Source organism: Juglans microcarpa x Juglans regia, chromosome 4S (assembly GCF_004785595.1).
Source record: "Juglans microcarpa x Juglans regia isolate MS1-56 chromosome 4S, Jm3101_v1.0, whole genome shotgun sequence".
NCBI classification, from domain to species: Eukaryota; Viridiplantae; Streptophyta; class Magnoliopsida; order Fagales; family Juglandaceae; genus Juglans; species Juglans microcarpa x Juglans regia.
Window position 1 is genome coordinate 14366593 of NC_054601.1, and position 72089 is coordinate 14438681.

At 37.5% G+C, this 72089-nt stretch overlaps 4 protein-coding genes, 1 non-coding gene and 1 pseudogene across 5 annotated transcripts; 3 read left to right on the forward strand and 3 right to left on the reverse strand.

Moving 5' to 3' along the window:
• Positions 1-1035: 1035 nt before the first annotated feature.
• Positions 1036-18704, reverse strand: LOC121262774 (tRNA (guanine-N(7)-)-methyltransferase non-catalytic subunit wdr4-like). The gene is made up of 11 exons (XM_041165374.1): positions 18516-18704; positions 17177-17341; positions 16658-16838; positions 16248-16304; positions 16092-16162; positions 15704-15782; positions 15556-15615; positions 14734-14837; positions 14577-14637; positions 13700-14163; positions 1036-1189 (listed from the first exon to the last, which is right to left on the reverse strand). Exons 1-10 carry the CDS (start codon positions 18647-18649, stop codon positions 13774-13776), a joined length of 1302 nt encoding a protein of 433 aa, XP_041021308.1. The 5' UTR covers positions 18650-18704; the 3' UTR covers positions 1036-1189; positions 13700-13773.
• A 571-nt stretch (positions 18705-19275) lies between these two features.
• On the forward strand, positions 19276-20386 carry LOC121261857 (major pollen allergen Ole e 6-like). The gene is made up of 2 exons (XM_041164260.1): positions 19276-19774; positions 20194-20386. The coding sequence occupies exons 1-2, from the start codon at positions 19573-19575 to the stop codon at positions 20217-20219; spliced, it is 228 nt and encodes a 75-aa protein (XP_041020194.1). The 5' UTR covers positions 19276-19572; the 3' UTR covers positions 20220-20386.
• A 14364-nt stretch (positions 20387-34750) lies between these two features.
• LOC121262675 (50S ribosomal protein L24-like) lies at positions 34751-39212 on the forward strand. The gene is given in 7 exon segments (XM_041165258.1): positions 34751-34990; positions 35095-35161; positions 35318-35413; positions 37144-37247; positions 37349-37485; positions 39131-39138; positions 39141-39212. Coding segments are annotated over 6 exon segments (477 nt in total). The 5' UTR covers positions 34751-34990; positions 35095-35101.
• A 503-nt stretch (positions 39213-39715) lies between these two features.
• On the reverse strand, positions 39716-39788 carry TRNAK-UUU. Its single transcript has one exon. It is a non-coding gene; the product is annotated as a tRNA-Lys (tRNA).
• A 299-nt stretch (positions 39789-40087) lies between these two features.
• Positions 40088-42577, forward strand: LOC121262673 (vicilin Jug r 6.0101). Its single transcript, XM_041165257.1, has 6 exons — positions 40088-40667; positions 40814-40989; positions 41207-41287; positions 41400-41672; positions 41796-42114; positions 42222-42577. The coding sequence occupies exons 1-6, from the start codon at positions 40169-40171 to the stop codon at positions 42380-42382; spliced, it is 1509 nt and encodes a 502-aa protein (XP_041021191.1). The 5' UTR covers positions 40088-40168; the 3' UTR covers positions 42383-42577.
• A 2467-nt stretch (positions 42578-45044) lies between these two features.
• On the reverse strand, positions 45045-45962 carry LOC121262674 (annotated as a pseudogene).
• Positions 45963-72089: the final 26127 nt, after the last annotated feature.

The window sequence follows — 72089 nt, forward strand, 5'->3', positions numbered from 1 at the left end:
TTAGCATAATTATCTTTTTTACCACCTTTGCATTAATGTCCATCAATCAAGCTTTCTTAAATTGTTTTGTACAAATTCTAGAACTTTAAACGCGGGAGAGATAGACGTATGAAATAGATCCCATGTTATATACTAAATACTTAATATTGTTCAGTAATCTCGCACGAGTACTAGTAATTGATAATGTAAAATTTGCTTATTATGTATGTCTTTCTCGTCTTAAGACCGGATAAAAACCATAAGAAACCATAATCCAATGTTCGAAGTTGGAAGAAAAAGGCAACTACGTTGCATAGTTAAAATTTTGTTGCATATTTGCTCCTACACGCACGGTTATCAAGAAATATGACACAAGAACATGAAATCTTGCAAGTTCTGTGGCTGAGACACATTAACCTCGTTTCTTTTCACAATCATTCTCATCATTACAATTTTTTAAAATTTTTACACAAAATAAAATAAAATAAATAATTCAATTTTTTCAAATATCAAAACAAAAATAATATTAAAAAAATATATTCTAACAATATTTTATTTTACTTTCATCTTGACTCATCTCATCTAATCTGCGAAAATAAACGAGGCTCTTTGTTACTGAAAGACCAAAACTTGAACATAGGAAAGCAATAAGTTGACTAATATTTGCTCCCAAGAAAATGCAGGATAATGAAAGAAGACAAAATTCACATTCTAGAATTTGAGAATTGTGGGAAGAATACTTAAAAAAATAAGAAGAAGAAGAAGAAGAAGAAGAAGCCTTCACTCATTTTCTTTTGGGTCTAGGTGGGGTGTTGATGCTGAAAAAGGGCCAGTTGGCTAAATATGCCATGCCCGCCCACAACTAGTGAGTGTTGTATGGCTACTATCGCGACAAAGGCAGCATAATTTGTGGAACCCAGTAGGGTTGGCTAGTTTCTACAATCCCTCCCAAAAAAAAAAAATCTTCTCATCAGTCACTATTCACCACCCCACACTCCACCCTATGAAAAACACATCCACACCTTATGAAAAAGCTATAAGTATGGGATGTGAGAGTAAATAGTAGCTGATGCATAGAATTCCTACAAAAAATGGAAGGTTTGGTGCTACCTTCGTAAGAAATATCATGCTTGCACCCGCTTTAAGTTGCTTTTCTTTCATTGAAACCAAATAAACAACTCTGATGACAAATCCCTAAAAGAACGACAACCACTACAACACAATTTGTCTTTTGTGACAGAGGAAACTGTCACTAAAGATTGCCAAAACGTTACTAAAAATATTTGATGACGGTTTGAAACTGTCACCATGACCGTCACCTAATGTGCGTCATAGAAAACAATTGGTGACAGTTTACTATTGAACCGTCACTAAAAATATTTTTAGTGACGGTTGGAGGTGTTCTGTTTGGTTGAACATTCGAATGTTCTCTTTTTTGTGACAGTTAATAACTGTCACAAAAAGTAATGTTCGGACGTCAACCCGACCAATTGGCGTTCGAATGAGAGAAGTTGATGTTCGTTGATTATAGTTCGAACATATCATATTTACGTTCGAATGTTTATGCATCCAAGCATTAATTATAATAGACGTTTGAGTTTCCGTTTGAAAGTTAACGGACCAATGTTCAAACGTAACGGGTTTAACGTTTGGACGTTATTTTGAATGTAAACGAAGGAGCATTCGAATGCAAGTGGTACGTTCGGAGATTTGTTCGAACGTTAATCGTTTGATCATTTGAACGCTTTGTTCATTTGAGGGTCAGTACATTTGAACGTAGAGGCCTACGTTCGAATGTTACTATACAATTTTATGTATTCACGTTCGAATGTTGGTTCGAATGTAAACCAATGTTTGAACGTTTTTAATTTACATTCGAACATACAGATCAGAAATACTAATTTCATAAAATTTAAAAACATATCAATTGTATCATATTACATACCATCAATTAACAACTAACAATGTCTTATAAAATTTTAAAATTACATACTAAAACTAGCCAATACTATTGATAAAATTTATTTCTTCTTTTTTGAGGCCGCAATTCTATTACAATGACATAGCACTCTCCTTTTGCACCATCATCTCCCGTTGTACTTGCCTTGGACTTCACTGCATATTCTTTCCTCTTGGTCTTTCTGTTGGTCCTGCAAACGGGTCTCTAAACGAGACTGTCATTCTAAGAGAGACTTTAACTCTTGCTATTTCGACCTCATATACTCATTCTCACGTCGTGCAACTTCTAAATCTTTGATAAGATTATTAATTTGTGAAGTCGATGAACTTGAGGAAGATGAACATCTATGCTTGATAGATCATCCCAAACCTCTTGCATACTAGACTACGGCCCGAGCACTTGAGTGAATATGTCTATGTCACTAGGAGAGGATTCCCCAAAAGTCGACTGCATCTCCATCATTTTTTTCTGCAATTTGAAAAGTAATGATCGTTAATAAGTAACGTATTAAAAGAAATAGAAATAAAAAATAAATTATTCACATGTTGTATAATTTATTTAACAAAATTAACACTGTTTACATAATTATCTGCAGCAATAGGATCCATCCACTCACTATGTTCATTAGTGTGAGCAGCAACATAGACATGGAAGAGAGAAAAGTTTTCAAGATCAGCACGTTTCTAACAAAACGACATTATCAATTTTAAAAAGATAATGTTAGTACTTAAATAAAAGAATATCAGAAAAAATAAATAAATTCTATAATTTTTTAATTACCATTTTTTCAGCAAGACGGTGGAATGACTTTGAACTGGCACGATAGTTGACAGTCAGAGTAGATCTATTATGTACAATTGTATAACTCAAGTGCTGCAAAATATATTAAGAATGTTAATTGTAATATGTATACATATAATATATAGAACGAATACAAATCTAAATAATTAAAAGATATAAATGTAAAATACCTGATAATCTGGAGATGTGAGAAGATCACAACACTTTCTCCAATCATCTAACTTCATATGTTGGAAAGGAGACTGCGCAGCCTCTTCCAACGTCTCAAACTTTTTAAAATGGTCATGACATCGTCCCTTGTGACGTCGGAATAGTATAGCCATCAACTCATTCACGGTTCTCAAATCCTCGCTACTGCCAAAGTCGAGGTCGAATTCATCCTAACAAGTGAATCAGGTCAAAAGTATGATATATTAATTTAGGTGAAAAAATGTACTAAGAATTAAACTCACCAGCATACGACTTCGAATGTGCTCCTTAATCTCATTCAGAACATCTCGCCATGAGCGCACATAAAATAAAGTATAAGCTTGAACTACTGTGCCAATATAGGAGGAAAGTGCTGCTGCACTATCATCCACTCCTCTAGTGGAATTATCAGAAATAGAGATCTTGAGTTTTTCGTACCTTCTATTTTTCTCAAGAGAGATGTCACGTGTATAGCCACGACCGCGACGTGCAAATGCATCAACTACATGATAATAGTATAATTATAGTTATATAGTTATTGAGACAAAAGTCTTAACTATATAATTAATTATCAACGACAATATTTTCTTACTGGTACGTGTCGACTGGTTGTTTTTCTCTTGCGTGTTAACTTGATCTTCAGGAGCGGATTCCTCGAGTGGGGAGTCCTCAATAGGTTTGGGACTTGTACTTGGCGGAGGCACATTTCTTCGTTGTCGTTTTGGCAACATTCTTGAAAATAATTAATTATGTCAAAGAAAATTAGTAAGAGAAATTATGAAAATTCAATATATTTTCTAGTCACCTATATGAATAAAATATTTAGTACTTTTATTCTTCATCTTCGGATGCATTTTCCATGCTTGTTTCAGAATCTCCCTCAATAACATCTTCATCATCATCATGCACATCTTCTTCATCCTCCATATCCACCTCCTGGCCGGAGTCTAATTCTTCTTCATCTTCTGACTCTTCTTCTTGTTCTTCTTCCTCCTCAATTACTTTAATTGAATGATCATTTAATACGAACGGGTCGAGATGGACAGATGGGACATCATCTCTACACAAGGGGAGCAACTCGAGTGCACCAAGGTCAACAAACAAGTTAATACCCTCTTCATCTTCCTAGTATGCCTCTACAATCGGAGTATCATCTTCATCTCTACTATTTTCGTAATCTGCACTCGTTCCTGCTTCATATATATTTCGAAGGATAAATTTTTGTATGACTCACCAAGTTATCTCTCCACTATCTTCATTAGCACTTTTCATTGGATCAATCAAGTAATAGACTTCGGTAGCTTGACAAGCCAATACAAATGGATCATCTTCGTACCATTTAGATGCAATATTAACACTCGTAAAGTGATTATCCATATGTATCGAAACCCGACCACCGCCTAGATCCCACCAATCACATTTAAAGACATATGTTACAGACCCACCCAGATATTTCAATCCGATAATATCACGTATGACACCATAATAGTAATATCATATGTTCCATGACTCCCCTCGACCAACACACCAGAGTTTTGAGTCTTTTTATTACGTTCACGGTCCAGAGTATGGAATTTATAACCTCAAACCATGCATTCAATGTATCGAAGTGCTCTATTTGAGGGACCACGGGCCAATGCATACAATTCAGAAGAAATTGATCTGGGATCACGAGCACGTTGTTCCAAAATCTAACAATTAAAATAGTATATATTTATTAAAAGTTACCCAGAGTTAAATGTTTCAAAATATAACATATATATAATTTTAGTTCATACACATTCTTCAAACCATCCGAGAAAATTTTTCCCTTGTTTTGCCTCTATATTTTCTAAGCTTTCCGTCTTAAGTTTGTTCATGTGCTCACGGTTATAGATAAATGCAAAAGAAGTATATTTTGAGCATAATAGTTATAGTTAAACTTCAAGAAAACTATAATTATTCGAAACATGAAACGACATACCTAAGATAATCATCAATATCCCGACAATTATTTAGCACAAACCACCGAACTTTATCCAACTCTCCATCAATTAAATCGTAACCTGTTTGTGCACCCAAGGGTCGTACATTCTGGGAAAACACTGATAGCTCACGAGGAGACGGAGCAGCAAGATCAGCATTGCGCTCTTGACGATTAACTCGTGTCTCAACACCACAACGATATAGAGAGCAAAATGTTAACCATTCATCGTGTATATAGGCATCTGCTATTGAACCCTCAGCCCTGGCTTTATTCCCAACAGTGCGTTTCAGTCAACCCAAATATTTTTCAACGGCACCGGTCCACCCAACAGTACCTCTTGTGGTAAATGTATTGCTAAATGGACCATAACATCAAAAAATGATGGTGGAAAGATCTGCTCGAATTTACATAGTATAGTAGCAATGTCTTTTTCTAATTTCCGCAGCACATCTCGATTTACTATTCAAGCGCACAAATCCTTAAAAGACATACAGAGTTCGGATATGGCGACACGTACATTAGATGTCAGCTTCCCATGAATTCCCACAGGTAATAACTTCTGTAAAAATACGTGACAGTCATGATTTTTCAATCCACTGATTTTCTAGTCATCAGGACTCACGCATCTACCAATATTTGAAGCAAAACCATCTGGCAACTTCACACCTTACAACCATTTGCAGAAGTCCATCCTCTCCTCCCTCATCATCGTAAAACATGCATGCGGCATGACCACCCTCCACCACTTGAGGCATTGTCGTCAACCTCATCCATAAACATCCCCGCTCCAATGTCACCTAACATCTCATCCATCTCATCCTGCTCATAATCATCATCCATGTACTGTAAATAATTGTGATGATCGACCAATACATCTACTGACTGTTCATACGGCTCACCATGTAGTACCCATCGTGTATACCCCAGATCTATACCGTTCCCAAATATATGATTTTTTACTTCATCCAACCCTATCACACACAAATTTTTACACCCTCAACATGGACACTTAATGTAACCACGACTATCAGCAGAGACCCGTGCAAAATCAATGAAGGTTCTTACTCCACGCGCATAGGGTACATAATCCTTTCCAAGTCTATCGCCTAGACACATCCAATTTTTGTCCATTTCTAAAAGCATCTATCTATTAATAACACGTACATAGAAAATTCACATGCATATCATGCTCCAATTGTCATTTCTTTTTTTGATAAGGTAGTTGGTCCTATCTCATTTGAGATTATATTATCCATATTGCACAAATCTCATCACTCTACTACTTTCCACATTAGTAGAAATTTCAGCAGCACCTCCCTATAGTTCTCCTAAGTATACATATTCAAATAGAGAGATTGTGACCCTATGAATAGTATACCCAAAGAACAGTAGAGGAAGACACTAAAACTTCATATTAAACATGGAAAGTAGGAGTAACAAAAAGGTGCAATACAGATAATATAATCTCAAATTGTCCACACTGGACAATTTAGGAATTAGTGGACACATAGATGTACACTAATTCTCAAACGGGTCTAAAGTTATTTATGCAATGTCATACCATATCTATCAAAAAACACTATAAACAATATCTTCATGTTGTTTGAATTAACAATGTCACCTTCTAGTAGTGTTACATTGTTAACTAGAGAGAGATGGAAGATTATGTGAACAAGTTTCCTATCAGTACACAATGAGAGAGAATGATATTGAAGAAATGTTTAAATTTTAGTCTAATTACTTAATCATCACAAACTGTCCGACATTGACAACTCTCAAGGCCGAAGAGACTTTGAGAGTCAAGCAATTTGACAGACATTTCTTCAAGATCATTCTTTCTTGGGGTGTACAAGACACGAAACTTGTTCACATATTCTTTCATCTCTCTCTAGTTTAATAATATAACACAATACGAAAATGACATTATTAATTTATAAAATAAAAAAATAATAATAGTTATGGAATTGAAACTACAATTTTTTCAACAGGCAACAATGTTTTTTAGAGTGATTTTGGATTGGTTGGGGCTATCCTATACAACTATAATGATTGATCTCGGATTATTATTCCTAAATTATAATTTTAATTGTTATTATATATCTTAGGATATTGTTAATTGATACCTATGTAATTTTAATTCTTATTATATAATTATTATTATAATTGTTATATATAATTTCAAAAGTTATTATATAATTTTAATTATTATCATTCCTAAAGTATAATTTTAATTATTATACTTAATTGAGTGAGTTATTTATTTATATAGACAATAAGTATATAATTTATATATAAGCATTTATTTGATCCTTATTTATTTACTCTCTAGTTTATTATAAATATGTATATTTATTTATTCCAACTCTCTACTTATTTGGTAAGTTCAACACTTTTTTCTTGAAGAGTATTTTACTTTCTTTATTTATACATATATATTTAATAATATAATGGTCTGGAACATCACAATGGTAAGAATATTTAATAAGTAATTATTAATTATAGTTATTGTATGCATATATTATACTTTATATATAGTTAAGTTTTATACTTATTTTTTCTTTTCTTTTTTTAAATTAAATTTTATCCCATAGTTCTAATTTGAATAATAATCATATTCTAACTAAATTAGTATGAATATATTATATATACTTATTAAATGTTAAATATTAAGTCTCATATTAAATGTATATTAAATGTTTTCAATCTTTACTTAAATTAAGATCCTAAACTTAAAATTTTCTTGTTAAAGAACAAATTCAAAAAACACAAAAAAAATATTATATCAAAAAATTCACATAAATACTAAAAACTAAACACAATATATTTCTAACCATATAAACATATTCAATAAAAGTTCACAAACAATAATCACAATATTTCAAATCCATATCACAACAACAACAAAAATATTCTCACAACAATATTTCTACACATATTAATTTATCAATGAACACCATAAACTCACAAACTATTCACAAAATTCACAAACAATAATCACAATTATTTCAAGAGTAATCATAAAATCACAACAACATGTATAAACATATTCCTAAACTTGAGAAATATAACTAGCACTCACAAATTCTTCAAAACCAAAAAATATTATATCAAAATTTTCACATAAATCCAAAACCTAAACACAATATATTTCTAACCATGTAAACATATTCAAACAAAATTCACAAATAATAATCACAATATTTCAAATCCATATTCCAACATATTCACAATATTCCCACAACAATATTTATACACATATTAATTCATCAATGAATACCATAAACTCATAAACTATTCACAAACTAAACAAACAAGAATCACATTATTTCAAGAGTAAGCATAAAATGTATAAACATATTGCTAAAGTTTAGAAATATATCTAGCACTCACAATATCCTCTTACAAATCAAAAGTTTCCAACTTGCCAAAACGACCAATCCTTCAAGAAAATACAACACTAACTTATTAGAAATATATATAACAAAAACACAAGACAAATATCATAAAATTCAAGAAAATACAAAAGAAAAATAGTTTTTCCTTACCAAAACTCAACTCAACTCTCACTCTAACTCTATCTCTCTCTAACCTACGAAGACCCTCTCTCACGTCTCTTTCTGTTGCGAGCACGGGAGAAGCACTCTAACCCTCTCTCTCTCTAGTTTATTATGACCCTCTCTCATGTCTCCCTCAGTTGCGCGCACGGGAGAAGCAGCAGAAATGAGTCTGCTACCTCCCGTGTGTGTATTCAATCAAACATAAAATTATTAGATAAATTGTTCGAACGTTATATTATCCTACCCAATTTTTAGATGACGTTCGAACGTTAAAAAACTCAGATAAATTTTCTTCGGAGAACATTCGAACGTTTTCTATACACGTTCGAAAGTATCTTCCTATGACAGCACCCAAAATCTAGCGGGAAATTTCCCGCACTTTTATTTCATGTTCAAATGTTAAGAAATTTAGCGTTCGAACGTTTATAAATTCCCATTGATTTTCATTGATTAATGTTCGAACGTAAAATTTTAACGTCCGAACGTTTTAGATCATCATGAAGGTGCCTAAATCGAGCGAAAAATTTCCCGTACTTTTATTTTCATGTTCGAACGTTAGAAAGCTTTACGTTCGAATGTTTCCTCTCACGTTTGAACGACAAATTTTAACGTTCGAATCTTTTAGATCATCACAGAGGTGCCTAAATCGAGCGAAAAATTTCTCGCACTTTTATTTTTATGTTCGAACGTTAGGAAAATTTACGTTCGAACGTTTTCTCTCACATTCAAACATAAATTTTTAACATCCGAACATTTCAGATCATCATAGAGGCGCCTATATCGAGCGGAAAATTTTTCGCATTTTTATTCTCGTGTTCGAACGTATTATAATTGTACGTTCGAACATGAAATTTTTCTGTCATATACCTCCATTAACGTTCGAACGTTAAATTGAAACGTTCAAACATGCAAAGATCATCACAGATATGAGAAAATCGAGCGTGAATATATTAATAACATTCGAATGTTAAAAATACACGTTCGATCGTTACTTTTATTCAATTGTTAGTATTTATTAATATAACCCACTTGTTTGAGATATTCTTTGTTACTTATTAAATTCTTCTTTACTCAAGGTGTGTATTTGGGCATCATCTCCAATCAATTGTGAATATGTTGGAGATAAATGTTCATTTTTAAGATTATGAGAGGTGGATGCCAAGGTGAGTAATATGGACTATATATAGTATATAATATACTATATTATATACTATATATATAGTATGATAGCATAATACTTTGAAAGAAAACATAATAATATTGTATATATACTATACTATATATATGAATCAATAATATATAATTAATAAAACTAACAACAAAACTTATATATATATAAAATACACTATATATATCCTAAACTTATAATTTGATTATAGTATTCTTCATAAACAATTTGATTATTCTCTTCTTTAATCTATTGAATAGTAGATCTAAAACCATGTAAAGAAAGGTATATTAATCTGTATTTTCTCTAAATACTCATAATATTTTTCTTGAATATAATATTTTTCTATTTATGTAAAAGTTGAGAAAAATAATAATCTTTTGTGACTATTTTCTTCTTTTATATAATCTTGTTTGAGATATTATTTGTTAATTCTAAATTCTTCTTTATTCAGGGTATATATTTGGGCATCATCTCCAACTACTTGTAAATATATATAGTGTATTATATACATATAAGATTATTATATCTAGTCTATATATAATAATGTATATAATACATTATATATATAATGCACTATATATATACTATATAGTAATAATTTTTTGAAATCACATCATCTAAGGGTCATAATTTATATGACTTTCAACTTCATTCAACACTATCGCACACAAATTTTTACACGCTCGACATGGACACTTAATGCAACCATGACTATCAGCAGAGGCCCATATGACTGTGACTCACTTAATGGACACCTATATTGATGTCTGAAGATACATACGACCCACTTCATAGCCACAAACGCAACAAATGAAGGTACGCAACTACAACGCAATCACCAAGCTAGCTAGCTAGTCAGTCTTCTATATATTTATTACTTGTAACACAATCATGAAGGAGGTTTGAACATTACTTTGAAAACAGAAGGGATCGATCCTCCCACTAAAACTGTCTTGCTAAACTTTAGAAATATAACTACCACTCACAAATTTAAAAAAACCAATTAATCTAATTTTCATTCATTAGGAAGAGTAATTTAATTCCAATTAATCTATTTAGGAATTTGTACACTAAAATTTTGGGTACTAGATTGTAATAATAAAGTATATCATTTTGGGCTAATAATAAGAGCTTGTGATTCTAATATTGTTTTCATTAGTTTATAATTGATCCTATATTTGTAATATATTATATATTATATATTATATTATAATATATAATATACTATATCATACATTATATATAATACACAATATATATATACTATAATATACTATAGATATTATAATATTATATTATATATAGTATGCTATATGTTATAGTATACATTATAATATATAACATATATTAATAATATAATATATTATAGTCAATATTTTGGAAAATAAATCGAAAAACATTCAAGCGTACTAAGAATTACATTAGAACGTTTCGTGTATATAAGCCCAAAATAGAATGGCAAAACGTCATTTTTACCGTTATCTAACTTCGCTCCCATTTGCACACCGCCACTCCTTCGTCGCCGCTGCTGTCAAACTCTACCACAACCGTCACTAAAAGGTAGGCATTCATCTTTTAACCTCTAACATGTATTTTATTTGAGATTTGAGTTCAGTTTTGTTTAAAACGGGCCAAGTGGTGGCTGGGTTTTCAACTCTATTTTCTGGCCACCACAGCTTGCCATTGGCCAAATAGTCACCGTATAAAAGTTTCTTGAAGTGTATATTTCATTTCTACGGTGGCATTTCGGTATTTAGAACCTTGTAAATTGATTTTCAAGATTTCAATAATGGCTAAGTCGACTCAACCATTCTGTGTCGTAACGTTCGAACGTTTCACCAAGACGTTCGAACATACGACGTTTCAATTACATAGCCGTTAAGGCTTCTACGTTCGAGCGTGTATTGTTTTACATTCAGACGTTATTTTTCATAAAATTTATTTCCAAACGTTTAATTATAACGTCCGAACGTACTATTTTTTAAATTTATTTATGCTTCAACGTTCAGACGTGCATCCTTTACGTTCGCATGTAAAACTCATACGTTCGAATGTATAACATAAACGTTCGAACATACGTCATTTAAATTTATTTACTGCTTACATTCGAACGTGTATGTTATACGTTCCCACGTATGTGTTTTATGTTCAAACGTAAAGGATACACGTCCAAACGTTTTATATTAACGTTCAAACGTTTATTTTATTATGTTCGAACATTAATGCAGAACAGCTTAAAATTAATACAAAAATGTATCAATGTAAATAATTTTTTTCCCTTTTCTATTTTCAGGATATGCCTCATCCTCTGCATACTAAGAAAAGAGGGAAGGAAGGAACCACTCTGGATACTGCTCGTATCGGGGCTCGTACTGTTATTGTAGAGTGAGAGGTCTTGATTAATGAGTTCGACAAACTCATATGAGAGCAGACGAACCTAAGAGATGTTTTCGTCAGTAGAGGCTGAGGAAATATCTGCACATTGAGGGGGAATGTATACCCCTCAATGGTTTAGGAGTTCTATATGGGGATGTATGACATGCCTCAGGACGCATCCTCTCACATCGTGACTGTACACGGTGTTTCCATTGAGATTTCACCATATATCATCGCCGAGCACCTCAAGATTCGTCAAGGAGTTGAGACATATGCACACGCTACACCCCGTGAGGATGTAGGCACTTCTGCATCATTTACTGGCTGCTCATTTGAGCCAGCATCAGCCAGAGATGTAGACCGGTCAGAGACAAAGGATATTGGCCTCGAGGCTCAGGATGATGACCGAGACGAGGATTTCTACATCCTCACCGGGAGGGACCGCATGCAGATCGAGAGGAAGAACGCCTTCAACCAGAACTATCTGCTACCTTCCTTCCGCATGTTGCACCTTATTATTGTAACAAATGTGGATCCTGTGGCACATAAAACCATATTTAGTTGGCTTCGGACACAGTTTTTTATACGAGTGGCATATGGAAATCTCATAGATTTGCCACTACACATCTTTGAGAGGATCCGTTACAAAGCGAGCATCGTATCCACGGATAATCTCTCATACGGTGTCCTGATCAGCCGATTATTATTTGCACGGGGAGTGCCAACCCAGCCAAAAGAGTGGGTCAAAGATCAGATGAGCCCCCTCGACATGACCACGCATCGACGTAGCATTAGACAAGCGAGGGAACGTCAGCCATCCCCTGTAGAGGATCTAGTTCCTCCAACGCAGACTGAATCAGGTCATGTGGGTGTGTAGTAGTCAGCAGCCCCCGAGTACATCTGCGGGTGATGCGCGGGCTACTTGGGTTGATACGGTGATCTCATAGCTGACTGTACATATTGATCATAAGATTGATCGATCGATCGCTCGCAGCTAAAGAGGTGTCTATCGCCAAGATTGCCCATCATGTAGGTATCCTCAATGACAAGGTTGAATTCTTGACTGAAGAGGTACATAGTTTGAATTTCATGATCGCTATCATCTAACTGTTGTTTAAGAAATTCGATCATATTTTATATTTTACTTTTAATACATGTAAAGAAAAATATTATTTAATATTTCTATGATTTTTTAATTTCAATTCTCAATCTTTTTTAATGTTATATTTTTTATCTTTAATGCTAAATCATTAAACTTCAAATATATATAAACATAAATATATATATTTATATATTATAAATTGTGTATATATAAATATATACAAGTCAATTTTTTAGATTTGTTCACAAATTATACACTATAAAAATCACATAATTTTTAAATTAGAGTCATATTTAATTTAAATTTACAATTAACGTTCGAACGTTGACGCAAAATATTTCACGTTCGAACGTTAATTACTAACGTTCGAGCGTTGATGCTAAAACATTTCACATACGCACGTAAGTAGCCACAATGTTCGAACATATATGCGACGTTCGAATGTAAATTTTTCATATATTGGAACGTTAAAAAAAAAAAAAAAAGCTCATCTATCTTTAGTGACGGTCTGCAGAAACCGTCACAGAAAAGGCTTTTTAGTGACGGTTTAGGGCCTCACAATTTTTCGTGACTAAAAAGCAATTGTGTTGTAGTGAACATAGATCAAACTCAGTTTCTCCAAAAATCAGGTTTAAAAGAGCTGTTTCCAACTTGCCATCGCCAGAAACTCATTTACTGTTTGGTTTTTCTGTCATTTCTCGTTCTCTTTCTAAATTCCCGCTTCTCTGCAGTGTATTGCTTTTTCACTAATAGAGTGCTCATTGCTACTTTCACGGCTTCAGCAGCTGCCTGTAAAACCTTTTCATCAACTGCCACACTTCCCTGCAACTTTTGGAGCATTTTATCTCCACCAGGAATTTCATTATCTTCCAAGAGGGTTGGTTCTTTCTCTGAAGAGTAGAAATTGCTTTTCCTAAAGCCCGAGATAACCCTCACGCGCACAAATGAAGGGTGATCGAAACCTGGCAAGTTAGAGACACCTGCCACCACCCACAATAATCCCGCAGAAGTGCTAGCTCTTAGGCTTGTAGGAATGAAGGTCTCCCCCATGATTGAAACCACCTGGAAGAATCAAATGGGATGAATATAAGAAAATCAAAATAACCTTTTTATGCATGCTAATATACAAACTTGCGAATTTTCCTCCAATATTCTGACTCAACCACAGGTTTCCCTAAATTCAGAGAAGACGCCAGAATTCAGACAATATTAACATGCTTCAATAAATACCCATATTTCATGCTAACACAACAGATGGAATCTAGTCCTAAAATAGATAGGTAAAAACAATATGATTGCTAACAGGCTGAACCGAATATAGAGCATTATGCATACGTTTGATATCAAGCAAGACCAAGAAATCCAATGGACATCATGGACCTAATAAACTAAAATCCCCAATCATAATGCAGTCTGTTCTTCCGGAGAGTTCCACTATACCACAACTAATACCGGTCAAGTGATTGAGGCTGTACCTTTGCAACTGAAAGAGTTCGAGCAGAAAGGTCACAGGTCAACAGTACTACTCCTTGCAAGCTAAAATCCAAAAGTTGACAAAGTACTGAGACAACAGCCCCATATAAGAATCCATCATAAAGATATAATACTCTTAAGGAAGGCTTAATGACTTGCCTTTGAATGGCCACTGCTATCATCGTACCATCTGGGATGGTGCAAAGATCGGTAATAGCAGAATTGGACTCCCCTCCTCTTCCATTAGACTCCAAAAGCCCTGCCTTCATGAAACAAGTGAAAATGGAACCAGTTAACCAAAAAGACAACGGCAAAAAGTTAATTATTTCTCCTTGGATTAATTATTTTACTTTGCCCAAAAAAATAAGGCAAAAAGCTAATCCGTCATTTAGTAATTTCTTGTGGCGAATTTCTTTGAATCGGTTAACAAGATAGTAATTTCAAACTTCCTTGAAACTTTTAATTTGGAATTTTCAAGAATTCAAGTTTAATGCGGGAGATGTCACACAAATTTTACAATCACCATACCAATAGCATCACCATTTTTCTCCACACTACCACCATCACCACCACGAACACCACCAGCAGTACCATAACACCAAACCATTTCAATCACTAACTCGCTGCCACCGTCAACACCATCATTGTTGTCTCTTCTTTTTATTATTTATCATGACCATCATTGCTTTCAATACCCAAAAATCATAACTTCTTGAGTTTTAAAAGAAGGAAATTTAAATTGATGGGATCCAAACTTTCTATCTATTAAATTCTGTCATTGTAAAATTTTAAGAATTTTTTGAAGTCCCCATACAAATGTAAGCCAAAATAAAAATAAATGTCCCTTGAATATTTGTTAATATGAATACCGCTATATTGTATGGCTTATATACATCAGCCTAGGAAAGAAAAGTAGGGGACAATTCAGAAGAATACAGAGAGGAGCTGGAACCTCAGGGAAACTTAGAACAAGTGGAATACCTGCACATCAACTTCACAAGTATGGAGAAGAGATCCAGAGGAAACATTCCATAAGCGAACCTGCAAAGGCAACATGGATCTTCCTTTACTCCAAAATTCACCTCGATGAAAATATTTTATATCACTAAAAGTTGTTAAAACCACTTACGGTTGAATCACCACTTCCAGAGACAAGAAACCCCTGGGGGTAGTCTGAACTAGAAACAAAAGCAAGGCAGGAAACAAATCTAACAATAGACACACAAAAGTTACAGAAATTAATGTGTACCAGCCACAAGAGTGCTTGTACATGAAGTGAGATAAAAGACCCCCTATACAATCAATTTTGAAAGGAAAATTCAAAGGAAAAAATATAGGCATTGGAAAATGTCTTGCACATCACATTTTAATGTGTTAAAGATATGATAAGTAGCAAACCCAATGTGAATTCTGAATTTCAAAATATAATAATCATTTGGCCAAAATAAAATTTCAATCACAATCTACAATGCCTGTTTACTAATTCATAAAAGATATGATCAGAGAATCCCACTCACTCAGTATGACCAAGGCAAAAGCTTTGTATCTCATGAGCTCCATCTAAAGGCTTCTTGGGAAACACAGTAACCTATAATTAGATTAATATTGTGTCAAGAGATGTGATGCTAAAATTGGATATTTCACTTATTCAATAGGCAGCATAGTTGGATTACACGAATTTTGAAATCCCGGTCAGCACTGACAATAAACCTCCCATCCGGTGAAAATTCCTGCAAAACACGTGTAGCCAGAAGCACAAAAATAATGTAAGTAGTAGAAGTAAGGTACATGTGCAAAAAAGGAGGAAAATGAAACCATCCAAGAATAAAAGGGTAAAGAATTTTTTTTTTCTTTTTTTAAGTTAAAAGAGTAAAGATATTAACATCTTGTGAAGTTTCAAAAAAGTGAATGGGAAGGCTAGGAAAAAGAGCATGAAAATTATCCAATGATGAGTGATTGGTCTGCTTTCAATGGTTAAAAAAAACAGTAGTTTCAACTTGAGTGGTAAAACTTTGAATGCCAGGTACCATTGCCCAAAAAGTGAACAAACAAGCACAGAAAAGATAAAAATATTAAAACTCACCAGGCTAGTGATGATGCTACAGTAGTGAGCAAGTATTGGTCCAGCCTTCTTATTGACTAAAGCTTGATTTCCATCAAAGCCATCCAGGTCCGCAACCCAAACAACACCAAATTTGTCAGCAAAAGAGACATACAAACCATCATTGCTCAGAGCAACTGCGCTCACTCTTTTCTCAGAGGACCTGTCACAAAAGTTGTAAAACTTCATATGCAAAGAAAGGGAGAAGAAACCTTCACCAGTTATGGGGAAAAATGAGTGCCATATGAGGTCATGGTTATGTGATACATATGGCATAGATGAGGACGGCAGAAAAAAAAAAACTACTACAATGAATGCCACATTACCCACAATCAAATATCACCTAATCTGCTCTGCCATATTTGTGGAAAAACTTTGCCTAGTCTCAGCTAGATATAGACTGGACAAAATCTTTAAAAATGAAACTTTTTCACTATCTCCTCTATCAAGTAATATTCAAGTTTGACAATACATCACATCAGATGGGGTTCAAGAACTTACACAGTATAAATGCAATGCCAAGACTCCGTGCACCATATCTTGACAAGTTTATCATCACCTGCAGATACAAAGAGCTTACCATTTGCACCATAGTGAATAGCTCTTATGGAATCCTTGTGAAATGGCCAAGAGGAATCATCCAGCAGAGAAAGCTCACTACCCCCACTATAAGGAAAAAAAAGTACAATTGTTGCTCCAGTTACTCTACGACTCCCCAAAGCTTTTACAAAGAATTCAACTCATGCATCCACTCACTACAATCATCAAATTATCCTAAGTAATATTGTAGGCTATATTACACCCCACAAACCTAAAATAATGGCACATAATTTCTGTTCAAAAATTATAAATTAATATAATTTCCCCCATTTAGTTAAAAAAAATTTAAAAATTAATGGTAATAACAAAAACCTCCCTTGCCAGCTCCCATGGTGGATCCTATTTTTTGAAGCTTTATTTTGTCTTTCTAAGGAAAGACATTATGTGCCATCATTTTAACTCCCATTTAATTCTCAAACCTGATTCAAGGAGCAACTCGCAATAAAAATTTGATTTGGAAGTGTACTTTTTTGGACCTAGTTTGGAGTTTTTTACAACTTAGATTGGAATGTATTCGAGAATGATTTCACTTATAAAAAAAATGTATTTGAGAATGGAGCGTAGTTGCTTTTTAAATTTACCCAATATTTTAACTTCTCAAAAAAAATTACCCAATATTTTACCTTTTCTTATTATACGAAATCAGAATTCAGGGGAAAATATATCGTATTTTCGTGATATAAGACAATAATTCATTTATATAAATCCCAATCTCTAGTGCTCCATTAGGTTGCTGAGATGATGTCAACTAATTCCCAATAAGGCACATAAGGGCAAAAAAAAAAAGGGAAAGAAAACCGAATTTGTATTGAAATTTTCAATATATAAAATCAGAGAAGAAAAAAAAATAAAAAAATAAATTTCAACCGTACCTTATGCAACATGTCGACCAACTCGATCAGACTTCCCAATATTTCATAAGCAACAAAAATTAGAATATTACTTGTGTTTCTCTCAACTTTCCATCACGTTTCAAAGCAACCAAACAGAGCATAAACTTCTAATTCGACCAATAAAAAACTTAACAACTAAAGTAAAATTAAGACAGAAAGAAAAATGGCATGTTCATATTGACCGAGAATTTCTTTTAAAAGGAAAAAAACAAGAAAGAGGTGTTATTTTATAAAATTCAGCTATTCCAATCTACAATGTGTTCCATTCGGCTTGACCAAATTAATGATCAGAATAAAATAAAAAAACACGAAATTTCGATTCAGACCTAGAGAAGAATTAAAGTTACCGAAGGTCGAAGACGCGGAGGTCGGACCCGACGGATACAGCTACGGAATCCTGGGTCGGGTGAACCGCGATTAGCGCCGGAGCCACCTCGATATCTTTGTGGGTCTCTCCCTCGTTCATGGGAGTCTCCTCCATTTTTCAGGGTTTTGTGATAGGAGGGCGTTTATCAGGGTTTTGTGATTTGGACCCTTCAGAAACGATAAGGATCGGGTTTTGAGTTCCAGTTGGGCTTCTCTAATTATAGTGGTTTGGGTCTATTGGGCTCATTTTGTGACCCGAATGCCATTTTGAAAGAAAAATAGCATTATAGCAATATCAATTTGACAATGAAACAAAAGATCACAGAACTGTTTGGATTTAGAAAGTCTCTCATCTCTCATTTTATTTATTTTATTTTATTATTATAATTTTTTAAAATTGTTATACAAAATATAATAAATAATTCAATTTTTTCAAATCTCAAAACAGTAATAATATTAAAAAATAATATTTTAACAATATTTTTTTAACTTTCATCTTTCATCTAAAATCATTACATTTCAACTCATTTCTAAATTCAAACCAACCCTACAAGTATCGCTACAATGTCGTCTTAATTATATCGCTCATATTGTTTCATTACGTGATAATGGTGTCACATGTTTTATTAAAAAAATAAAATATATATATATATATATTCAAAAAAACATAAAAATATAAAGACAAAAAATAATTTATCTGACCCATTCGTCGGAACAAGTAGCATTATTCTTCAAACAATGATGCAAAATGCAAAGAGCTATTTCTCCCATTAGTTTAGGAGCAAAGCCCTGAAATTGGGAAAAATTGAATGGTTCAGGAGCCCAAGTTTGAAGGGTATCCAATGCAGAAACCTATTTGAACCACAAAACCTTCCGTAGATCTCGGAAGCACCCATAAACAAAAACAGAAAAAACAACCTTGGATGTCTCCTGTATAAATTACCTTCTCCACCTTGTATCCTCTCCACCGAGCAACGAAACAGGGAGGGAGAAAGCAAAACAGCCACATAACACACAAGCATCAAGCAAAGAGACATTATGGCCAACAAGTTCGTTGCAGTGTTTCTCATGTGCATTGTTGTCGTCGCAGCATTCAGCCTCCATCATGAGGTTGAGGCCGCGGTGGACTCGTTCAAGTCATGCTTCGATGTCTGCAATACAAATTGCAAGAACAAGGGCAATGGCGGATCCTTCTGTGAAATTGATTGCGACAATTCCTGTACTGCTGCAGAGAATGAAGGTAATTAATTTTTATTTATTTTTTTAATATTCTACTTATGGCTGATACGACAGAATCTGATTTAAAAAAAAAAAAATTAAATAATTAATTTTTTTATAAATCAAATCTTATCATATCAACGTATAAAAAATATATTTTTCACGCCAGCTTGTGAGGAGATGTAATTTTTTTCATTTGGTTACTCAATTCACTTTAATTCATCTCAACTCATCATTATAATTTTTTCAAATTCCAATACAAAATATAATAAATAATTCAACTTTTTCAAATCTTAAAATAATAATAATATTAAAAAATAATATTTTAATAATATTTTATCATCTCAATTCAATTCAACTCATTTTAACATCTAAACGCAACATTTTATTTGAATGAGCATGAGATTTTTTTCTTGTATTAATTTGTCTATTTTTTTGCAGAAAAACTTAAAGCCACAATCTACTGAGCAAACAAGATCATCAAGTCATAACGTTGAAGGCAGAGGAATTGAGGAAGATATTTAATGCATGCAATAAATTATGTCAAAAAAGTCTCTTTACTCATTGCTAGTCTTAATAATGTATTGATGTGTAAAATGGAATAAGAACAACACTACTTGTTATATTTAATTTATTTTTTTGGGTACAAGAATAATATCTTTTGTTTAAAACGGTAATGGAAAATGATAATTTTACAACTTTTTTTTTTATAATTTTATATGAAATATCTGATAGTTTTGTAAATTAAAAAATGACCTTGTTACGTCCACTGAGGGCTTCTACAATCTACCACAGTGCAATTTTTTTTTTTCAAATATTTTTTAAACTCCTTTAAACATTTAAAAAAAAATCACGAACACGTTAAAAAAACACTTCATTAACTATTAAGTAAAAAAATCAAATAATCCATACAAATATTCGATAAGATTTTTTCCCGTAGAAGTATCATTTTCCATTCGAAAATATGCAGTAATTATCATTCTTTCCTATAATTAATAACATGTAGCTCATTTTATTAAACGAGAAAAAAAAAGTATTAATGGGAAATTTGGTGTTTTTTTCTTTATGTTTCTATTATTATTTCTTCTTTACTTAGATCATGAGGGTGAAGGATGAATATGAATATCTAAATCTAAAGATCTTGAGAGGCATTTGCTTAAACTTTAAGATGTCAAATTCCTAACATGTTGTCTTATTTTAGTAGATCGTTGTAAAACATATCTTATATCTTATATAATATAGTGCATAAGTTGAAGCTTAGTCGGCCAAAATCTGTCTTGGGATACAATCCGCTAAGGTGGGAGGAACCTTCGCGTAGGCAGATTATTAGCCACGAAGAAAAGGGGCAGCTTAATGGTCAAAGAAAGGACCTTCAAATTAAAATGCTTATACATAAGCCTCTAACACGATTTGTTAGCTCAATGAAAAGTTATATTTGTAAATCGGTGTCGTGGCTAGACCTTTTATACTACTGACGTGATATAATTTAATTTGAAAGAAAAATTTAAAAATTTGAATCCTACAAATTAAATCCTACAATGAGAGTTGTGTAGATGGTGTATTCTCCACATCGACTTGCAAGTAAGAGAATTCTAGTCTATCTCGATCCTCATATAAAGATTGTCTCTCTAGGGAGAACATGAAAGCAAATGATAGAGGCGTTGGTGATAGAGGAAATACATGGAATGCTGGATAGACTTGGCCATGTTGATCAACCAGTGTAGACCTTAAATCCATTTGCCTCCCTCTAGACCATGAAAAATCACTTTTATAGATTATTATTCTTATTTTGGATATCTATATTTAATCTTAAAGCACAAGCATTGGACGTTTTTAAGGCTTATAAACTACAGTTGAAAATCAACTTGATAGGAAAATTAAGGCCATTAGATTTGACCGCAATGGTGAATATCATGATAAATATGAAGAATCAAGTGAATAACATTCTAAGTTATTTGCGAGATATTTAGAAGAATGTGTTATTGTTCCTCAATACACCATTCTGGAACTCCACACCAAAATGGTGTAATTGAGAGATGAAATCAAATTTAAAAGGACGTGGTTAGGAGTATTGATCGGTGTAAAATTGAAGTGCACAGTATCATAGTTTTATAGTAAAGTGATGAGAAGAGTATCGTCCTCAGGGATTGGTAACTTACTTTTGACAAATACCAACATTATAATAATCTCTACTTTATTTAGAAAAGTCACTAAGATTTTTTTTTATTGTAAATTAAAATAAATTTAATTCAAAGAAAATACTCAAAGGAAAAGTAAGATATTGTTCGAAGATCAAATCAATGAGAAAGAAAACTTCTAGGAAATCGATTTCACATAATCCCTCACTATGCTTTACTCATCTAACTAATTGAATTTAATTCTCTATATTTGTTAGCAAATCTCCACAAACATCCAAAAGCTTCTTTCGATAGTCAATTGAAAATTATTCTTGTTCATCATTTTACAGAAGAGTATGCAAATTAATAAAGCAAGAAAGCAATAAGACTAATAATTTTAATACTACATAGGTTCATATAAGTCTTTCGATCTCTATATTTACCTATGCCGAAATATCCAAAATTTATCCTATAAATCCCTCTTTCAATAGCAAATCACAAGATTAAAATCATCTAATTAATGGTCAGTTAATTAGAAGCAATAAGCTCATAATAAATCAAACAAACATAAAAGAGAATTACTTCAAATTAATATAGAAAAGCAAACATAATTCAGAACTAAATTACATCGTTTCTTTAAAATAAAGAAAATTTAGTTCATGCTAAAAATTAAATTTAACGTAAACAAATTTATCATAATTTTTTTGAGAGAAAAATAAAAGAAAATAAACATTGAAAATGTGTAATGGACCCAAACTCGACCTATTCGAGAAGTCACTCTCCAGAATGAGAGAAGAGAAGAAGATTAAGGTGAAGAAGAAAGAGATAAATCTGCAATTGCATGAATTATCCGTTGGGATCTTTTCCCCCCAACTCCTTCTATTTATAGTATTTGTTTGAACAAAACGGCAGTATTTAAACAACACTTATTGTAACTCCCGTAAGTGAAACGACTGCGTTTACAATTAATAAGAAGAAAAGACATTAAACGGCAACGTTCTATTAAAGAATGAAATTACTTTTACATCATACGATGCCGTTCTTAGTTGCCCGCATCCAACTAACTGTCATCAACCACCTTTCTACTTCTATCTTATGAACACCACACACAAGCTTTCCTTCATACTGTACCTTGCCCACAACACCCCATAACCAGTCTACAATCCTCCCACTCCAGCACCTCTCCAATCCGTAACACACTCTCCCCCTTTAGAGCACCTTGCTCACAAGGTGAGGGAATTGCTGCCGAAGCTGCCAATAAGGTTCCCATGTGCAATCTTCCACTCCAGCACCTTCCCATTGGACCAAGACTTCCACCAAGGCTCTATTATTCTTCTTGACACTTCTTCTCTCTAAGATTTTCTCAGGCTGAGGCCTTAACTCTCCCTGCAAGCCCACTGGAGGTAGGGTAGAGATAGGTGTAAATTGATCCCCAATTTTTTTCTTCAAGACAGAAACATGAAAAACTGGATGTATGAGTGAATCTGAAGGTAAGCATAAACGATATGACACTTTGCCAATTCTATGAGTGATCTGAAATGGCCCAAAATATCGAGGTGAAAGTTTAAGGTTCCTTCTGAGTGCCACAGATTGCTATCTATAGGGTTGGAGTTTAAGATAAACCCGATCCCCACAGAAAATTCCCTGTCAGTCCTGTGTTTGTCATAATAAAACTTCATTCTATCTTGAGCCAAAGATAAATTGGATTTGAGTGTAAAGAGAATCTGTTCTCGAGTTTGCAAGAGCTGGTCCACTGTCTGATTGGTAGTCAAACCAGGAATATAAGCCTGAAGTTTAATTGGAGGAACCCCATACATAGCTTCAAATGGAGTCAACTTTGTGGAAGTATGAAAGGTGGAATTATACCACCATTCAGCTAATGAAAGCCAATCCACCCATAGCTTGGGTTTGTCACCAGAGAAAGATCTCAGAAAATGTTCAAGACATTTGTTGACAGCTTCTGTTTGGCCATCACTTTGAGGGTGATAAGCTGATGAATAAGAAAGATTAACTCCTTGCAACTTGAAAAGTTCCCTCCAAAATGAACTAGTAAATGTTGAACCACGATCAGAAACAATAGTTTTAGGTAAACCATGTAACTTAAAAACATTATTGAAGAACAGTGAGGCCACTTGAGCAGCTGTAAATGGATGCTTCAAAGGCATAAAATGAGCATATTTTGATAATCTGTCCACTACCACCATAATGACAGAATATCCTCTAGAAATGGGCAATCCTTCAACAAAATCCATTGAAAGATCAGTCCATATGTGGTCAGGAATAGGTAAGGGCTGTAAAAACCCTTTTGGAAGGACATTTTGGATCTTATTCCTTTGACAGATGTCACATTCTCGAATGAACTGCTTAACATCATGTTTGAGACCAGGCCAATAAAATTCTAGTCTTGCTTTGTGCAAACATTTGTGGAATCCAGAATGGCCAGCAGCAGGACTAGAATGCAAGTAATTCAAAATCTGTTGTTTCAAGGACAAGGAATTTGGCACATAAATTCTGTCTTTCTTAAACAAAATACCATGCCCCAGTTTCAATGCAGAATGAGAAGTAAGATCAAGTTGCAATGCAGTGACTAGTTTCTGTGTGTCTTGATATGCAGTATAAGCCGCTTTCAATTCTGAGAGCCATGTTGGTGTGGGAAATGACAATGCTGCCAACTCTCCAAACTCACCAACCTGATCTTTTCGAGACAAGGCATCAGCCACCTTGTTCTCCACCCCTTACTTATACTCAATAGTAAATTCATAACCAAGAAGCTTAGAAAGCCATCTTTGTTGAGCAACAGTGCCAATCTTCTGCTTAAGCAAATATTTAAGGCTATGGTGATCAGTTTTGATCACAAAAGCACTTCCTAAAAGATATGGTCTCCATTTCTTAACAGCTAGCACTAAGGCTAGAAGTTCTTTTTCATAAGTGGAAAGAGTTAAATTTTTCCCCTTCAAGGCTTGACTGAAAAAGGCTAAGGGCCTTTGGTCTTGCATCAGAACTGCTCCTATGCCAGTTGCACAAGCATCACAAGTGAAGTCAGGCAAGGCAAGAACAGGAGGGCTAGTGACAGCAACTTTCCAATCATTAAAAGACTTGGTAGTAGAATCTGTCCAAACAAATGCATCTTTTTTCAACAAGGAAGTCAAATGGGCAGCAATCTGACCATAGCCCCTAATGAACTTTCTGTAGTAACCTGTCAAGCCTAAAAAACCGCTTAATGCCTTCAGGTTTTTTGGTATTGGCCAAGTGACCATAGATTCCAATTTTTTTGGATCTGCCCTCACTCCCTCCTTGGAAATCAGATGGCCCAAATATTCAATTTCTTGACATGCAAACTTACACTTTGACTGCTTAGCATAAAGTTGATGGTGCTGTAAGGTTTGCAAAACAGTAGAGAGATGATCCAAATGAGAAGACATATCACTACTGTAAACTAGTATGTCATCAAAGAAAACAATGACAAACTGCCGAAGGAATGGCCTGAAAACTTCATTCATAAGGCCTTGAAATGTTGAAGGGGCATTAATGAGGCCAAAGGGCATTACAAGAAATTCATAATGCCCTTCATGAGTTCTGAATGCAGTTTTATGAATATCCTCATCCCTCATACGTATCTGATGATAACCAGCCCTAAGATCCAACTTAGAAAAAATTGTAGAACCTGAAAGTTCATCCAAGAGCTCATCCACAACAGGAATGGGGTATTTGTCTTTAATAGTGGCTTAATTTAAGGCCCTATAATCAATACACATTCTCCATGTGCCATCAGACTTCCTGACAAGCAACACAGGAGAGGAGAAAGGTGACTGACTTGGCCTAATAACCCCAGAATTCAAGAGCTCCTTAACAATTTTTTCAATTTCTGTTTTCTGATAAAAAGGATATCTATAAGGCCTAACACTGATAGCAGAAGTTTCCTGTTTCAAATTGATCTTGTGGTCATGAGACCTATTGGGTGACAATCCAGTAGGCTCGTTAAAAACTTCCTTATATTGCTGCAGAAGTTGCTGCACTTGTACATCCTGCAATGATGAAGGTTCAATGGAACTACAAGCCACTATTTGCAGAAAAATTCATTTACTTCCACAACCAAAAGTCTCAAAGGACTCATCATCATCAATAAGATTTGACTGAGAGATTGTTAAACCTCTTAAAGAAATTTTCTGGCCATTACACTGAAACTGCATACTCATATTGACAAAGTCCCAGAGAATAGGACTCAAGGTAGATAACTACTGAATGCCAAGAATTGCATCACATCCTCCCAAAGGAAATGTAAAAAAAATAAATTATGAAAGGTATGCTCTGAATTGACAAGGGCACATCCACACATTTACCAGTACTATCAATGAGCTGACCATTAGCCACTTTAACACTAATAGCTTGGCCAAGTTGCACATGTAATTCACATCGAGCAGCAACCATAGTGTCCACAAAATTATGTGTACTGCCAGTGTCAATTAAAATTATCAACTTCTTCTTGCCAATACAAGCTATAAGTCTCATGGTCTTAGGTCCTCCTCCACCTACCATAGACTGTAATGAAATAGAAGCCATCTCAGCTTCAACTTCCACAGGCTCAACAACCAACTCACTAGTAGCATCAACATTTTCTTCACCACTCGACTCACCAAATTCCATACCTTCTAGAAAGAATAGCTTTGGCCTTGCACATTTATGACCTGACTGCCATTTATCATCACAGAAATAGCAAAGGCCTTTCTTACGCCTTTCCACCATCTGAGACTCAGAAACCTTATGATAAGGAAGCCTAGCTAAAGGAGAATCTCTCGGTGCTCCTAAAATTGAAGGAGTTTGTCCAGACTTTAGCAAATTCGACTCTGGACTAAACTTACTCGAATCAGTAAGTGAATTTCTCCAAAGTTTCCTTATACTCACCACATACTGTTCCTGGATTTTGGCTAAACCAAAGGCATCATTCAAAGATAAAGGATTCAACATCCTAACAGGTAATCTGATCTCATCACGCAGGCCACTCAAAAAACAGCTCAACTTGTTTTTCCCAGACAAGCCTCTAATACGATTGGAAAGAATCTCAAACTCAGATTTGTAATCATTAACTGTACTAACCTGCTTAAGTCGAGTAAGTGACTCCATAGGATCATCATATGGAGTAGATCCAAAACGGATCTGAATAGCCTTGATGAAGTCCTCCCAAGAAAGAAAATTTCCTGTCTCACTAGCATCCTAAAACCAGACCAAGGCTTCATCATCCATGTGGAAAGAAGCAATGAAAATACGTTGGCCAGGAGGAACCTGGTGATACAGGAAGTACTGATTCGCACGATAGATCCATGGTGATGGATTACCACCATGAAACCTAGGAAAATCCAATTTAATACCCCTTACAAAACCTCTGTTCACAAGCTCTCTTTGGTGCACGTCCCCCGTGCCATCCTCCACATCTTTAGTTCTGTGCATCGTGTGTTGATCTTGATTATCTTGATGTCTATTACCAGGATCTTCAGAATCCTGACAATAAATCTTTGAGATCTGTTGTAAAACCTCCTGAAACTTTTTATCTTGTGTTTCTCTTTCTAATCGTGCCGCCTCTTTCTGCTTCAACAATAAACAAATCGCATCTTCGATTTGTTTTTGTTGACGTTCTTGTTGTTGCCACAAGTGATTCATTGAATCAACTATTTGAGCATACGAACGCGTTCCTTCTGCCATAGCTAATACCAACTGTAATGGACCCAAACTCGACCTATTCGAGAAGTCACTCTCCAGAATGAGAGAAGAGAAGAAGAACAAGGTGAAGAAGAAAGAGAGAAATCTGTAATTGCATGAATTATCCGTTGGGATCTTTTCCTCCCAACTCCTTCTATTTATAGTATTTGTTTGAACAAAACTGCAGTGTTTAAACAACACTTATTGTAACTCCTGTAAGTGAAACGACTGCGTTTACAATTAATAAGAAGAAAAGACATTAAACGGCAACGTTCTATTAAAGAATGAAACTACTTTTACATCATACGACGCCGTTCTTAGTTGCCCGCATCCAACTAACTGTCATCAACCACCTTTCTACTTCTATCTTATGAACACCACACACAAGCTTCCCTTCATACCGCACCTTGCCCACAACACCCATAGCCAGTCTGCAATCCTCCTACTCCAGCACCTCTCCAATCCATAACAAAATGCTTCTCGCATTCCCAGCCTCTCAATTACAAGTTGCAGTGTCCAAGATTAAAAAGAAAAATCATCCCTCGTCAAATGTGCAAAAAGCCAAAAAAAAATCTGCTCTCTTTTGTTTTTTTCTTCTGCTCAGTTCGTGCCTTTTTCTTTTTCGTCCCTTTTTTTTCGTTACCTTTCTCTCTTTTTTATTTTTTTCGGAAACCAGAATTCCCAATCCTTTTCTCTTCCGTGCGTGTAGTAGCCAGATTAACCCAACTTGAATTTTTTTTTTTTTTTTATCCCGTCCAATCCGTTTCGCGCTAGCCATTTTGAATAGAGTCCAGCTAAAGCTTGCTTCCTTCACATATCACCATATTGCATGCCAAGTCAAACTACAGCTTTGCATCTCATTTTCAATTCAAAACCAAAAGGGCCCCACGCGTGAAACTCTCATAAAACCAAACTGCCAAAGTCATTCTCTAATCTCTACTCCATTTTCGTCGATAGAAACCCACATAAAGCCAAAACTTCATGCTTGCAAAAAGTTCCCTCTACGTAAAACTCTCTCTTAACTTTTATTTTTTGAAATGCCTAATTCTTCATTAAATGAGAGAGAGTCACCAAACAATGGGCTGCCAAAATTAGAATCTTCATTTTCTTCAAATCTGAAATAAAATTTAATGACGATAATGAAATCTAAAATCAACAAAAATAAATAAAATTAGACTAAAATTTAAAGTTAAGAAGTGATAAAATATACTAAATTATACAAGTCATCAAGTATGATAAGTCATTCTTCTTTACTAGAGTCACTGTGGGGAGAGACCATAAAGCTCACGAATTACATCCTTAATCGAGCACCTATAAAGCAGTAGCTAAAATCCTATATAAGTTAATGGACTAGAAAAGGCTTAATATTAAGCATTTTCATGTTTAAGGTCCTCCAGCTGAGGCTAGGCCCTATAGGCCTAATAATATAAAACTGGACTCGACCAATTAGCTGCTACTTTTGTTGGATACATGGAGAGATCAATGAGTTTCAAGTTTTATTGCAGTTTAGGTAATACCATAATTGAGACGAAGAATGTCAAAATCATTAAGGATGTTCAGGGTAGTGAGTGTACACAACCTAGGGATATGTATTTGAAAAGAAACGAATTGAAATTCCTCTAAAAAATATTGAGAGGACAAGCTGGTTACATTTGTCATAATGCAAGATGCGAATGTAGATTACCAAACCATTATTGAGTTTTATTTTACTAATACGTAAATACCTAAATAACCTTAGTAGGAAATACTACTAAGGAGATGAAATAGGCAGAGAAGATTACGTTATTTATCTTTAAGAGCACGTGTCATGACCCAGTCCAAAAACCCAATTAAGCTCAACCCGCCTATAAGATAGGAAAATAAATGAGGACAAAACGACGCCACTTTAACCAAGTGCATTAAACCTTGTTTCTTTCTTCTCCCTCTACATCCACAGCTCTTGTCACTGTGCCACGCTACCACTTCTTGTTGTCAGTAAGCTTTTCTCACTTTCCATTTGGTCTTATTCTCTCTACTATGTGATTCTTCTTCCCCTTGTTGGTTTCACATCTGCCTTTTGCCACTGTCGCTGTCGCCCAATCCTAACAACACCTCCTAGACTGCAGCATGAAGAACCTATTAAGAACTTGCTGGAGAGCTACAGAGAAAAAGGAAAATAAATGGAAACCGGCGTGAATGAAATCAACTGGAAATATCATATATTCATCATTTTGCTTGAAGATAACAATGGATAGTTCGAGGCACCACTCCTCCAGAATATTCACCGAATTACAAGCTCAAAGATACCCTTTGCTATCTTTCTCCTTTCTTCTTATACCCACGTATGCCCAGAGCACTTACACAAAATAAGAACTTATAACTGAAAGCAAGGAATTATAAAATGATTGTAAAAACAACTAGTTACATCACAGACAACAAAATGCATAGTTACATCACAACACTTTTGCATCTTTTCTTTACTTCCTTAAACGGTGTTGTCCCAGTATTAACACAAATCTTCTCTTCTTCTTCTTCTTCACTTTTCCATGTGCGCCGATCGCCACTTCAATTAGGGTTCTTAACAATCTCTCCCCCATAGAGCACCTTGCCCACAAGGTGGGTATAAAGTTGTTAGAGCTTCCACAACAGCTCCCAATTGTTGTTTTCCATTGTAGCTCCACTCCACTTCATCAAGACTTCAGTCACTAGCCGATCCCTTGGCATTTCAAACGGCAGTCTATTATGGCTTTAGGTTCTAGAAGTAGTTCTCCATTGGAATCAATTGGTTAGAGAGTCCAGAAGGGTTGGATCTGAGGCCCTAATTTCTTTTTGAGCCAAGAGCCATGAAAGGTTGAGTGGATTTTTGAAGAAGATGGAAGATTCAACTAGTAAGCAACTTCCCCAATGCACTAAGTGACTTGGAAAGGCCTATAAAATCAGAGGGACGACTTCAAATTGAGGCAACTAGCAAGGGATTTCTGCCTATACAGCTACAAGCAAAGGTAAACCCAGTTCCCCACCTCAAAATGTCTCTTGGTGCGCTTCTTATCAACATAAATTTCCATTCTATTTTGAGCCCCTTCCAAATCTTCTTTTAGCACCTGTAAATCTATTCTGTAGACTTAAAGTGATTCATTTGTTGAGGTCCCTAGAACATAGGTCAAAATTTTGGGTGAAGGATATCCATATAGGGCCTCAAATGAAGTGAGCTTAGTTGAAGTGTGGTAAGTGCTGTTATACCACCATTCAACTATAGCTAACCATTGAGACCACTTCCTTAGTTTGTGCCTACATAGCACCGTAGGTAGCCTTCCAAACATTTGTTGAGAGCTTCTATCTGCCCATCCAATTGTGGAAGGTAGGCAGAGTTGTAATTTAGAGCCGAGCCCTGTTGTGTGAAGTATTTTCCAAGATTGTGACGCCCCCCGAGTTCCACTTGGGATTTGATGGAGCTTGAAGCGTCTAGACATGCAACATAAGCTTACATACCCCCATTCATGATAGTTAAATATGCAGTGTACCTAGCATGCATCTAGCAGTACGCAATATTCGTTGTGGATAAATTCTTTTTCTTTGAGCAATACAATGTACCATTAGTACTATATCCCAAAAACATAGACATACTTCATAATTTCACATGATAAACAAATATCCAAAAAGTTACAATACTTTTCCAACAGGTCTATAACATAAAGAGTACTAGAGACAACATTCCATAAATATAGTTTGGAAATAAAATTTACTATACTAAATTGCTGAGCTGCTCACGCAACTCAGTTATGACTCTAGAATTGCATCTAAAAAGCAGATAGCCGGAGTTATCAGTTCCTTAACGTCTAATTGTGGACTACTCAACCTCGTCCAGTCTTTCGAGGGCAGGATCTCTAGATCTTAACACATCATCTACCATTCTGGAAGGTATGGTAGTTGGGACTACAAAGTGAGATTTGTTTATAAAGTAAGTTACCAAGCTACCAACAGTTTACTTATGCATCCATGACAATAAAATGATGTAGATGCATCGTGACATGAATATGCATGACATGACTTGGCAACTAGCATAACATGTGCTTAACTGAAAAAAAATGTGACTGAAGATAGACACACATGACTTGATTGAACTAAACTTGAAAACTTCTTTAACATATACATAGTTGATTAAACATGAACATGTGGATGCTACATGGGTTTCCATGTGCTCTTGTTAGTACCACATCACATCACAGACATCTGCACCATCTGTGAGAACGTCATGATAACTAAACTGATTTAAAAACTAATAAACATGAGGTTGGCACCACTCCATTGGGTTCCTTAATTCGCTCCAACAACTAGTTACTAAGGTCTCATTTGAAGCCTGTTGACGGTACTTTGTCAACCTAGGGAATTCCACACCAGTTTAAATATTCCAGTGTGAACAATGAAGTTCCACCAGGATAACTCTCCATTCTAGAACTTGAGATTGTGATAAAAATAAAATACTCCAAATGAATTGAAAATATTTATTTCATGACATACTCTATGCATGTGACATGGCATGGCATGAAACAAAATGAACATGCGATAGATGATATGGCATAACATAGCATGTAAAATATAAGCATGTCCTTGCAATAAATGACATGGCATGAAATATTATAACAATTTATAATGATTGTAAGTGACAAGAATATGACTATAATAGTCTTACCACCTTACATACACAAATACACCAAAGTATGTTAGAGGCTAATTTACAATGATTGTGCGTAATGTAAAATGAGCGTAAAGGTCATGAATTGAAATGAGATATTTCTAAAGGTTAGAATATCTCACTAAATACTTAAAAATATAAAAATTATAGATTTATGCCTAAATTGTGAATTTAACCCTCTACTTGTAGGGACTTACAATTTTACCCATAAAATAAGGATTTTGCATACTAATTCCAAACTTATCAAAATCTACGTTCCTCATGTAAATTTTGTCCTAAACGGAAATATCCAATCAGAAAATTTTAAAACAATACACAACTAGGAGAACTACTCCTTGGCAGATTCACATTACTGGCAAAAACTTGAATTTTGTTGCAATTTGAAAAATCATCAAACTAAAATGCTTAAACCAATTTTTGAAACATTAAAAAAATCACATTATAGGTTATAAAGTCATGCTAAGAGATCAACATACACATTTCATAAAAACAATACACAACTAAGAGAACTACTCCTTGGCCGGTTCACATTATAGGCAAAAACTTGATTTTTGTTGTATTTTGACAAATCATCAAACTAATTTGCTTAAACCAATTTTCGCAACATTAAAAGTCACATTATAGGTTTTAAAATCATACTAAGGCATCAACATACACATTTCTTAAAAATCTTAAACTCACTACATCAACAAAAATGCGAAAACAACAAATTTAGGAAAAAAAGAGGACCAACTCATAATATTCTTAGTCTAATGCTTCCAAAACAACTCCATGGACTCCAAAAGTGATATGGCATGCTTGATTAAACAACCAAAATCACAAAATACTTCAAAAACACCAAAACCTTGTATAACATGCTTTTGACTTGAAATAAAAACACTAGATCCTTGATTCTTATGAAATAAAACTTCAATAAATAAAGTCATATACCTCACATTGAAGTTTTAACTTGATCTCAGCCTTAGATCTAGCATCACATGGCACAAACTTCAACAAAACACAATACAAACCCGAGCTTTTAGATTGAGTTATAAACAAACTATTGCATGTATAAAATCATTCTACCAAAGATTTAAACCAATATTTTCAAAAAATAAAATTTTAATACATAGATCAAAGCCTTAAGAATATCATATGTGAAGATCAAAGCCATTAGATCAAGTTTCTAAATCCAAACACTATAACTTCACCAAAACATAAACATTTTTTAACCTTCCAGTTTCTAAATTTTCAAAATCATGCAAAACTATTTTATAAAAATATTAATATGCCATGAATCCAAACCTAACTTAAATATACACATGTTAATACTTCACCATAGCAAGATCTACCCATATTTCACAAAAAACTTCATCAAAATAGCAAAGTTTCACACAAGTATCAAAATTGTCACCCAGTAAGACCTTTGCATGTTCAAATCAAACTTTTACCTGTCAAGACTCCATGAAAAATTACCCAACATATACCAACGTAAACTAGACTCACAGAGGAATAAAAGCCATGATGGATAGTGTCATGAGAATTGACTTACAAAGGGCTAGAAAGTGCAAGACAAGAACTATCAAAAACTCTTCCAAAAGTTCTCTATCGATTTTTCTCTCAAAAAGTGAAGAAAGATGTAAAGTATGAAATGAGGAATGAGGAAGGCATGATATACATGAGAGAGGGCTGGCATGGGGTGGTTGAGTGACCCTTGGATGGGAGGTTGGCAGCCAAAAGATAGATAAAAAGTGAGCTGCACAGCTGCTGTCCCCTGTTGCCAAAACTAGTCGAGTGGATGGGCTAAGGTTTGGGTAGTCCTTTTTATTCCCATCAAGTGACTATTTGAGGTTAGCACTTGAGTGGGTTCCAACCATAGACCTAGCCTTAGGAGGGGAAAGAAACTTCTTCAGTGATTTTCGGTAGGCTAAAAATGGGCCTAACCAATGAGTTTCAATTTAGGGTATGGAGAGGGGTCCATTTAGGATTTCAGTTGGATCAACTCCAAATCTGATTCTTCTTGGCCCAATGTGATTACTAAGATAAATGATCACATCACATAAAATTTCTATGCTATATATCCGTTCTTGATCTATGTTGTCGATGATGTTAGTATTTGTGACCATCGATAGGTCTTGTCACGATAAATGTGACAATTACTGTCATGATTCTATATTGATATTATTCAATGAACTGGATTGTTTTGATATGACATTCATAAAATTTAAGAATTATAGTTTGAGCTCATAACGTTTACTAGTTTTCCGGTGACTAATATGGTCTAAGTGGGAGATTGTTAAAAAGATTTTAGTTAGTGGACCTATATAGATCTTAAATCATACACTTTTATTTTGAAAATTTCTACATGTTATAATCTCATCTCACTTTTTATTTTATTATGATGAGATGACATTGTCTATTAATTTTCTAAATTTTCTTTAAATAAAATAAAGCATAATCCAAAAAAGTAATAAATTTTCACATTTTATCTAATGAAATTATATTCGAAAGTGTGGTATAGTCGTATTTATCCCAAATAAAATGGTCCGGTGAACTTGCAGAACCAGAAACCTGAATAACGTCTGTCCACAGGGCCACGAGACTCGTGAGGGTTTAGGCTATTAGGTCTCAAAACTCAGAAGACAAAAACCCTATTGCTTGATGTCCAGAGGGAAAGGAAAACGACCCTATTGCATATAAAGATAACAAAACAAAAACTCGAGGACTAACAGCGAGCGAGTGAATCCCAGCACTTCAGGCTTGGGTCTTAGGGTAAAATTCCTATAACCCAATTCCAATTGAGTCTCATCGACGCCATTTTCTTGAACTACTGGTGAAAGTGATTTCATTTTCGGTTGTTCCCTTTTGCTGTTTGAAAGGGGTTGAAATGGGTTGGAAAGCGGCTCAGAAACTCATTAGGCATTGGAAAGTCCTCAGAGGAGATAATGTAAGAAAGACAATCCGAGATCATTTTTTTTTAACTCTTTGCTTTGTCTATTTTCGTTTTCTGTTTTATCTGTTCCATGGTTTTTTTTTTTTCATTATTTTTACGGTTTTAATTGTTTTCATTTTCCATTTTTCTCGTCTCGGCGTAATTGTTCAGGTGATGATAACAAGGGGCAAAGACAAAGGAGAGACGGGTGTGATTAAGCGCGTAATTCGCTCGCAGAATCGCGTTATCGTCGACGGCAAGAATTTGGTTAGAAACTCTGACTTTTTTCTAGTACATTGTTCAATTTATTTAAACTAGATCAAAATCTCAGTTGAGAAAATCATAGGCAAATTCCATGATCACCCCGTAAGAATGTGGAGAAGAGCCAAAACATAATGGTTCCACCTAATGAAAACTAAATATTGTATGGTTTATGACAACCCAGATTGTTCAATCCCGATTGGAATGCGGTCTCCATGATCACCCCGTAAGAATGTGGAGAAGAGCCAAAACATAATGGTTCCACCTAATGAAAACTGAATATTGTATGGTTTATGACATGGGAATAGCATTTATGAAAAAATATGTTGCTCTAGTGGGTTTCAATAGCCTCACTTCTAGTGTATGTTAATGTAGGAAAAAGATTCCATCAAGTTCTTACCCGAACTTAAGGGGCTCAAATGGGAAATAGACACATGAAGTGGATCGTGTATCATTTACTGCTCATTTAATATTGCTCGAAATATTTTTACGGGCAACAATAAATGCTGTAGGATCCACTTTATGTGTCACTCTTTCTCTCACTCGAGAGCCTCATGTTTGGGCAAGAACTTGAGGGAACCTTGATTCGTTACTGTAGTGCCTGGTGGTGAGTGCATGTCCTCATTTGTTCATGATGAACCAGGAAGATAAAGAAAGCAAAAGTGATCGATATGATGTGCTAAGCAATATTATAGGGAATTCGCATAAAAATGTAGTATGATGGTTAAGTTGAATAAGTATGTCTTTACAACATACACTATTTTTTTAGCTATTATTCTGTTCAAGCAGCAAATGGTATATGCAAGATTAAATTGAGTTTTTGGATTATTTCACTATTTTTAAAAGATACATATTTCCTTATCTTACTGACTAGTAATCTTCTTTTTATGATGCTCTAACCTTGTGTTCTTTTGAGCTTTGAACTGTCCCACCATCCCCCTCATAGTTTATGGGACTAACCAAGTGCTTTTAGTCACAATTCACTCTTATTAACATGAGGTTTCTCCATTATTTATAATATATACATAAATAAATATATTCAAATTACATTCCAAATTTTTTAATGCAGTATTTTGTGACTGTGCAATAGTTTTCGAGATCAAAGCAAATCAAACAAATTTCCACACAAAATATAATAAACAATTCAACTTTTTCAAATCCCAAAACAGCTTTCCCAAATCCCCACAGAAAATATAATAAATAATTTAACTTTTATTCTACTATTCACAAACCATCTCAACTCATCTCTGAATCCAAACCACTCCTGAATCTTTTTCTTTCTTTTATTTTTAAAAGATCTCTCTTATGTTACCTGTCCAATCCTCCTTGCTTTTATAATGTATCACGTTAAAGAAAATGCATCAGAATGTCCCATAGTAATCGTTTTGAGTTTCAAATTTATGATCTTGTGCATGATCTTATAAAAAAAAAATTATACTATGCAGCCAAGAACCTGGTGGCATGATTCTTTGTTAAGTGCATATGTTATGACATGTCTGAATTTTTAACATTATGTTTTCATCATTTAATAGGATTTTTTGTTCTTGATGGTCATTTTATTTTCTTTTGTGCTTATATTATAACCATTTTTTCACATGTCCAATAATATATATTTTTTTGTAAGTACCCAAACCCCAATATTTGCATGGATTGTGTAATTTTGTGCCATAACAAAACATGTATTAGACATAGCTTTACCACTTATTTTCCAATTTGTTTTTTGTACCTTTTTCCAGGTAAAAAAGCATATCAAACAAGGGCAAGGTCATGAAGGTGGAATATTTACAGTTGAAGCACCACTGCACGTATCGAATGTTCAAGTTGTTGACCCAGTAACAGGGTGCGGAATTATTTTTGGAATCTTCTTTACCTATCCTTGGTATTCTTTTCTTTGTTTTGTATTTATTTCTCAGAAGTAATATGTAATGTTTACTTATGCAGGAAGCCATGTAAGGTCGGATCTAGATATCTAGAAGATGGCACTAAAGTAAGAGTATCTAGGGGTCTGGGAGCATCGGGATCCATAATACCTCGTCCTGAAATCTTGAAGATAAGGACTACACCAAGGCCTACAGTTGGTACTTATCCAAAGCTTAATCCCCTCCCTCTTTTGCTTTTCATTCTTAATTTTTTCCTGTTTAACTCAGTGGATGTTATTCAGATGTATTTGTTTTTCTTTATTGCAAATGTTGTGATTAGACCACCCAAAATCTCTACCGAAAATATACAGTTGCCCTTATAGTTTATGTATGAATTTTCAATTATGGGAAGACTGCATGTGCAGTACCCAAGATTGTTTGTGAAGGCACTGTGTGAATCTTCTCGAGTTGTGACATTCAGTATTAGAATCGAACTTGGTAATCTCATGTGGTTCGAGGGAACTGTTGTCAAATATGCCCTCACGGACATGTTAATAGTTTTGATTGGGGATATTGTGGTGCCCAATTATTAGGCTGAATTGTGCTATATAACGATTATGGGGAATTCCAGAATCACAATATCTTCAGAAAGCTCCTATATTACATAGATGTGTTTAGTTTGCCTGACTTGTGAAAACATGAGAATCTCTCTAGGTGTTGGACGTGAGCCATGAGATGAGAGGCTTGAAGTCATTGCCTTACTTCTAGTTAAGGATCTCATATAACATAAAACTAAAGAGAGGAATATGGAACGGCATTTTGAATTTCGATTGCCAACTATGAAGGCAGTTATTCAATATGCCTCACATGAACTGAAGTTAAGAAAATGCATTGAAACTTTTATTATTTTAACCATTAGTGGTCAAATTCTTGTTCAGAAAAGTTGTGAAGGTCTATTGATGGCATATTTTCATCGTATGTAAAATGTCTACATATACGTACATACTTACACATGCATACGCATAACACAGATGTATTATATATGTATATATGTATGATATGCAAAAAACTGAATTGGAGTATACATGTATTTCATATGAACATTATTAGACTTGCTATATTTGTTTGTGCAGAATATGGTGCCATTAAGAAACCAGGTGTTTGTAAGATGTGTGGAGCCTAAATAAGAAGCTTAAGTAAATGAGTGAGTGGTAGGAAATATAAGCAATGAAGGCGTTCAAAGGTAGAGGAATAGATAGTGTCAATTAAGATGGTAATGTGCAAGGGAGAGCAATTAATGGGCTTGTGAGAAAAACTATTTAATTCAAGTTGATGGATTAAGGAAGTTATAGGCCGAGGCTTAAAACATTATGGGTAAAAGTAATGAAGATGGGCACAATAAATAAGGAGAAACAATTTTACAGTAGATGTGTCAATTGCCCCGTGACGTACTTAAGTTTTCCTTTCCCTCTATTTTATATGAATTATATCTGTTGTAACACCTGTTGCCCAGTAGTTGCAAAATAATTCAAATTAAGGTACAAGTGCCTCTTCAAACACCAGTTTTCCAGTAGTAGCAGAATGATTGAAATTAAGGTTGTCAATATGTGCCAATATGGCTTTTCAGCTGAACGTCCATCGGTAGATATGTTTGCCAGTGTTTTTCCGTTTGGAATAGATTTAGAAGTCGGAATCTAAACTTGAGGGGGAAAAAAAGAAAGGAGGAATTAGAAAATGGGAGACATACAAGGATTCTTGAAATGTTTTGTTCTCGAAAGCTGCTTCTGAATACTATACCATATTGTGTTTACCATTCTGCTGTTGATGACCTGACACTTTCTTTATTGGTTGTTTGCTTTTGCAGCTGGCCCAAGGATACAACACTGGATCTCGTATTGGAGAAGACCTATGATGCTAAAACAGGGAAGGGCATGCCTGAACTTTGAGAGAGACATTTTCTTGTTTCAACTTTATGCCAAGAGTCAAGACAATAAACTTGAAGATGTTGTAGACACTTGTTTTTTGGGAAGGGGGGGTTCAATGAGTTGAGAAAGTCTCGTATATGCCCAGCTTCCTTTTCGGTTTTGATCTACTATTTTAAGTTGCTCTTGCTATGTTCTCGTATGGACCACCTGATTTTTCTGCTACAAGAGTCGAATGCTTGCTTTGAAGTACTCGTAATAAATATTACGTTCAAATGAAAATAGATATTTGCATTCATGAGTGCAAATGTGCTATGTAATACCTTTGAAAAAAGTGAGTAAATACGGAATTTATATTAAAAAAAATTAATTTTTTAAAAGTAAATTTAACTATTTTTCAAAACGATTACGCGACGTTGCGTATTCTACGAATATATGTAGCATTACTCAAATATTTAGAAAGAAACTTGAAAGAAAAAGAAAAAGAAATGATGGCTTCTTGTTCTTAAGCATGATCAAAACAAAAACGCCGTCTGTGGGATTCGAACCCACGACCACATGGTTAAAAGCCATGCGCTCTACCGACTGAGCTAAGACGGCTATGTATATATTCGTAATACTTATTGCTCTACATCAATCTACAAGAGTTCACTACAGACAAACCAACATTGTCGATTTCGTGTAAACGATGAAGGCTATGAACAACACAGCGTCGAGTTGCCACAATGAGGCCAAAAATCGAAGGAACAATTGCTGCAAGACAATAATGTCTTCGTTGTACCTTGCAAGTACTTGGCACTGAATTCTCATCTGATGGACACGTATCGAACACCCGTCCTCCTGCATGGCCTCTCTTGGATGTTCTCATTGACTCATCCTCCATCTGCTCACACTACAAATATTGCCACAGCCATATTCATCCTCTTCACAACGGAACGGATCACAAATCTTGACATACACGCCTTGTATTCGAAACAAGTATGGCTTTCAAACCTAAGATTCCTATAGCTCTCTTACTCCTGACGTCTCTCCTGGCTATATGCGCTGGTTTAGCTCTAGCCATGCAAGACCCGGAGCTGAAACAATGCAAGCACCAGTGCAGGCACCAAAGACAATTCGATGAACAAGAGAAGGAACAGTGTCAGCGAAGTTGTGACGAGTATCACAGAGAGAAAAAAGCTCAGGAGAGAGCAGAGAGGAGGAGATCAGAGGAGGGAAGCAGTAGAGAAGAAAGATATGAAGAAGAGGAGTTGGGCGGGGAGCATGAGGAGGAAAATCCTTATGTTTTTGAAGATGAGGATTTTGAAACCAGAGTTAGAACTGATGAAGGCAGAATTCAGGTCCTGGAGAAATTCACGAAGAGATCGAAACTTCTCCGCGGCATTGAGAATTTTCGTGTGGCGATTCTTGAAGCGAATCCTCACACCTTCATTTCCCCGGCCCATTTTGATGCTGAACTTGTTCTCTTTGTTGCTAAAGGTATGTAATCTTCCTTTCACACTAGTTTTTCTTTTGTAGTTTTGGACATATTGTTCTTAGAATCACTTATCAGTAATCACCAGAAGTTATTTACGATTCTTGGATCCTAAGGTTGGTGGTTCTTTTTTATCGTATCGTATAACCAGGGCGAGCAACAATTACAACAGTTAGGGAGGAGAAGAGAGAGAACTTCAACGTGGAACAGGGAGATATCATGAGGATTCCAGCCGGAACACCTGTTTATTTGATCAATAGGGATGAGAATGAGAAGCTTTATATTGTCAAAATCCTCCGACCCGTCTCTGTTCCTGGCCATTTCGAGGTAATTAAAATGTGTAAGAGGCCAAAATCAATTTTCCATTTCGTTCCAAGGCATGTTGTTTGGATAATTTTCCACGAATGAGTCAACAGCATGATAAGTGTGGTTCATTTTCCACGATCCTAGAACTCTGGCTAGGTAAAACGATGAGCTAATAAAACAGGGCGTTCTTTGCTTTATCAAATCATGTCGACTTATTGTTGTAAACCCCATGATGTAGGCATTCCATGCGTCAGGTGGCGAAGACGCAGAATCATTTTACCGGGGATTCAGCTGGGAGGTTCTTGAAGCTGCTCTCAAGGTACGTCCTCCCATTTGTCTCCATTCCATTGAAGAACTATTTTGTAAGTTTGTTTATTGGTTAGTGTCACTAATTGGATCGAATTTCAATTTCCAATTCCAAAATCAACCAGACACGAAGGGATCAGTTGGAGAAGCTCTTCGGGAAACAGACTCAAGGAGTCATCATCAAGGCATCCAAAGAACAAATCCGGTCTATGAGCCAACATGAGGAAACTCCCCCTCGAATATGGCCTTTTGGAGGCGACTCAACCCATCCTTTCAATCTTTTCCACAAACGTCCCTCTCAATCGAACCAGTTTGGGCGTCTCTACGAAACCGATCCTAACGAATGCAAGCAGCTACAAGACCTCGACCTCATGGTCTCCTTCGCTAATATAACCAAAGTAATCGTCATTCATGGCAGCTAGCTAGCTGCAGATATATCCTATCCTTTCTTATTGTTTTTTTTAAGACTGAACATGATCTCTTTCGCATCATGGTAATCATAAATTTCCGAAATATTACAGGGATCTATGGCTGGTCCCTACTACAACTCAAGGGCAACAAAAATCTCTGTGGTAGTTGAAGGTGAAGGGTACTTTGAAATGGCGTGCCCGCATCTCTCATCCTCCGGATCAAGAGGGCAACGAGAGGGCAGTGGAAGCTCTCGGCGAAGGAGTAGGAGTGGCCCAACTTATCAGCAGATTAGAGGACGCTTGAGACCTGGAATGGTGTTTGTAGCCCCTGCAGGCCATCCAGTTGCTGTCATTGCTTCACGGAATAAGAATCTGCAGGTGCTTTGCTTTGAGGTCAATGCTCAAGGAAACATTAGGTTCCCTCTCGCAGGTATATCTTGTTGGAATTATTCCAAACCCATGAAATTATTACTCTCTTGTTTTCTTTATACACGCATTGTCTCTGATTCTGATCCGTTTTCTTTTGTATTTTCTTAGGGAAAAATAACATTGTGAATGAGTTTGAGAGGGAGGCGAAGGAGTTGGCCTTTAACTTCCCTGCAAGAGAGGTGGAAAAGATCTTCAGGAACCAGGATCAGGAGTTCTTCTTCCCGGGGCCAAGCAGACAACCAGAGGAAGGCGATCGTGCGTTTGAATGAGCTGCATGGGTCGAGGAGGAAGAGGCTTTACAGAGGGGTTTTGAGAGCAGTTTCGTGGTTTTGTTAAGCATATGTATGATAATGTGTGCGTTAAGGTACTGAAAAACTGGAGTGTGTGTATGTGCATGGAATGATGTAAACTATGTTCTCGAGTACTAACCTTAAATAAAAGAGACCAAATAAAACTCGTATAGATGATGATGATGATGTTCCTGTTTTGTGTCCTGTCTCCCTTTCAATGGCCTGGCATGACACTACGTACACTTCTGCAGAGTTGATCAATTATGAAGTACATGCAACAAATAATTAGTTTGCGCATAAAATCTACGTCTTGAAATTTATTATAATAACGTATCAAATTACATCGTAGGTGTTTATCATTTTTCTTTCTTTTATTTTTTGTTGCGAGTCCTTGTGTTACTGTAACTTTGTTGTACTATTTGAGAAATGGTCGTTCTAAATACTGAACATCGTATCTCCTTTCAGCCCTTGGTGAGGAAGATCAATTGATAGTGTAAAGATGGAATAGGGTGGAGATTGAGTTGCTCAATCAATCTAAATAAACACTTCCAACAGCTAAAGTAGTTTGGGAAGTATATAGTTTTAAATTAGACTTGTTCTATCACGCTCCGGACTCTAGAGTACAATAATCTTCCACTCAAATCTCTCAAAGTCCTTTCAAAGAAAGTAAACTCGACACTATTACATACTCTCTAAAATCTCATAAATCTACTTGTCAATTGGCACTTATCTCACATTTTTCTATAATCTTGTCTCACGTGTCATTTATTCAGGCTGTCACAACCATTAAAGCTATAAAAAAAAAAATAGAGGTAATAAATGAGTGCGCCCATCGACTCAGTAAGCAGCGAACCTATATTAATGAGTAAACATGTGCTAATTAAAAAAAAAACAAAGACCATATTTACCCCCATGGCAGGGTTTTACATATCTACGGTTAGCTAAACAGAATATAAATCATTTTGTCACCAAAGCAAATGAACTCAAAACAGAGGCCATGTTTACCCCATGACAGGCTTGTGCATCTCTAAGGTTAGCCAAGCAGAACATGAACCACTTTGTCACCAAAGTGAGTGCACTTAAAATAAAGACCATCGTTTTACACTTGTGGAAAGGTAAGAATAGAGGCCACACTTTTAACTAGTGTTAGGGCCCATAACCAAAAGCAAAAGAGAATCTTATGCCTCAATATTTTCAGAAACAAAACAATAACATAATAGTATACTAAGCAGATAATATATATATTCAAATACAAAATCTAGACTCCATATTCACATTTTATGCAGTAGAGAATTAGAATGCAAAAATTGCTCGTCTATGCCAATCATGATAAAATGTCACATTTTCATTTTCATATACAAAGAATAGTGTGGAAATTGATTGACGTTATTTTCATAACAAAATATGCAAGTTTTTCACGAAAGCAACTTCAGTTAGTTTTTGGCAAAGTTTAGTATATTACCTGATTTTTACATTGCACTATCTAAGCCTTGTAACCAAATAGTAGAAGCATCCAACCTAGTCCAAAAATCGCCACTAGTATATTAGTAATTCATAAATCAGACTAACCACAAAACCACGCACAATATACTATACTCCAACTTAACTCCATCTCCACAGTCTAATTAAGCATCAACTTTAAATTTTCAACTATCAGAGACATGCATGCCAAAAAGTTCTCTATTTTGATTTCGCCTCAACCCTAGCAAATAACTCAACAAAATCACTCTCCATTTCTGTTGAGATACATAGTACTATAAACTAACCTCCAGTACCTCAACTTACCACCAATCAACCAACACCATTAACCACACTAACATCAGAATCAAACCCCACAAAACTCTTAGAATTGTTTGTTCACTCCAGAATATAAGTCAGCTATTATTTTAACATGTACATGAGTAAACAGAGAGCATCTTATCGAACTCATGGTGAGTGTTGCGGAGCAACTGTGCGTCTGGTACAAAAACCTCCACTGGTTATGACAGTGGCACTAGCAGAGTGGAAAAATAGGGGGAGAGAGTGTGGTAGAGAATAATCGAAGGGAGAGAGAGAAAGAGAGAGAGAGAGAGAGAGAGAGGTGCCGATGGAACAAAGGTGGACAAGTGGGCAATGGTGACTTAGTGTGGAGGTGCAATTGAGAGAGGGTGTGAGGTGCATAAAAGAGGGTCTGCAAAAGGGAGTTTGGTGCGGTGGAACGACCCACAAGGAGTCAAGGTTCACCTAAATATACAGAAAATGACAAGATGACAAGTGAAACCTAAGTTCAAAATTGACAACAAAATAATTGGTCTTATCTAAGAAATTAATCACGCAAGCTAATTGGAGACTCTGGTGAAGATAAGGGGTAGCAAATGCAATGATAAACGACAAATTTGGGAGTTTGGTGAGAGTGAGGGGAGAGTGTGTTGAGAAATCACAGAGAGAGTAGGATTTCATTCTCTATCGAAGAGAGATAAAAGATTTCCATTCGCAAACACCAAAGAAAAGGAAGTTTGTTGTCAGATATAAAATGAACTGGGTCTAGTCCTTTGGAAGCCAATTACCAAGAATAAAAGAAGAGATAAGATGAGAAAGAGAGAAAGTTAAAAGATGCTGACTCAGATACAAAAATGGTGAAAGTAATACAAAAATGATGGATACAGTAGACCCATACAGTCGGTGTGTAAACGATGTTGATGTGGAAAATTGAAAACGCACCATTTCGTTTAACCAAAACCACACCGTTTAAGGCATCTCCCTCCTCAATTTCCCTCTCTATGTTTCTTCTCTCGAACCTTCCACAAAACGAAGCGCACCGTTTGTTCCTCTGTCCTTCCCCCTCCCTTCCCTCAACGGCACGTCCCTCCTCTTGAAGCTTCCCTCCTCAGACCCACACTGAGCCGAAGACGATTCCACCGCGAGTTTTCCCACAGAAGCAAAACCTCCCTTCGTCTTCAGCTTCTTCTTCTTTCCACGAAGCCAACACCAATTAATCGACTTCCATTTTATCTCCACGCTCGAGCTTTTCATTCTTTTCCCACTCTGTGGCTCCTTCAACAAATCAAAGCTAGCTCCTTTCATCCTTAGTTCCTGAATGCACTTTGTGAGCAATCGCCCATCGTTTCTCTCCCTCTACAACTGCCTCGACACCTTCCAATACTTGCAAAGTTTCACCTGGATGAAGAACACAAGAACAAGCGAGGTAGAGACAGATAATAGACCAAGTATCCACCATTTCTTGCAAGTCTGTTTATGCTCCTCTTGGGAGTTAACCAAAGAGGTAAACAAAATGGTAAAGAAAAACCCATGAAAGATGAAGAAGAAACAGCACAATTGAAAAAGCTCTCTTTTTATCAAGTCCAATCTAGTTTGTTTGAGAGAGATGCACAGGCTAAAAAGGTCCTCTTCTCTTTGCTAGAGCTTGAGAAGCAAGAGATGGCCAAGGCTCTCAGAGATTTCCATTAGTGGGTGATGCATTGTCGTCGAGATTGTGCTCATGGAAGATAAGAGTTTGTTCTGGTGCTCTTTGTCAACGTTTTTCTTTATATATATATATAATAAATATCAGCTGACGTGGCCAGCTGTTTAGACATCGTTTGTATGGACCGACTGTACATAGTAGAACTGAAAGTAATATAAGGCAAGTAGGACTCAACTACTGTAAAGAAGAAAAGAGAATTCGATACAAGGAAGGAATCTCTAGAAATTTTCAAAGATCTCTATAGACAGAGACTCCTCAAATCATTGGCTCCCATCTCAAGATTTCTACAGTGAATGTGTCTTCTTCAACCTCTCAGAAAGCTTAAAATCACCTAATATAGTGGATTTCACCCCCAAACAATCTGTTAACGTGGGCTTTTACGCTGAATCATGTAAATCTTTGTGTCTTTCTATTTATTTATATTTTATATTCTTTATTTATTACTTATTTCATGGATAAGCATCCAAGTACCGTATCAGTGATTAAGCGATCATTGTGAGCTATTCAACCGTAATGTTGGGCTCTGACCCCACTGAAAAATGCATCAATAGTTTGGCACCGTTTGTGAGATTCGACAAACTTAACTCAACACAAAGGTAGCACTACACACAATGGAGGATTATAGCGAATAGGGTTCCAGATCAGAAGGGAAATCACGCCAAACATTCATGAAGTTAAGTCCCTTACTATTCTCTGTTTATATGTGTTTTAAGTGGAGTGCGCTGCGCGACCATGCACATAGCTTAGGGGTGAGCATGAAGCATGCCACTGAGCTACACGCGGGGCACGCAATGGAGCTTGACCCGAGCAACAATCGAGGTGGGCACTCAACCTGCAACGCAATAAAACCCGAGTGAGCAATGGAGCTCACCCTCGAGCACAAGCATGGCACACAATAAAACTCGGGTGAACAATGATACTCGCCCTGAGCAACGCGCATGGTGAGCACTCAGCCTATCGCACAATAAAGCTCAAGCGAGCAATGGAGCTCGCCCCAAGCAACTAGCATCGTCGGCACGTTGTCACTACCCACACTTGGGGTGAACCCTTTAACCTAAAACCCATAATAACAAGAACTTAAATACAAAAAATCCTCCAAAATCAAATGTCTAAAAAATTATTTTAAGTAAAATAAACTAAAAACTGGGAAAAATTCTCTTAATTCAAACAAATCCACTTATGCCACTTGGCACTTATAATCTTGTCACGTGTCATCTATTCCAACTGTTATAACTATCAAAGTCATCTTGAAAAAAATAGTGGAGATAGAGGGGTGAGTCCATCGACTCATTAAGCAGAAAACCTCTACTAGTGTGTAAACATGAGCCAGTTACAGAATGCATAACAAAATAGAATATCAAAAATAACAGAGCGATATTTTAGAAACATTTATTTAAAATAATAATATAGAAAAAAGACATTTGGCATAAGCATAACTGAAGCGACATCATAACAAGAAGCCATATTTAACCCAAGTGGTAGAGTTGTGCTATCCCTAACGGCCAATCCAGACGAAAACAGAAGTAAAGTCTTCCCCTTTTAAACATGCTGAGTGTGCACGCAGGATAGATGACAAAGAAAAATACTCAATCTCCAAAGTAGGTACACTCAGAAACAGAGATGTTGGTACCAATATAATAACATAAACTACAACTTTAAAACTGTGATAAAGGCAGAACAGAAGCAGAAACAGAATGTCATGCCAAAGGATCTTCATAAGCAATATCATATCAAAACAAAGTATTAAGCAGATAAATATATTATACTCATAAACATTTAAAAACTCATAATTGCCCTTTTTATGTAGTTAAGAAGAGATTACCAAAAGAATAATGTTATATGCAACCTTAAAATGTACAAATCTCGTGCATGCCTCTTATTAAAAAAAAAATGTGGACCCCACCATGAAAAAGTATGAAAAATTTGCATTTTTATTTTGTGGGGCCCACTTTTTTTTTTTTTTGTACAAAAGGTTTGCACAAGGCTTGTATATTTGGGATTTGCCCCTAGCATTACTTTTACAACCTTGTGGCTGGGTTACATCCTTGGCCTGCAATGGCCAAGTGATGGTGATCATACATAGTGAGCAGTATCGTGAGAGGTCTAAGATGGTGCTTGCTCGACTTTAATGTAGGAGGAACGAGGGCCTATGGTTTGGTGCAGGCACTTTAATGTGAGGCTGCTTCTCATTATGATTGGTGGTTCTTGGAGCTTGGGGGTGTCATCGGCAGCTGATGGTGGCTCAGAGATGACGTCCAAGGGCTGACTAGGGTGCTGTATGACTCAAACTGATGCACAACAGGCTGCTAAGCTACTATGTTTTTGATATTGTGAAACGGGGGATGTTTGAGCATGGTTTACCACAAAGGGACAAGTTCTCCTTCGTGGTGGTGTTCGGCGCTGTCTGTAGCTAAGGGAAGTGTTGTTTACATGGGCTGCAACTGCTGAACAATGAGCAATGGAGGGACACATATGTGCAGTGGCTAGCTTGCGGAACAAGGTTTATTGGATAATTTTGAGGTTTATTCAAAATTATCCAATAAACCTCAATTGGGCTTTCCAAAAATATTGGCCCATTAATACCATTCAAACTCATCCGCTAAACCTTAACGGGCTGGGTTATTACACACTTAGCTTGCCCGTACAAGAAGCTCGCCTTGAAAGATTGTCATTGCAGGCACTCTACATGCTCGCATCTCAGTTGAGCAAGGAAACTCGCCCTGAGCAAAGCAAATAACTCACAAGTGACCAATGAAACTCACCACGAGCAAAGCACATTACTCACAAGAGAGCAATGATGTTCTCCCTCAAGCAACAAATAAAGATTGAGGGTGGGCAATGTAACGCCCGTCCTTGTGGTGAGACTTTTTGTAAAATATTTTGATAAAGGACGACGGGAATAACCGTCCGATTTAGAACTTTTTATTTTCTTCCCAGGGTGCAAGACTCTACATTTATAAAATAAAAAGTGGTTTTGCAATAAAAGAGGTTTACAACGGAAAACATTAATCTTACAATAAAAGGGTTCCCTCATACGATTAAAACCCATGCCTAGACTTCCGTGCTCTTCCCCATGGGCCGTGTCTGTCCTGATGCGTACTTCTCATTCCGTCCTTGTGAGGGGGGAGGGACATGCATAAAAACTAAAATGAGTCAAAGACTCGTAAGCATTACTTCATACAGTTAAAATATAACAACATAGATTTTCATTCATGCATTCATCATTCATACATACTATACGTACGTGCGTGCGTGCGTGCATATGTGCGTTCGTTGAAAACATTACTGGACGAGATTTTCCTTTGAAAATAGACTTTCTTTTTGTAAAACGTTTCCCCCGTCAGTGCCTTCATTTCTGCAAGAATGCGGTGCCTTCTTGTATAAGTGCGTTCATTCAAAAACATCACTGGACGGGATTTTCTTTCAGTAAAACGTTTCCCCCCGTCAGTGCCTTCATTTCTTAAAAGTTTGTGCATTCGTGCGTTACGTGCATACATGCTTTCATATATACATACATACATACATACACACATACATACATAGATACATGCATTCTTTCTTATCACTTTCATAGACCAGTACACACTGTTACGCCCCTTGTGTTGGGGTTAGCGGTCTTCCTTTGGACCCGGACTCCGCCCGTGGCCACGGGTTGGGAATCCCTTTTCAGTCAGGGGGCAGCATGGGTGCACTACCAGTAATACTTATCCGGCATTGCAATCTGCCCATTCATCGGTACCCTTTCCATTCATTCATGTGGCCGTTACGTATCTTCATACATTTCATGCCTTTCTTTGCTTTTCATTATTTCATTCATGTCAGCTCTAAAGAGCTGGAGCTTTCATTCATTCACGCCAGCTCTAAAGAGCTGGAGCTTTCATTCAGTTCTTTCTTTCATTTAACAGTCATTTCATGAGAAAACATTCATTTACGATTCAATTCATGAGAAAACATTCATTTTCGTAAGAAAACATTTCTTGTCGTGAGAAAACATCGTTTGGGGTGTTAGCCCGAAAATCGTCTTTCCTTTTTTTTTTCACTTCATTTCAGTCATATCCTTCATTTAACAGTTCGTTCGTGAAAAACATCATTTAAAAACAAACATGGCTTAAACGTCAGCTTTCGTGGCATCCACAAGCATCACCTTGAACGTCGTCTTTCATGGCACCCATGAGCATCACCTCATAGCGCACATGAAAGCGTCGGTTCGTAGGATCCATAAAAGCATCAGTTTCATGCTTTTTGTGCATTTTCATCAGTTCGTGGATTTTCTTAGAAAATACATACAATAGATACAACGTATAGTCATTCATTCACATGTGTACAGTTAATACTTTGTTGCGTAAAAAGGGGCTGCCAAGGAGGGGCCGTACATACGTATACCTTTGAACAATTAGCATTTTCTTTCGTAAAACGTCTCTCGCGTATTTTCTTAAAGCATCGTGAAGAAAAGCATTTCGTTTCGTTTCTTTATATTTTAAGAAGACTCTAGAAGAGTATGAACGTAACACTTACCTAGACTCCATGCTACTTGCATATCATGCAGTCCATTCATGTACGTGTCAGATGGCAACCTACATGCATACACATAACCTTAATGTCATTCTCTATCTAATGCATAATCAACTTAAACTAGAAATAAAACTATACTTTACTTAGAACACTCTCCTTTTATCCCGTGCACTTACGTGCCCTTTACTATGCTAAACCCTTCGGGAACCACTACGGTCACCACATCTTTCAACTCAACGTCTTGCCTCGAGTGCTCATCCACTAAAGTGAACCCATGGTTCACCTTAGGATTAAGACACTAAGACCTTAGTCTTACTCTTCTTACTAACCACATTCGACGCATGATTCCAACCGATGGAATCACGCATCTCAATCCTAACAATACACTCGTCACTACCTTCATGCACCTTAGCCCATACTAAATCCTCATTCCCAACCATACAAGCCACACAGCTCTAACCCAACTCTGAGGCTTAAGCATTGTGTAACTGTACTCAGGACAGACTACCCATTACATATGGTGAATCTGTCCGGCACATGTGTCTAACTAGATTGTACATGTACCTTATCCCTTTATCACCTAAGATCAACATATGACACGTTGATCACCTGCTCGTAGAGACAAGGGTCATACTCCGATACCAACCTTCTCTTAACCCGACTAGCATGACTCTTCATGCTACCCGTCCCTTGTGACAGTTCATCCCAACACTTAATATAACAAGACTCCATTCACCATTACGCCTTATGTCACGTTATATAGCTCGAGACTACACTCGAGCTATACCATGACCTTGTCACGTCACCTGACATTCCTCTACGTCATTTTTACATCAGCTCCTTAACTCATCACGAGTACGGTTCCTCACGTACTCCTGTCACATCGTGACATCTCGTCACGATCCTGCTACACCATTTCTACACTAACTCACCCATCATAAGCACGACTGTCAGTAACCACGATGTTGCCCAGTCATGCTTCCGCTGCGTACTCTTACACTTATTCTGCTACTTCACGCATACTTCTAGCCATAAGTCCATCACGGTGACACTTGTCACTTCAAACTACAGGTTGCACCATAACTACTTCGGGACACTGTTCTACAGTTTCAGACACTATTTATCACGTTCCACACCCATCATCACACAACTATCCTTATCTCTGCGACACGCCACAGGGAGTGTCGCTGCCTTGTGGAGTACACTCCACTTATACTCCCTTTCCACACACTACAACCTATCATCAATATGGCATACCCGCCATACGGTGCATCACTTACCACATGGAGTACACTCTGCATATACTCCCTTCATACACACTATGCCACATCACCACTATGTCATACCCAGCATACGGTGCATCACTCCATCACATAGAGTACACTCCACGTGTACTCTCTTCACACACGTTATGCCACACAGAGTACACTCCACGTATACTCTCTTTCCACACGCTACAACCTATCATCAATATGACATACTCGTCATACAATGCATCACTTTACCACATGGAGTACACTCCTCGTATACTCCCTTCATACACACTACGACCTACCACCATCATAGCATACTTGCCATATGGTGCATCTCTCTACCACATGGAGTACACTCCACATATACTCCATTTTCACATGCTATATCATCAATATGGCATACCCGCCATACGATGCATCACTCTACCATATGGAGTACACTCCGCGTATACTCCCTTCACACACTACGCCACATCACCTTTATGGCAAACCCGCCATATGGTGCATCACTCTACCACATGGAGTACACTCCACGTGTACTCTCTTCACATATATTATGCCACACAAAGTACCCTCCACATGTACTCTTTCCATTCCACAATACGCCAGGAGGGTACATTTTACATATACTCTCCTTATTCCACGCTACGTCACTTCACCATTATGGCATACCTGCCATATGGTGCGTTGCTCCACCACATGGAGTACACATCACGTATACTCCATTCATACACACTACGACCTATCACCATTATGGCATACTTGCCATATGGTGCATCTCTCCACCACATAGAGTACACTCCACGTGTACTCTCTTCACACCCGTCATATCACCATTATGGCATTCCCGCCATATGGTGCGTCACTCCACCACATGGAGTACACCTTTCACATACCGCGCCATACAGAGTACTCTACATGTACTCTCCCCATTCCACAATACGCCAGGAGAGTATATGTTTACATATACTCTCCCTATCCCACACTACGCCACACACAGAGTACACTTAGCGTGTACTGTTCCCACTCCACATGCTACAACACCAATACAACACATACTCCGTAACCACACTACACCGCACAGTCCACAACATTGCATAGCACAATTCCCCACTACGCTCCACACTTCACAGCGCACTACACAAATAAGCCCAACACTTCGCTACACAGGATGCCTAACACTTCACTACACAGAACGCCCAACACTTCACACAGCACAACACATCTCCATACTACACAGCAACTCCACTAATACTAACAGCACAGTCCACAACCTAATCAACTAATCAATATCTAACATAAATAACGAGAGATAGAGTGTTATACCATAGACGAGATAGCCCGTGCGTTGCTCGTTGATCGTCACAGTCGATAACATTGAAAAGGTCGTACGTGATGGCTAACCCACATACGTTGACTGTTTGGGCGTTTGGATAGCTAAGTGTGGCCTTGGAAGGGCTCGTGAAGGCCTTGTGATGGTGGCAAGGAGCGTAACACGGCGGATCTGGCCGTGTACAGTGGCGGTCGGTCACGCGCAGTGATTGTCCATCACATGCAGTGGTTACCCACCACATAAAGTGGTGGTTTGGGACCTTGGGTTCAACTAAGGGAGGTGCGGTGGGACTCATGGAGGCGTCGAGGTGGCGCCATGGTGACTCACGGTGGTGGTTCTGGCCGCATGATGTAGGAGAAGCCTTGGGAGAGTGAGAGAGAGTGTGAGTGCATGGGTGGCAGATCGGGGCCATGGGTGGTTGGGTTGGCTCAGTGGTGGCCTGAAGAGGCTCAAGGTGGCGGTTACACGCCGTAGGTGGCGGTGTACGGTGGTGGATATGTGCAACCCGTGCACTTGAGGGAGAGGGAGAAGCCGTGCATGGAGAGAGGCTTTTGGCCATGGGTCACGTGGAAGAGGAAGAGAATGAGCTATGGTGGCCAGGGAGGCACTTGGTGGGCATGGGTGCTGCGCATGGCGGCGCTAGAGGTCGTGCAAGGTGATGTCGTGCAAGGGTCTCTTGTGCGTGCGTGCTACAGGGAAGGTGGCTGCATGGGAGGGGCTGAGTTCACTGGAGGGTGATGACCGGTGGCAGAGGAAGCTACTGTGGAAGTGGTGGCGCCATTAAGCGGCGCACGGCGGCGCTACGTGCATCAAGCCCATTCAGGATTTGCACTTCTGAAAGGGAGAAAAGGGAGAGCGTGAGAGAGAGGGGCTGGGCTGGTTGAGCTCGCCGGAGTGAGGCGGTGCCAGTGATGCCGGTGGTGAGGGCTGCCGACGCACGGCGGCGCCGGGCTGAGGCATGGAGCATTCGGCGAGGGAGAGAGGCCACGTATCACGTACGCTGGGGAGAGGGAGGAGAGAGAGAGAGAGAGAGGGCTGGGGAAAAGTGAGGGAAAGAGGGAGGAGGTCTGGGTATTTAATCCAGTCCCTTCGTCTGGGGATCCTCAAAACGATCTAACGTTGAGATATTAAAATACTGATTTGAAAATGCGTAAACGTTAACTTAATTAAAAACACTTAGAGGAATTAAGGTAAATATTATTTTAAACTAACTTTAGTTTATAAAATAATATTTCTTCATCATTTATAAAATGATGAAGTCTTATTTAATATATTTAAAAGGATGAAACCATTTAATTTAATTAAAGCCTTCAACATAATTTAAATCCCATAATATTTTAAATAACTGAAATCATTTTAATAATTAATATTAAAATGATTTTCAACAATTATAATATTTTTAGAGCTCTTCAAGAATATTATAATTGTCGTCTAGAAATACTCCTTATAAATATTTTCAGTACATTTAAAACACTAGGCGTGCCTTAGAAGTCACATAATATCTTTTAAAACACCCCATCGTGGATCGGCACGCATGATGAGGCTCGCAATAGCTAGATGGAAGGGGCAGACAGATCACAAAATCTCTGCCCTCAGGATTTGCTTACGTCATAAAGAGAGAACGTACGTCAGAAAGAGAGAAGCATACGTAAGAAGGATTAGGGTATTACAGGCAATGAAGCTCACCTAGCGAAACAAGGAAGGATTTTGGGCAAGCAATGAAGGTCACCCATGCATGTTCAAGGTGGGCACTTAGAACCAGTGTATTCCAAATCGAACGAGCAATGGAGCTCACCCTGAGCGACGAGCATGTCTCACACACGAGTAATGAGCTCACCCTCGAACAACAAGGAGGCTCACGGGTGAGCAATGAAGCTTGCCCCTGAGCAACAAGCATGACAAGCACTAAAGCCCGCCCCTATGTGGATCATCATGAGCTTAATTGTAAGCTTGCCAACAATAGCTAAATGCCCAGGCCTGCTTCCCTCTAACTCTCTATTTAAATATTATTTATCTAACAAGTTTGAGTTTTAGATGTTCTTCCCAAAAAGCGCCTCAAAACTCTATGAGTCTTCTAAAAGAACAAATATAAGGGAATGCAGACATGGACAAATGGATAAGCAAAGCACTTCCTTCATTGGTCTTAATCAGTGACACTCAGACATCTCGGGCTCAACCATGAGTCTTGATACATGCAGGCAAAACAAAGAGGGTAACCTCCATTAAGCAAAAGCCACTCAGAGACGAACAATCTTCAACAAAAAAAATCACTAAGAGATGAACAATCTCCATCACAAAAAAAAAAAAAAAAAAAAGGAACCTCAAGGATGAGCAACTTCCACTAGGTAGAAATCACTCAACAACAAACAATCTCCATCAAGCAAAGATTGAAAGTAGGAGCTAAATGACTAAGGTTTGCCTCTCTCGAACTCACTATTTGGATTTTATTTTCACTAACAAATTTAGATTTTGGAGGTTTTTTCCACAAGAATCTTTAGGATTCCACCAGAATCCCAAGGGGTGAATAAGTAAGAACACAATTTGTTCTGAGCAAGTTCAGGCAATCTACACCCAAACAAGAGCCCCAAGTGAATAAACGGAATAAAGGGGATGCACAATTGCTATCAACCTTCACCAAACAAAAAGCTTGGCAACTAGCCACCTAACCTAGAGCATTACCTGCGGAATTTCCCTTGAGTACCACTTGGGCACCTCTGCTTCCTATCTTCACCAGAACAGCCTACCCTAGAGCACTCGCTCGGGTGCACTGGATTTTCATTATGACCAAGGCAGGGCCTCCCTCAAGCCTCACCTGGGTGCCTAGAGCCCTCGTGACACTTCAACAAAAGAAAAGGGAGGAGAAAAAATCCCAACAAGAAGTCGTCACCCGAGCCACACTTGAACACTCCAGAAATTGAAGCCTCACCAAACATCCAGCTCAGGTTTGCGAGTCTTGAACTCATGATTTGGATTATATATACTAACCAGTTTGGTTTTTGGTGAAAAATTCTTAAAACAACTAAGTTGTCCTAGAGACAAGCACTCAGACCTCCCGCCACAACAACGCGAATGAGCATGCCTTCTATCACAATAGTGAGGTCGAGCTAGTCTCCCTCTGAGTGAGAAATGTTAGCATACACGCATGCAATCGAGGCTAACACCCACACGAGAAAGTCGGGTAGCCCTAGAGTCAAGCACTCGAGCCCCCAAGCTCATTTTCCTCGGCTCTCTTTGGTGGTGAATCCCCTTGTACTCCCCCATGATCTGAAGTCGACCGGGGGCAAGGTTTTAATTCCCTCTTCGCCATTCAATGCCTCTTTTGGGTGTGAGGAGGGACTTTCTTCACCTCTTACCAAGCAGGCAGTGTCATCCTTCCTTGTTTGGGAGGACGAGCCTATGCCAAATTCATTCCGTGTCGAGTGGTAAGGTGAGGGGCAGTCGCCAACAGTTGACCCCGCTACAATAGGTTTGTCTTGGCCTACCGACGAGGTAGAGGCGGGTGCCAACGAGGGTGACTGCTAGCATGTTAGTGCCTCCAAACCTTGTCTCCTGGGGTCCTTCTGTAGTTCGGCGCCCTTTCCTCAAGGCGAGGCGCATGCCGGTTCATCTCGCCCCAAGCATGTGTCGGGGTCTCAGGCAAGGGACGACTCTGTTCGCCTTATGGCAGACTAGTTGAGAGATTTCTTTTCCTCGATAGGTCGTTTTTCAGGTATGGCCTCTACTTTTCTTTCTTTCGGACTTGGATCCTTATGCGTGTGTGGTTTTGGCAAGGCGTGGATCAGCTGGTTGCTTGGATCGTCGATAAACAAGCCAACTTGGAGGATGAAGTTCGGGCCAAGCATATGTTTGCCTTCTGGGTGCTAAAGCAGGTCACACAGCTACATACTGAGAAGGCTAAACTGGAGATGATCCTCGATTAGGCCGATGGCTACATATGGTCGCTGGAGGGTGATCTGGCCGATCTACTTGAAGATGTTGTCGACCTCAGAGGGGAGCTCGATTGGGTGAGAGGAAAAGCTGCTCACGACCATTTTGAGTTGAGAGTGCTTCAGGAGGAAAGAGCTTTGAGACAGGAATAGTTATCCAGTCTTGAGGCAGAGTTGAAGGAGGCTAGGAGACACTCCCATGAACTAGATGAGGTCGCAGCAAAATTTGAAGAGGCTTGACATAATGGTTGATGATTAAAATAGGCATGGAATGGATGTGAGGGATAAGTATTTTAGACTCTACTTTAGTCACGGCAAATTTCGAGAACGAAATTTTTTTAAGGTGAGGATGTAATACCCAGGCCAAGCACCAAACCTAGGCCAAGCCCACGTACTATTAATTTCTTTTTTTAGGTTAATATCTATGGGTAGCCCACTTGAGAGCTAACGAGAAATTTTGAATAGGCTACCGGCCCAAAAATTTATTTTGGTGAAATATAGATTTTATTGGGCTTGACAATTAGTTTAAGATCATTTGATATTTTATGGACCAAGTGGAATCTATTTATTTGGCAATTGGTCCGAAAAATTTATGGGACTGGTTGGGTTATTTTAGAAGTTGAGTCGAGGCCAGTAGTATTTATTAAATACTCAACCCATAAAAAAAAGGACAAACCAAAGAAATTTTTGGACTGCTCTAACCAACCCAATCCATTTGTTAAAACCATCCACTACCCAATATATGGGCCCAACCAAATATTTCAAAATCGACCCAAAACCCAAACCCATGAGAACCAGGTCTAGACTCCAAGCCATACACGTCTCCTTTCCACTAGGATTCACGGCAACACTATATATATACACGTTACGCACATTCACACACAACCTCATGCACACATAATTTTCCCCAATCAAATCTAGGGTTGCCGTCGACCCTCCTGTGCTGCCAAGCTTCACACTGCTACCACCCTACACCTTGAACCCCATGCTGCCATCTCACGTCCAAAGAGGCCTCTATTTCCCCTCACCAAAAACAGGGCACTACCCAACAGCCAACACAACCTCTAGTCAAGCTCCACGATTTGCTGCCATCACCACCAAAGCCCACTCCCAGCCATTGTACTCCCCTTAGCCTTGTCACACGGAACTGCAGTTTCCCAAGGAGACCAAGCTTGCATACTCCTTCACGCCAACAACCCCAGTTTTCTCCACGCATCAACTGAACAGACCTCTATTTTTGCTCCTTAGAGCAGAGCCAGGTGCTGCACCTCTGTTGCCTGCCATAGAAGTTGCCACCCACTGCCCCAACTGGTCACTTGTTGCACCATAAACCTTTGTCATTTTCTCTCTGTCTCTCACACACACACACACACACTCTCTCACTCTCTGTCTCTCTTTCTCTCATTGCTTTCTCTCTCTCTCTCTCTCTCTCTCTCCCCGCTATGAGTGACAATTTTCTCTCTCTCCATGTCCCAATGCTCTGCCGCCGTGCCCAACCACCTACTCCCCGCTCGTTGCTTCTATCACAGTGAGTCCATTGAATGGTTCCTTCTCGGTAAGTCTCTGGCTCACCATCACTTTCATTTTAAAAGTGAAAAAAAATTATCGTGCTGCCTCCGTAAAGCAACCATGTACTGAACCAACTTACGTATTTTCCCCTTAACTTGAAAATCTGATTTTACGTTGGACTTAGTTTATTTTGGGCTGCTCCTTAAGTTGTGAGTTGGGCTTGTTTTATAGTTGGTGTTTAGGTTGGGCTTAGTCTTATTTTTGTTAGGCGAGGAACTCATATTTTTACAGTAAATGCTTAAGAGTTTAAGTTATATTATTAAGTATTAATTTTTACAACTAAATTTCAAAAGCTATTAACAAGATCTTAATTTTTTTAACACTTTAAATCTGATTTAAGTCTATCTTAATAAATGAGTTCTGTTGATTATGCTAATTGAAATTGATATAGTTATTTTATTTGGTTGTAATTTGAAAGTGTATATAGGTTATTATAAAAATTAAATAATATTAGTATCTATTGAATTCTGTATATAAGAAAATAATTATTAAAGCTACTTCCATAGTATGTATCTAAGTAAATGGACAATTTTAGCAAGTCCTTTTAGAAATTTGTTACTATTTAGTAGTCCATATAGGTGATGATTGATATGCATTCGACACAGTTGTGGAAAATTCAGAAGAGTTAAAAGTCAAGGTAAGCGGAGTTCCTATACTAGACTTTGCATAAAACGAATGGACTGATGTTGATTTTATGAAAAATATGCATGTTTTGTTATGAAAAGAAAACTTGTAAACAACCTCGGTTATTTATCTGAATTACCCATGAAATCCATATAAAAAGAGAAAAATATTTTTCTTTCATGACTGGTGTATACATAAGCTATTTTTTGGTATTTTATTTCTGAACTGTGCTTTAAGAGTGAAAATTTGTTTTGTACTTTGTTATGATATATTGTGACCTCTGAAAACCTTTGGCTTGACATTCTGTTTCTATTATGTCTTGTTCTGACCTTACCACGGGTGTAAATCAATGGCCTCTATTTGGGTTGGTACCAACGTTTCTATTTCCGGTGCACCCACTTTGAAAACAAAGTGATTTTCTGCATTGTCTTTCTTATTTGCACACTTGGGGCTTCGATAATAATAAGGAGAATATTTCACATTCTATTTCTGTTCGGTTGGCTGTCGGGGTTTACAGAACCCTACCACGAGGGTTAAACATGAAATTTTGTTCTAATATGATGCTCAATTATGCTATGCCAAAGGACTTTAGAGTAGAACATTTTGAACTGTCTCTCTGATATTTTAGTAACATGTTTTGGTTCTGCATTATAAAAATAAAAATATTTTGCACTACATTCTGAACTCTACAAATGCTCATGTTTACAGGCTAGTATATGTTTTCTACTTGCCGAATTATTTTCCATGTGATCTATTGGATCTCGGGACCCATCGTATAACTGCGAGACCTTGAACTTTGGTGGGAGCGGCATGACCATCAACTCCACGCTATAGGGTAAATCTGTGCGGTTGAGCAGTTGATCAAACGAGGATGAGCCCCCTTCTTCATGGCCATCTCCTCATACTTATCGACAAGATTGTACAATTCGTCATACAGCTTTTTGTCTTCGCCTCCTCGGTATTCATTCCACCAGCACTATGTGCATCTCCCTCTAGTTGTTCGCTGTGGTTTGGCACAACATCCTCGCTATAGTCTTGTTCTTTTAGTCTAAGGCTCTCTTTTTCTCGCTAGAGAACCTCCAATGCTACACCCATCTTCCTCAACTGTTCCTCCATCTCTAAAAAGTCATGCTTCGATATTTGTTGAAGTAGTTTCCTGGTCATGGGTTGTGTGGGAGTGTGCCACAACATGCATGTGAAAACCACGTTGAGATATCTCTAGGAATTCTGCATAGATCCCACAAGCGGTGCTACTGTTTTGGACGTGTTTCACCATCGACTGATCTTAACCGCTAACCTGTGACAAGAAAAGAGGGTGGTCCGGTGTGCCTAGTACACCTCCAATTCGTAAGTTATAAATATATACGTGTTACCTTGGACTGCTAACGTTGGCATTTATATAGATGTGGCTTATTGTTGATAAGGATAGTTCAATCCTTTCACCAAATCTCAAGAATTTGATCATCAAATTCTTAGGATTTGCTTTAAAAAGGAAATTATTGATATATCGAGGGCAAATATTGCAAATACCTTGTTGTTATCTTAGGAGTAGATATCTTTGATTGACGAGGTTGCCATATTAATCCCATTAGGTGGTGCGATCTCATGGTGGCGAGTGTAGGGTACGCCCGAAACCTTTTAACCCATTGGGCCTCTTGTATGGGCCTTACTCGGTATAATTGATTGAGCCAGACTGATGAAGATAAAAGAGTCTCTCTAGGGTCCATGTTTTTTCCATAAACGTATAGTACTACCTGTCAACTGTTGTTTATTATATCAGAGAGGTTGTCGATTTTTTATTTTTTATTTATAAGAAAACAACTTCATTCATAAAAAACAAACTTTACAAGAGAATCAATCCAAAGGATATTAGTAATTACATCAGGGTATGAACCCCACCATAAACTAATGTCCTTAACACTTAAACCAAACTTGGCAAGTGAGTGTGCGGCTTCATTGCAGCTTCTATTAGCATATTGAACTACACAAGAATTGAAATGACTCATCAATTCCTTTTCTTCCTTGATAATATTTTCAATTGCTACCTTTGAAGTTCCTTGTTTAGTAAATTCATTAACTACCAACAAGGAATCACTTTCAATCACAAGATGATGAATTCCAAGGTGGATACTAAGTTGAAAGCCCCGCAGAATAGCCAACCCCTCAACCTCCACTGCATTCAAAACAGCATGTTCCTTCTTTGTTGTAGACATCATAACAGCCCCTTCGAATCCCTTAAAATTGCTCCAACTCTAGCAATTGAACCATTTGAAGATAAAGCTCTATCTACATTAAGTTTGAAAGTACCAGGAGGGGGAATTCCCTTCTGCAGTAATTCTTCACAGCAGGTAAAGGTTTACATTTCAGTTCTTTGAAATACCTCTGCATAGCCAATGCATTTCCCACTGCAGCCTCTGCACTCACACACTCAAAGATCTTCATATTTCTTCTATACCAACAACTCCAACAAATTAGGAAAAACAGCTCAAGCATTTCTTTAGATCTGTCCTGAAGAAATCTTAGCACAACCTCAACAAACAACTCATTATTATTGATCTGCATCATCATAGGAAAATGATTAAGTCAAACTTCTTTGATAGATGCATGGACAATAACAAAGAGCATGTAGGACATCTTCCCTTTCAGCACCACGTACCTACATTGAAAATCATGCAACCATGTTTGTCGACCCCTTCAAATAATGCAACGATACTACTGTTCAATCCCCACCAGCTCTCTCTCTCTCTCTTTCTCTCTCTCTCAAACTCACCCTGTACGTACTCATGACCGCCACGTACGTATGAAAGTACATATTACAAGTTTTCATAAATGATTTTCCTTTTCTTAGATGTAAACTCAAGCAATCATGTGAAACCCAGGCCAACGCTTTGAATGTATTTATCATATATAGTACTAGGATCACTCGATCATGATACTTTTTGTGATATAAAATTAATGAACTGAATACGATAACAATGTGATCAATTTCTTTTTCTTCCGCAAAAGAGTGGGGAGAGGCGACCAATATAGCTTTCTTCTTTGGATGTGACCATAAAAGCCCCTACTCGCTACAGCATATTCGATTTGAACCGTAGTTACTGACTCCGGGTGGAATAGCTAGTCCGTCACCGCAACCCCATCAAGGTGCCACCATGCAAAGGCCCCCAAGACTTTAATTCACAAGGCAAGCCGTTTCCAGCATGTGACCTCAGATAAGGAAGGAAAGAATGGTCCCTTAACCTTTGCCAACCGGGCCACCACCTTGGTGGTATGTGGTCATGATCAGTTTCTTAATTGGTCTAAATGCGCGTCCACACATGGGCCTTTAAAATCTACTGCTTTTCTCTACACACTATAGTATATATATATATAGTATTCCATTACTATTTATTTGAATACGATAATAATGTGAGTCTTGGTCTAAAAATTAAATTAAATATTCTGCCTTTACTACTTCATTATTATTATTATTATTATTGATTCTATTCGCCACATTTTGCATCCATCATTCTATGAGCGAAGACCCCTTTTTCTTCTTTGAATATGTTCATTTCGGTTTAATTTGAAATAGATTAGTATCTATTTAGTGTAAAATGTGAAATTGTTTTTACTATTCTATTTCGAGAAATTATTATACTAATCATGATAAGAGAGAAATGATCAAATTAAAACACCAGCTTATAGCTATTCATGAATCATTACAACTGAAATGAAGAATATCCTTTATCTTTGTCTCACTTTGCGAGGCTCAATATTGAGACCTGATCTTCAGGTAACGACCCAAATTTCACAAAGTTTCTACTTTAGGAAAGTTAGTATTTCCCTCGTTTTAGTATTTTTATTTATAGAAGATAGTTAAGAGGTTCAGCATAGTCTTGTTTTAATATTACGATGGATCAAGAGAAATTATAAGTAATGTGATAAAATATAAATGTGATAATTAGAGTATAAGCTGGTAATGATCAATGTGGAAATTGGAGTCATGATTTTAGAGGTGTGATGGTTTGGAGAGTTCCTAGTGTGGAATTTGAAGTTTTATTGACCTAGATTAGATTGAGGTACTGAACACTGAACAACCCATTCAAAGCCCAATAGGATGCCCAATCCATGAAAGCTGGATGGACAAGCCCATGTGTCTTCCTGACCAAGGCCCATGAGAAGTCCATGAAAACCTAACCCAAGGAAGCCCTAGGAGAAATCCCCTTACATGGTTAAAGTAAACGTGAAACTATCTTAAAATTCTCAAAATTTTTAAAATTTTTCATAATTTCATTCTCAAACATTACTTAAACACAAAATACTTTTTAATTTAAAACTTTCATGATATTGGACAAGTCAACACCGTTGTGGCCCTTTATTTTTTTTCTTCTCTTTTTACATGAACTGGGCTTGGGCCTAAAACAGTTTGGGCTTCATAACAGGTTGGCTGGTTATGACACTAATTTATCTATTTATTTTTAGGTTACGTTTGAATGTTGAGCTGAGCTAAGATGAGTTGAGTTGAGTTCTTTATGAATAATAGTGAATTGAGATGATGGAGTGAATTTTATAGAGGTCACCTAAGATGAGTTTAAATGTATTTATGAAAAATTGAAAAAGGTCGTGGGCCCCACGTGTAAAGAGGTCTTGAGTTGAGTGATGTTTAGTGATTTGGGAGTTACGTGTTTGGATGTTGAGTTAGGCTTAAATTTGAACTTGACTCAAATGAATTCAACTGCTTTCATGTTCCAAACGTAGCTTAATCTTTAGACATTTAAATCTATGTTCCTTCTCAGGAAGAAGTCATATTCATCATAATTTGTGTTGTGATTCTGCTACTGGCAATGCAAATATATATAAATGGCTCTTTTGAGTATTAAAGGCTCTTAGGGACAAAAACCAAATATAAGTACTGGCATTCTATTTCTATATATTGGTAGATATAGATATAACTGTCACGGTACCAAAGTTTCTTTAATTTATGGCTTAATATCTGTTCACATAATTAGCCATTAAATTAACCCATCTATCATATACCTCGAGCCATGCACGAGACAAACCTTGAACTTCTTTTGCGTTTCCTTATCCTTTGTATAAAGCTCCTCTAACCTCAGCAGCTCTAGTAGGCTGTTGATGCCAAGTAGCAATTCACGGCTAACTGTTAGCCACATATAAGGATAAACCACAAAAATCCAAAAGTTACTCCAAGATCGTGCTGACGCATAGAAACCGATACATGACATCCTACGATACTGATCGCTTAATCTTTCGTTCTGCAAAAAAGCTGCGTAAAAAACGAGGGGTTGACTACAAAGGAAATGCACGTGGAGATGCCAAGTTCTGGTCACCCTACGCCAACAATGATATCACTGATCACATTTTGTAGTCACTCAGTCAGTCAGACTGTGTCATGTGCGAGGACTGAGCGAGGGAGGTTTGGTTTATCTATGTACAAAAACCAACTCAGGAATGCCTGCCTGCTCTGAGTGTGGAGAGAATGGTTTGGTTTATCTATTTTCAGGCCACAAAACCCTTGTCTGGATTGCCTCCTTTCTGAGTGTGATTCAGTCTGTTTTCTGACACACCTAGTTGAACAAGCAACAGTACCATGCAAGCAGAGGCTTTTAGGACTCCTTGGCTAATTGTGACATCACCCATCTTCTACTTTTCAATTGAATGCTTACTTACCTACTCAACAGAGGCAAGAAGTAGGGGCTTAAAGCTTTGCTACTTATGGCATCAACCTGCTGTTATAATAAACTGATGTTTGCTTATAAAAAGGAAATAAAGGAAGACAATTGAATGCTATAATATACCAAAATCATTAGATACTCCATTATTATGTTTCGCCGTACTATGAACACCATCTTCAGATATACATGTACATATATATATATATATAGGTCTTCAAGATACAGGGCCCTATCTCTTGAGAGCTTAGAGCATTATTCGCCTTGCTGGGGGGGCAGGGCCTTGCTGTTTGCATTTAAATTACAGGCTTTTGAACCCTTTTACCATCTCTCCCAGCTAATTCGGGGAAGGAACAGAATCTACTCTGGACCCAAAGGTAGGGGCGCCATATCTTCGTGGGATGTTATTTTTGCCAAGTGTCTGTCCAGAGGATCTTTAAGGCTCTTTCATATTTTTTTCTCACGAATCTGCGACTCTGCAACTCGTAGCAGACAAGAATTAAAATTACGAAAACAAAAAATGGTAGTCATGCATCCATGACCTTGTGCTGTTTCAAGCGTGCGCGGCAGTGTCAGAATAATTCATCATACCGTGAGGACCAACGGAAAGGAATTGCTTGCACCCTGCAGCTTTATTTGGCCAGCAATATTAAATGTATGATCCCAATTCCCACCAGTCATTTTTCAGTATTGACTCAAACTAGTTAAAAGTCTTCTATGATTTTAAATGCTTGAACTGGTAATAAGCATGTATATATAATTTACCATGACTATCCCCAAGGCTAGCCAGCATTAGCAACACCATCTAGCTTCCATGTTTTCAGTCTGCAAACTATAAAAGCTAGCTAGCATTTTTTTTATGTTTTTTCTCCAAAAAAAAAAAAAGAAAAAGAAAACCCAAAAATGGGTCAGAGTAATATTCGCACATACGTACTTACATATATATCCTCACATAATATTCAGAAAAGAATTAAATGTACTCACACTATATATTTATATAGCTTTTTTTTATGAGCACGTGATAATATTAATAGTCTCGTTAAAACAATATTATAAGTAAAAATTAATTTCTGAGAAGCGTTTAGTGTCCCAAGAAGGGGATCATACGCCCATTTCAATGTTATTAGGGATTAAAGATTGAGTAATGTTATATATAGTCGTAGAGTATAAAAATATCGTACAGTCACTTTAAAAAAGAATAAGATTTATTATTAAAAAATTATTATTTTTATGTAGATCCTGTATTTATTCACTTTTTTTAAAGTGATTGTGCGGTATTTGCACATTCACGATTGCAACTCTCATTTCTCTTAAAGATTTGATTGGCATTGCTTGTTCCTTAAATTTATTCCACGACTGAATTCATGGATTCAAAACCATGTTCAGTCTAGCTAGACTATTATTATGCACACTGCTAAAATGATCATTCTCATTGCTCAAGGCCATAACATGCACAAAGATATTAATTAAAATTTTTAATTTATCCCTTCCTATAAATCTAAATATTTAAAAGAATCAGTGATTTAATATAATATCGTTGCAAGGGAATAAGCACGAGCCCTCGATAGAAATTGAAGGAAAACAAAGCCAACTGATCATTTTTCACAATTTTTGCCTATAATGTTTCGAGTATTTGTTAATATATAGCATTTTCACAAAATTATCACAAAATTGATCGTCATGTCTAATACAACAAAAAGCCATCTGACATTCTTTAATAGCAAATCACAAACTACCATGCCTTCAATATGAGTCCAAGATAAGATAATTGTTGAAGTCAATTTCAGTATGCTTGCTATTCAACGCAAACCTACAATAAGAAGATAAGTCTTGGAGTCTCCATTGAAAGACGCATCTGATGCCTAAATTAAACTTTTTCTAATAGTTTCCAAAGAGTTGAAAAAAAAAGGCTAAAAAAGATATAGATATTACCTTTATTTACCTCTTTCCCCTATATATCATGGGGGAAGGGGGGTGGCGGCACAACCTCTCTCCTCTTTCTGGACCTTTGAATCTGTGGCCTGACATGAGCATGTCTCTCAAGTGGCCACTTCAAGGCATTAAATGTGGTAACCCCTCTGGACATGCAGGATTACTTTGGGTTAGATCTAATTGTCAACAATATCATCTGGATGTCCCCAACCCGACTGGGTTGATTATCATGGACCGTAGCTTGCTGTGATATGGTCAGCCAAATGGATGTGTTTCAAGCCTTTACCGTGGTGGTTCGGCCTTGGGTTGGAGGAAGGGACCTCTTGGCCCAATAGATGGGCCTAGAGGGCTTTTATTGGCACCTTGTTTCTTTGTTCACTAGCCGGGTATATTTACCCCCCAATAGTCACTCTGCAAATTCTTTCTACACCTGTCCTGGTAGGAATTTTATCCCTCATTATCCATTTAGAAATTATTATTCTCCTTCTAGGGCATGTGACCTTATTCTGTGACGTAGGCAACTAGCGCACTTTTCTTTGATAGCTCGCTTCACCTTCCCACGATTGATTGCATCTTACTCAGGGGATTTGCCCACACACCCCTTGTGTCAGCTTGAAGGTTGGGATTTCCTCGGTGTGCTTTCTCAATCCTTGAGACACGGTGTTTCCCCTTTGGCCCCAACTATTGCGCCCCTTCGCCGTTTATTCTTCCCATAAATGTCGTCCATTCCCCTTTCTTTATTTTCTTCACTTTGTTCCTCTACCCTATGTGTTTATCTCTTCCTTCTCATTCTTTTGCACCCTTTGCTCCGACCTAGACCTTTGCGTTCTCGCATCAACAGTTTCATTCGTCCGACCTAATAGCATCTAAGAATCCTTCCCGATCTTCTCAAGCACATCAATCCTTTGTCGAGCCCATCAATGGTGTCTTCTTGCAGCTTGGAGTCTTTGAGGGTTGCAATCAGACTATCTCTAACACTAGGCTAGAGTTGGACTTCATAAGGGATAGTTATGGGATCCCTGAGTCCATTGAGTTTATTTTGCCTAGTTCAACCGACCACGTCATTAACTCTATGGGGGTCGCCAAGCACATAGGATTGTATGTGGGTATGTTCCATATGGGGTTGCGGTTACCGCTTTGCTCCCAATTTACAACATCTTGGATTTTTTGAAGGTGGCTTTGGCCCAATTGCTTCCCAACGCTTGGAGGATCATGTTATCCTACTACATCATTTGGAGACAAGTCCTACAGGCCACAACAGGAACCAGTGTAGCTTCTGCTTGTGGACAGGCTTTAGGGTTGCCCGCTGGGAGCCACGCTATTCCTACATGAAGAACTGGGATTGAAGGTTCTCCTTTATTTATGGGACTAGATGGAATTTTTCCATTGGTGAGATCAATTGTCATGAGTTCTGGTAAGGGCTTCTTGGAGCAATGTTCCCAACAGTCATGACTTTGAGGTCACCCTTATTGGGAGGGAGCAAGAGTGCATATATCTTATTTACTAGTGGGTTAGGGACAATCCGACCGTTGTAGACTCCGGCAAGATTGTTACCAAAGAAAATATAGACTAGTTCCTAGTGTTGCCGAATCAATCGCAAATCACCAGATGTCTAGCACTAGGTTCGGAGGGCCCTCAAGCCATCCGATGGTACTTGCCCCCATTTCATTGGACCCAAAGGGAAAGAAGCAATACGTTAAGTGTGTTGGCACCTGTGGCACCATTGGAGCTCGAGGTGCGGCTTGAAGAAGCCATACGACGAGCATACACCCCAGCCTTGGGGCAGGTTCCATGCACATCAAACTGCCCATTACCCCCTCCACTTCATGACCAAAGGGTATCTCATCCATCCTTTTCGACTCATCTCAGGGGAGAGGATATGGACTTGGTACTTGACATCTCCCTTTTTTATGCTGCTTCAAAATTCTTCCCTGGCCCTCTTCTCAGAAGTGTCTTGTGAGTCTATGGAAGTATTGTAGGTTTGCGAGGCAAAGTATGCTTATGTTGCCCTTGATGTCTTGTCTACAGGTATTGAACCCCCGACGAAGTCCCTACCATCTACTTCAGCCACTACTTTTAGTGGGGAAACCTAGATGTTTTGGGTGAATGGGGCTTCTATTCCATCTTTACTTGTTCACGCACATTCACCTAGGATTCCCCGACAGTTGAGGCGCATTTGTCCCCTCCCTCAGAAGGGGTTTCTGTCCCTAACTTCATGTCAAGCAAGGGGTCCCAGGGTGGTGATGGCTGTGTGGGGGACCAGTTTGTGGCCTATCTACTAATCTTGGATGCACATGAGAGGTCGCCTCCCCTACCAAGCCCCCGTTGAACTGAGTTCTACCTGATTGAGCCACATGACCTTCTACATCCACCCTGAAAGGAGCCAATTCTTTCGATCCTCTCGCTGACCAGATTTCTATGAGCTCAAGCATTTCCTTTCCTTGGTACGTACTTCTTTCCCTTGTTTATAATGTTTCTTTCTTTAGGCTGCTAGCTAACCAGTCGTCTCCTTTCATAGGGGATACATTTGTCGGCAAGTTCGGTCGCCTATCATCGTTCTAGTTTGAGGAGCATGTATGATCCTTGCATTCCTTTGTGAATGGGGATTACCACGGCATTTTGGTGGCGATGGAGGATAAGGACAAGGAGGAGGCATACTCCCAGCTAGGTTGTCATTCGTGAGCTTAGGAAGCTGTATTTGCTGACTTGAAGGTAGATATTTTTAGCCTCCAGCATGCCCTGGCCTCATAACATTCCTGCTTAGAGAAAATTTGGGGCGAGTTGGTATAGTCTCAAAGATATGAGCAAGAGACGGTTTATAAAGCTACACTTTTGGAGGGGGTGACAAGTTTGAGGTGGACCTAGAGCGAGCAAGGGCACGATGCCTTAAGTATGCAGGGAGAATTTCTTAGGGCAAGAGTTCCCGCTATCACCTCTAAAATGAGCTTGACACCACTCACAGGGAATGAGAGAGGGTGGAGGCTAATTACAAGACTGTTAGGGACTAGTTTGGTGCACAAGTGACTGAAACTATTAGGAAAAACCTCGCCAAATCCGAACGACATGTCGGTCATGAGTTAGAGACTAAACATAAGCCCTCCCAGGAGAAGGTTGTCTGCCTTTCTCCTTAACTTGATGCAGGCACAAGCGTTCGAGATCGGGCATTCAGGGCTGGCTTTTATCTTAGGCTACGAACGTTGAGAAAGCTGTTATTAGCTCGTCCTAAGAAAGACTTGAGTTTAAAGTCCCTATACCTAGACCTCATTGTTGTTCAATTCCTAAACTCCATCCACACGAACATGATGCCAAATGCCTTCTTAAATCAGCAGCCTCTAGATTCCCCAATTTTTGGCCCAGCTGCCTAGATCCAAATTTGTTATGTGCATTTGTTTATTTTTGTAATATAACTCTATAGACACTATACTTTTATAATTCCTTTTACGCCTCCTCATTTTCCTTTATTGGTCGTGTGAATTACTATCTCATCCATTGCTTCCTTTGTATTCAATGTATTCGACATTAACAGTCGAGTGCTCAGGCGAGTGTCAACCACAACCACTCAACCTGAATCAATGGAGAGGTGCTCTATTGTTGCTTGGCATTGGGGCCACCTCGAGCGAGTGCCAACAATGAGTACTCGATTGACTTCGGACAAGTGAGTGTCAACCACGAGCATTCGGTTGAAATCAACGAGAAAGGTGCTCAACTACTGCTTGGCATTAAGGCTACTTTGGGCGAGTGTCAGCAACAAGCACTCGACCGCTGCTTGGCACTAGCGTCGTCGGTAAGTCTCAACAATGAGCACTCTCCCAACTTCTAGTGAGTGTCAGGAACGAGCACTCAGTTTCTCCTTAAAGCAAGGGCTGCTTCGATGAGGGTCAGCAACGAGCATTGGGTGGAATTAGCAGGAAAGGCGCTATAAAGCTACATGTATTTCACAATCACCAAAAAAGGGTGGCTTGGGTTTACAAAACTAGGATTTTATTATCAGACTAGGTTGTAGGGTGACACTTAAGCAAAAAACTTCATTAAATGCTCTACGTTCCATGGTCATGGCAGTCTTATTTCATTCTTTTCTTTCATATCCTCTAGTTGGTATGAGCCTGGCCTTTTGTTGGCGATCACTAGATAGGGTCCTTCCCAATAGAGCCTGAGCTTGTTCTGCTCCTATCATTTGGACATCAATCCAACCTCTCTTAGTACAAGGTCCCCGACTTTGAACAACCTTTGTTTGACCATTTTGTTAAAATATTTCTCCATCCTTCTTCTGTATGTTGTCGCTCTTATATCTACCTCCTCTCTTCTTTCTTCCAATAGGTTGAGGTTTCCCTCTAGGCTTGCATCATTTGATTGCTCGCAGTAGTATTGGATCCTATAACCGGGCATGCCAATATCTACCAATATCATAACCTCACACCTATAAGTCACTGCGAATGGGGTCTCTCCAATCAATGCCTTAAAATGGTTTTGTACGCCCTCAGTAGTCCATAAAGCTCTTCAACCCACTATTCTTTTTGGTTCGCCAACCTCTTTTTTTCTTCTTTGTAGTTTGGGATAGCTCTCGTCTCTCTTCTCTTCTCAAGTCTCTCATTCCATCATTTTGAAGCCCTTGTTTTCCCTTTGCAAGGCTTCCATCTCTGATGTTACTCTCTCTAGCCTTTCGTCCATCTCTTTGAATTTCCTCCCTATCTCGTCTTTTGTTTGCTCCCTCGTTACAGTCACTTCTTGATTGTTAATGGTCTGGGAGTGTGAAGCAACAAGCATACCTCAATAATTGATCGAGACCTTTACCTTGTTGGGTAGGCCTTGTTTGTAGGCAGGGACCTCTAAGCCCAACGAATGGGCCTGGAGGATTTTTGTCGACACCCTGGTTCTTTGCTCGCATTTCGGGTATATTTACCTCCAACAATAATATTATGATTATATATTAATTAACGTGGAACTAGCATAGTTCCACACCTTCCCAACTTTCTCTATAATTTGTTTTCTCCTATTTAAAATCCATACATGTCCTCCCTTATTCTGATGGGAGGAGAAGTCCCCCTCTCTATTCCTCTTACAAGTTCTTGTCCATAACTCTTATCATAGGTGAATTGAATTTGGATTCCTATTCATGTTTCGGGATCTTAGTTTCATTTATAATAGAAATGGTTACATGAGGGTAATCACACTTATGAGATATATTAAGTTAAACATAATACAAGATAAATACCATGTTACTTTATCACATCTGCAAGTTCTTCCTTATCATATTGATCATCTTTATCATTATCTTGGATTTGGTTTCCTATTCATGTTTTGGGATCTTATGTTTCATTTATAATAGAAATAGCTACATGAGAATCATCACACTTATGAGATATGTTAAGATAATCACAATACAAGATAAATACAATGTTACTTTT

Bases quoted from the DNA above. Each gene is read 5' to 3' on its own strand.
- LOC121262673 (XM_041165257.1), top strand. From the start codon at position 40,169: ATGGCTTTCAAACCTAAGATTCCTATAGCTCTCTTACTCCTGACGTCT. The intron at 41,673-41,795 runs GTAATCGTCATT...GAAATATTACAG, and splicing joins CCTTCGCTAATATAACCAAA to GGATCTATGGCTGGTCCCTA. The intron at 42,115-42,221 runs GTATATCTTGTT...GTATTTTCTTAG, and splicing joins CATTAGGTTCCCTCTCGCAG to GGAAAAATAACATTGTGAAT.
- LOC121262774 (XM_041165374.1), bottom strand. From the start codon at position 18,649: ATGGAGGAGACTCCCATGAACGAGGGAGAGACCCACAAAGATATCGAG. The intron at 16,839-17,176 runs GTAAGTTCTTGA...CTTTTGTGACAG, and splicing joins TGGCATTGCATTTATACTGT to GTCCTCTGAGAAAAGAGTGA. The intron at 14,838-15,555 runs GTATTCCACTTG...TGTTTCATGAAG, and splicing joins CTTGTGAAGTTGATGTGCAG to GCAGGGCTTTTGGAGTCTAA.
- LOC121261857 (XM_041164260.1), top strand. From the start codon at position 19,573: ATGGCCAACAAGTTCGTTGCAGTGTTTCTCATGTGCATTGTTGTCGTC. The intron at 19,775-20,193 runs GTAATTAATTTT...ATTTTTTTGCAG, and splicing joins TACTGCTGCAGAGAATGAAG to AAAAACTTAAAGCCACAATC.